The 70244-nt window shown below is 45.6% G+C and overlaps 2 protein-coding genes across 3 annotated transcripts in view; both read left to right on the top strand.

Annotated features, from left to right (window-relative positions):
* LOC119706479 (solute carrier family 22 member 4-like) overlaps nt 1-23372 on the top strand; it is a 27003-nt gene extending 3631 nt beyond the window's left edge. Inside the window, exons 2-10 of one of the 2 annotated variants that reach the window (XM_038150247.1) lie at nt 4840-4943; nt 7254-7408; nt 11026-11149; nt 13056-13182; nt 15122-15222; nt 16206-16420; nt 17078-17260; nt 19602-19737; nt 20902-23372. In XM_038150247.1, coding sequence (XP_038006175.1) covers nt 4840-4943; nt 7254-7408; nt 11026-11149; nt 13056-13182; nt 15122-15222; nt 16206-16420; nt 17078-17260; nt 19602-19737; nt 20902-20977 — 1221 coding nt within the window. In that variant the 3' untranslated portion in view covers nt 20978-23372. Of the gene's footprint in view, nt 1-4839; nt 4944-7253; nt 7409-10977; nt 11150-13055; nt 13183-15121; nt 15223-16205; nt 16421-17077; nt 17261-19601; nt 19738-20901 lie in introns of both variants that reach the window. The other variant, XM_038150246.1, reaches the window with a different exon arrangement.
* Nucleotides 23373-24826: 1454 nt separating this feature from the next.
* Nucleotides 24827-52303, top strand: LOC119706469 (solute carrier family 22 member 5-like). The gene is made up of 10 exons (XM_038150224.1): nt 24827-25325; nt 33777-33880; nt 36379-36533; nt 37892-38063; nt 39028-39154; nt 43789-43889; nt 46739-46953; nt 48233-48415; nt 48916-49051; nt 49608-52303. Exons 1-10 carry the CDS (start codon nt 24933-24935, stop codon nt 49693-49695), a joined length of 1674 nt encoding a protein of 557 aa, XP_038006152.1. The 5' UTR covers nt 24827-24932; the 3' UTR covers nt 49696-52303.
* Nucleotides 52304-70244: the final 17941 nt, after the last annotated feature.

Here is a 70244-nt window from a genome sequence, read left to right as displayed (position 1 = left end):
CCTGGCCATGGGCAAACTGAAGCAGCAGTCTGGCTGCTGCCCACATGCCCAGCTGGCACAGCTGCTGCCCACATAACCCACAGGCTGGCACGGCTGCATGGCAGGTGCCTGGTGGCCACCACTGGCACAGACAATGCCACTCTCACTGCCAGAGGGAGGCCAGTTCATCCTGGTGTCTCTATGAACTTGTTATCTCTGTTTTAGAGTCAGTGTGTGCTCTGGGAGAGGCAGTAAATGAAGCAAAAGGAGGAGAAATGTGATTCTTCTTAATGAACAGTAAATAATTTATGTTGGGAGATGCCAGACAAGAGCATTCTGTGCAGTATTTGGATGGGACATAGCTATGGGGTTTGCCACAGGGCCTGGGGTGTGCCAGAGAGGCAATAGTACATTCAGAGATGGAAACCAAGTGCCAGGTTCCCATCTGTAAGCCAGATGGAAAAGAAGGATTCTTGTTTTGTTTCAAAATTGTCATGGACATTTGGAAAAAAATGCAGAATTTGGTTTCAAAACAAGGAAAACAGGCACTGATTAAATGCTGGAAAGAGGCAGTTTAGACAAATTTGAGATGCTTATTTTTGTACCCAACATTTTTCTCCGTATTAGGAAAGACAAGCCAGGACATGCCACCAGGAGAGCTCAGTGAAGAAATAGCTTCAGAACTCAACTGAAGAACAGAACTTGATGGTACAGGATTAAGTGCTGGAGACTTCATTTGATTCGTTCAGTTGCATTTAATCCTGTTATTAAATGCTGCTTGAAGGGAAGTGGGAGATGCCAGCTCAGCACCTGTGTTACTTGGTCTGTGAGGACATGCTAAACCCTGGGGCCAGAGCATCCCACACTGAGTCATTTTGGTGGTGTTAGGATGGAGATGAGGGGAAAAGTGAACGTGTCCACAGGTGATCTTTGGGCCAGGATGATGTAAGAAAGGGGCTGTAAGAGTAATGGTGAGCAAGTGGAAGTGTGAGTCATTGTGGGGTCAAGAGTGATCCCTTGGCTGAGATGAAGGGGCTGCAGGGTTTCCTTTTCCTATTGGCAGGCTCCCTGGGTCTGTTACATTGGTATTCGTTTCTGGAACTTAATCTACTTTTCTTTTACTTCCAGATGATGATGTTCAGATCAAACATGAATTACAGGCTCAAGGACAAGCACTGATTTTGCCCTTTGGAGTAGGCATTAGGATTTAGTTAGTTCCCTTGAGCCAGGCTGTCACCCAGCACTGCTCCTTGGGGACACTGAGCTGCTCTCCACCACTGGTGCATGGCATGTACCCCAGACACCACTTTGAGGCCCCTGCAAGGGGCAGAGTGAGTGGCAGAGGCTCTACTGGCGCTACTCGTCTGTCACCTGTGCCACCCTGCTCAGTCCCTGTCCCAGCCCTGGCCCTGATGTTAGTGAAGACAGAAACCACAAGGGTTTGGGACTGGCAGAGGCAGGAGACTGGATAGGAATTGCTGTGGTTTGAAGGCATCTGAAGGTCTTTTCTGTTCTGTTCTGTTTTTTTCCATCAGTGAAGAGCAGCCCTGGAAGCCCACCCTGTGCTCAGGCATGGAGGTGCTCGTGCTTGTCACTTGTGCACTGAGCAAAGCTGGTCTCATTGCTGGACCTGGTACCCAGGGAGCAGGATGGGGCCATCTGTGAATAATTAACACTTCTTGAGTTATTCATCGTCAGCTTTACTCTTGGAAACAAGTTCACATTTTCCCTGGGTTGCAGCCCCACCCATTTACACAAGGCTCCACTGGTGTTTTCTCCTCTGATGTGAATGGGCTGTGCTCAGGGGGTTAATTAGTGATTTCTGATTGGCAGGTGGGGGCCTTTGGGCAGTCAGGGCACCTTCTCCAGCAATTTCAGTTTTTCAGAAAGCTCGTCCATCTGTGGTGTTCCTACCAGCAGCACTTAGCAGAATTGGCTCTTGCAGTAGCTGGGAGCTTGTCAGAAAGGGCTGTAGGGATTTGACTGGAATAAAGTGATTTAATAACAGCATTCTCAAGCAGCTCCTATTCCTAGCACTCAGAGGCCTTGCCTGGAATCTTACATGAACTTTGCTCCCCAGTTTGCTTTGGTAGGGACATTACAGAATTACTTATTTTCTGGTTAATGTATAATTAGCCCAGTAGAGACACTTTGAAAGTTCTAGCTGTAGGCAGTTTTGCTGTGGCCGGGCTGTAGCTCCTGTAGCCATGGTGTGCTTGGTGCTGTCTGTGATGGATGCAGCTCTGAGGAAGGGGTCAAACAAGCTACATTTCACTTTTCCCTACACACTGAAGCACTGCTGAAACTTTACCATGTTGATATGTGGTTGATCACTGTGCATGAGCCTCAGACAGAGTGAGTGCCTGTGGGGATGGGAAGGTGGAATTTGGGAGGTGAGGTGTAGCTGTAGGGTAGGGCTGTATTGCTCAGGCACCATGTGATATTGGAGCTAAAATAGGTGGATTGTTCACTCAGCAGCTTCAGGTATACCTAAAGTCAGATGGATTAGATGTGTTTGTGTGTTTTCTGGTCAAATGCAGTCAGTGAGTTCCTGTAAACAGGAACCCCTCTTTGGACAGCAGCTGCTGTGTGCTGTTTACACATCCCCCAAACCTGAAAGACTTGACCCTGCACAGTGAATTTTTGTTGGCTATGCAGTATGTCATGGGAAAAAGTGGAGCAAACACCTGGACAGGAGGCATTTGGCACCAGGGAGGTAATGCAGTTTCATAGGCAAGTTATTATTTAGCTGGGTTTATTTTACAGCCAAAGTGCCTTTGGCACCATGGAGACATTTTGAAAACATTGATCCTTAACCTCGAGCAACTCAAGTCTGAAGGTCCAGGAGTAGGTGCTGTGCTGGTGGCCCCAGAGCAAGGTGCTCCTTGCCCAGATGACTGACAACAGTTTGCATGAGCTGCAGATTCTGCCATGCTGTCACTCAGCAGCTTTCCCTGAGTGGGGCAAGGAAGGTGCAGCAGGATGAGGTGAAAGACCTCTGCAGTGCACTTTAAATGCCATGGTTTTTGTAGCTGAATTTTGCTTTGTTTTAAATGCTGGTCTTGATTTCTACTGACTTGCTTTACAGAAATCTGTTTTCTTTCACAGGTGAAGCAGATCCCTGCATCTATTTTTCACAACTATCATCCTTGAATGTACCAGAGCCCCACTGACCCACATGCTAACCTCCACCTTCTCAAAACACAGTGCAGATAAGTGCAGGTGTGTGCCCAGACAGGCCTACATTTCACCACCTCTCCCTTCCCAGCAGGGACAAGAAAATACCTTACAGAAAATTCTGCCATAGGGTTCTTTTTGTCCTTAATCAGTTTTAAGTCTTGGAGGCACATTTTAGTCCACAAGTCTCCTTGTTCCTGCATTGAAGCCATGTGTGTTCCTCAGGAATGGGCTGTGTATTTAACCTCAGCTTCTTCTTTTTGTCATGTAGCTGGTGTTACTTTGCAGGCTGGGCAAAGGGCAGAGGTTCTTGACTCCCCTCTGCTGGCAGCGTACTTCTGTTCTGTCTGAAAATAGGCATTAATTGCATCTCTTTCCTAAATTATAGTCCAAAGCAAACTGCATCAAACCACAGCACCTTCCCCCTTGTTCTGGGGTTTGCCTGCCTGTTCTGCAGCAGCTGTGATGCTCACCCACCAGTCCACTGCTGGTTTGGTTTTGGCAGGGCTTGTGGTGCCATCAGACGGCACCTGGCTGTTCTGTAACACAAGGGTTGCTCCTTGTTGCCTGCTGTTGGGTGAGGAGCCTGAGCAGCTCTGGGGGCAGGTTTCTGCTCCATCACCAAGCCTTTGCCTGTGCTTGGCCCATCCGTTCTCTGAGCAAAGGGTGGCTGCTGGTGTGGGCAATGGCCCTGCTCTCTGACAGCGTGGCTAATTGTTCAAATTATGCCATGCTTTAATCTCTGATCTAACTAGCTTACCATTGTGGTAGAATTATCTGATCTGAGAGTGACATGTTTGAAGCCTCTCCCTAAGTACTCCTGGCAGGCATGTCTTAACCAGGAGATTAGTCACCAGAAAGGGAGCAAGTCTTGGCAGAGACATGCTCAGCTGTAACTTCGGTGGACAGAGGCTCTTGATGCCATTTTTATTTTTTTTAAACCTTGTCTGAGGTTATGAGTAGTTTTAGGTGGAAGTTTCCACACTGGCTCCTGTCCTAAGTCTGCAGCCACAGCCAGCTGCAGTCATGAGGCTCTGAGTGATGGGTGGCAAGCCAGTGGTGCAGGTTGTGGGGTGGAACAGAATTTGGTAACACTTCAATGCAAGAAAAGAGATTTCATTTTGTATGTCTTCTTACATATGCTTTGTCAGCCCCAGAAGTTATAGAGATGCAGCAGTTTTTGTGCTGCCAGAGGTAAACTGGGAGCTGTCCTTAGCTGGGATGGTTCTTTACCCTTCTCCATTGCTCTGTTTCACTGATGGAATCATCACCATCACCATCACCATGGGGAGCCAGGTCCAGGGGTTTGGTGGGCACATGATGGGAGGATTGTACTGGAAACAGGTCCAGAACAGCCCCTGAGCTGCACACATGGGCTCCCACCAGGTTTGGCATGGCTGGCCAGAGGCAATGGGGCTGTGTCAGACAGCTGCTGGTGCTTTGGCCTCATGGAGTTGCCTGGGGAGGCAATCACTTTCCCTTCTTTTTCTTGTGCTTTAAGCAGGGTGTTCCAACAGTGACCTTGGCCAAGGAAACAGTGCTGGTGGTGGGCGGAAGTGTGGCTATGGGGAAGCAGAATTCCATTGTATGGAAGTGTGTGTGTCTCCAAGCAGCAGCCCCTGTGCTGGACGAGGCTCAGCGCAGCACTGGGGCTGTGTCTGAGCACAGGACTTTCTCTTGCAGTGGAACCTGGTGTGTGAGGACGACTGGAAAGCCCCACTGACCACCTCCCTCTTCTTTGTGGGGGTCCTCATCGGCTCCTTCATCTCGGGGCAGCTCTCAGACCGGTAAGGCCATGGGCAGAGCAGCTCTCAGACAGGTAATGCCATGGGCAGAGCAGCTCTCAGACAGGCGATGCCATGGGCAGAGCAGCTCTCAGAGAGGCAATGCCATGGGCAGAGCAGCTCTCGGAGAGGCAATGCCATGGGCAGAGCAGCTCTCGGAGAGGCAATGCCATGGGCAGAGCAGCTCTCAGACAGGTGATGCCATGGGCAGAGCAGCTCTCAGACAGGCAATGCCATGGGCAGAGCAGCTCTCAGACAGGCAATGCCATGGGCAGAGCAGCTCTCGGAGAGGCAATGCCATGGGCAGAGCAGCTCTCAGAGGGGCAATGCCATGGGCAGAGCAGCTCTCAGACAGGCAATGCCATGGGCAGAGCAGCTCTCGGAGAGGCAATGCCATGGGCAGAGCAGCTCTCAGAGGGGCAATGCCATGGGCAGAGCAGCTCTCAGAGAGGTGATGCCATGGGCAGAGCAGCTCTCAGAGAGGTGATGCCATGGGCAGAGCAGCTCTCGGAGAGGCAATGCCATGGGCAGAGCAGCTCTCAGAGGGGCAATGCCATGGGCAGAGCAGCTCTCAGAGAGGTGATGCCATGGGCAGAGCAGCTCTCAGAGGGGCAATGCCATGGGCAGAGCAGCTCTCAGAGGGACAATGCCATGGGCAGAGCAGCTCTCAGACAGGTGATGCCATGGGCAGAGCAGCTCTCAGAGGCAATGCCATGGGCAGGCAGGGCACCCCTGGGGCATTTGTTTTAAGAGACAAAAGGAGTGAAATGTCCAGTACTCTGAGTTCTGATCTAAATGAGGTAACTGGCCTGGCTTCTTCAAAAATCCCACCCTGGTCTACCCCAGGTGAAGGATTTCTCTCTCTTGGGCACTTCAGAGCCCAGGGACTGATCTCCACAAGGAGCCCATGTGGCTGCTTTGCAGATTGACACAGTGGGTTTCCCTTCACAACCCACTTCCCATTTGTTTCTTTATCCAGCCTTTTTAGTAGTTTAAAAGATGCTGGATTTTGTTGCACATTAACTGATAATCCCTTGTTAGAGCTGCAAGATAGGAATTTGCCCTTTGAATGGAATCTCTGCATAGGAGAGATGGTTTGGTGGAAACAGAGTAAGGACATGTGAGAGGAAGGAAAAAAGACAACCTGAAAATTACAGCAGTTGTCATAGCATCTCACTAAATATATATAAATGTAAAAAAATCATTACAGACATTTGATAATTGTCTCAGCAGTGTTGAGGGTTTGGCCTTGCAAGTGTTAATGCAGAATATACATTCCCTGTGCAGATCTCTGCTCCGTTCAGCCCTCAGCCCTGTGTGCATACCCGTGTGGTGGCATTTCTGGTCCTGCTCTGACTGCTCTCTGGGAATGAGGGTGTCATAAGGTAGCAGTGTTCCTCTGGGTGCTTAGTGGAGGGGTTTCAAAACTCACTAGGAGTCTTAATCCTAAAGCCTCCAGCATTAAATTCCATGTGATCTGAATTTAATCGCCTGACTCCTGCCCCAGTGCAGAAGTCAGTTGGTGTTACTGTTTGAAAGGGAGATGAGATAATCACTAAATCCCAGTGGTGCCATTTCCCAGTGGGAGCATTTGAGGAAGTGTGTGTGCCCTGGTGGCAGCACAGCCCCCGAGAGCCCGGCTCATGCCTTCCCACATGAGCTTCCTTGGATTATTTGGGGATTTTGTCAGTAAAGGGCTGTGATCTGAGCCTGTCCCTAAGCAATTTCCCCATGCCTGCTACAGAAGCCTTTCCAAGTGAAGGGTTGCTGCAGGCAGCAGGTGATGCAGCCCGTGCAGCATCTGTGCCCACAGGTACAAAAACCTGCACTGAGCTTGTCCTGCCCCTCCAGGACAACATGCCACGTAATCCTAATGCAGAGAAACAGGTCAGACAAAGGGGGCAGTATGTCTGGCAACTCAGAGCAGAACCAGTTGACAAAGATGATTAGCACACTCAAAGCATAATGGTGTTGCAAAGTACAGGTGCCAGTAGCCTAAAATCCATCATTTCCTCACTTTCAGTGTGGCTTGCAGTCCATGTGTCTCCCTGTAGCCTAGTCTCCTTAATCTCTGTCTAGTGGCTTTCTGAAGTTTCTGCTCATAGCTTTTCTTCTGTTTGTCTCACGGGTCTTGGAAATTTTAATATTTTTTAGTGCATATGAAAATAATGAAATTCTTTAAGATGAACAGAACTTCAGGTTGTGCTAAGGTGCATAACTTGAGATTGGATGTTTGTTCTCCCTTGTGCCCTCTTATATAGCCCCCACCATAAATACATGCTGTTTCAGTAATAATCTTTTTCTTTACCAAAGGTTTGGCAGGAAGAATATCCTTTTTTTGACAATGGCTGTGCAGACTGGCTTCAGCTTCCTGCAGATCTTTTCCACCAGCTGGGAGATGTTCACCGTGCTCTTTCTCATTGTGGGGATGGGACAGATCTCTAACTACGTGGTGGCCTTCATTTTGGGTATGAACATATTTGCATAAGATTAAATGTTTAAATTAAATTAAAGTACTGTTACTTTTTTCCCTCTGAACCTGGATCATTTAATTCCACAGTGGTAAATCTGCACTGGTAAAATTCCTACTTTAGGCCAGTATGATTGGTTTTTCTGCTCTGTGATTCTTCAAGGCTATACCTTCTGCAGGTTTAGAGAAAAAGAAGAGAGCAGGAAGAGTCTAAATGAAGATCCATTTCATTCCTCTTTGAAGACATTCAAGGCAGTGTCCAGGGTTTAGCAGCAGCAGCAGGTCTGAGATACAGAAGGCATTTGGGTTCATCCCTGCCTCCCTCTGCACCCTTTGCAGAGAGGTCAGTGCAAACCTGAGTGCAAAGCCTTGGAACAAACCAGCAATTTCCAGGCACAGTGAGTGTCAGGGGGACCAGAGCAGAGGAGCTGGCTGGTGCCAAAGCCCCACTAACCATAAATGCTCTCAGGGTTGAGATCAGTGATTAAGTTTTGGAAGATTTTTTTGCTTTCTTTACTATGGGGAGTGCAGGAATAAAGACCCAGCAGCTGCATGGCTACAGTTGCTGCCTGGGGACCCTGCAGGGAACAGGGGACCCCACAGAGGCTTCCACTGGACACGGGGGTTTCGGGAAAGGCAACTGCATGAGCAAATTATAGGGATGAGTGATGCAGATCTCAGGGGGGACACTGGGATTTGCTGTATTTGAATTCTGTATAAATATATATTTATGGCTGGTTTTAAACCCCTGGTGTCAACATTACAATTTGTAGATCGTAATGTGAGCTAGATTAAAATTGTACATTACTAGTTAATGCTGGTCTTTCCTACCCCATGAGGTTTAACAGGGAAAAATAGTTCAGAAGAGCATAATATGAAGTCAGTGCTATGAAGAGGATACAGCACTGTGTCCCCAGGCAGCCACGAGTCACTGCTGCCTGTGGCACAGGGAGGATTAAGGTCAGGCTGTCAGCAGGGAGATCCCTCGTTGCCATCACCATTGTAACTGTTCCTGCCATTGCTGTCACAATTGCCACTGCTCCCACTGTCCTGGCAGTTTAATTCTTGTGTAGAGCTGATGGAGCAGGAGCAAATGCCTGCCGTGGGAAGGCTGGAGGGTACAGCACTGGGTAAAGCTGAAAATCCTCCTGGAAACAGATGGTTGTTGTGTAGCACAGAGGTGCAGGTTCTGATCAGGCAGGAATTTAGCTGCCAGCTGCCCTGGGATTGTGGGGCACAGCTGGATGTGGACTGGGATGCTGTCTGGGTGCTCAGCAGAAGCAAAGCTGGAAGGGAGGGCCAGGAGCACCCCAGTGGGCAAATGGTCCTTCTGCTGAGAGAGGGGACTGGGTTTCTCCCGGTGCCATTAGGCTTGTTTAATTGGTTAGCTGTTGTTTGCTGGCCCTTGCCCCATTGGGCTGTCTCTTCTGCCTTCCTCTCCTCTGTAGAGTTGCCACAGCAGCGATGGCTCCCAGGGAGCAGAGGCAGATTCCTGGGGCACTTAGCAGTGCTGGCCACTCCCCAGCAGCCTTGAGGCTGGTTCTAAGGGCAGGGTTAATCTACACTAATGTAGATGTTAGCTTCCTCCTTTAAGTGAGCCATCAGCTGCCCGTCACGGGTAAGGAGGGAGGTACTTACAGAGGATGGTCCTTCCCACCCTACACTCCACAGCCAGGTGTCCCCGTAAGCACTGTGACTTCTGCCTGTGGCAAGGCAAACCCAGGAGCTTCCAGGAAGCTGCACATGATAGAGGTACTGAATAGGAGAATATACCCATAAAAAGAAAAGTAACTCCTTTAGAAAGCCCATCCTGATTACAGGATGTGTTGGAGATGCTCCCGTTGTTTCATCCAAGAGCAGGCAGGGCTGACCTGTGCTTGCCAGGGGAGCAGTGACAGCAGCCCCTATAAAGGCCCCATTTACCCTGGCTGTGCTGCAGCCCTGGCACCCCCCATCCCTGAGTGCAGTGGGTTTTTTCCCAAGTTCAGCACAGGTTTCTCTTGTCACTCAAACTCTCAACATCCAAACCTCTGTTGCCTCCCCATGTGTAGCTCAGACCCTGTTTCAGCATCCTTAGCCGCCCAGGCTCATTCTGCCCTTTGCACGATTGCCCACCTTCAGGGAAACAGTTCCCCCTGAGCTGTTGGTGAGCTTCTGTAGTCAATGTTAAAGCTTTTCAACCACATGCTGTGAAATTTCTCTCATAGCTTTAGTCTCAGTTGTTCTCCGTGCTCAAAACGGTTGTGTTCAGTTCTGGGACTGTAAAAGGCTGCAGAGGTTTGTGAAGGCATGTTGGTATTGTCCAAGAACTGTTACTGCACGGCTAGGAGAACGAGGGAAGAGGAAGGACAGGAGAGACATCATCTCCTACTGTCTTTGAATTGACACAAATTATAGCGTAACATTTAACAGGCTGAACCTAATGTTTCAAGTATCAGACCTCTCCCAAGAACGCCCCTCTAAACAAGAGCAAGTCAAGAGGAAGATGGTAACATTTATCCCCACACACTCATTTTAGCCCAGCAAATTCTTATTTTCACATTTTTTTACTGTGACTTTATTCAGTTACTCCAGGTTTCTGAAATGAGAATCCATGTAACTATCAAATAGGAGGGTCTTCCAGTCTTGGGTATTTTTTTCCATCTTCTCTGCAATAATAAATGTTGGAGTTCTTGCCATGATACACAGCCCAAGTACACTCTCCACACTTTGTGACCCTCAGTTTGCTCAGTGTCATTTGTGTTTTAATTGAGTCCAGATCAAACTGTGGCAGTTAAGGCCCTTGCAGTGCTCCTAATGCAAAGGAGAGCTCTGCAGACCAGGGGCTGAGAGCCCAAGAAGTGAGGTGGACCTGCGGGCTTCACTGGATTCTGTTAAGGAGTGGCTGAGTGTTTTATAATAAAAGAATTTAGGTGCTGTGGAAGGCTTAGAACTGTCTGAGTTTTCATTACTCGATATTGGGTTGCTGCATGGTGCAATGGCTGTAGGATGCTTTCCCTGACTGCTGCCTGGCTACTGGAACAGTAACATTACCAGAGGATGGCATCTTCCCTGGTTCTGTCCTTCAGCCCCTGATGTGCCCATCCAACATTCCAACCTTCCTGCTGTTCCCAAAAATAGATGGGAAATTTGTTTCCACCTCACCTTACTGTAAATTCACATCCTTCCATCCCATGCCAGTCTGCTGTGCTCAGACCTTTGCTCTTTCAGCAGTGCCCAGCAGTGAATTGCATCTTAAATCCAGATGGGTTAAGTGGGGGAGCAGGATGTGTCCTAGGTGAGCGTGTGGGGAAGGCTCCTGGAAGTCTGCCAGCCGTTCCCCATGACTGTCCTTATCTGTGTCTGCCAATGCATTAATCAAAGCAAACAGAAGTAGCTTCTTTATCTGAAGGTTTCCAATACTCCCAGCAGCTTTTCTGAGCAGGCGTGTCTGTGCTGTGCTGCTCTTTTCTAAGATTGTTCAGCTTATTTTTTTTTTTTGTTTGGTTTGTAAATGCAATAAAGTATTTAGTCATGCTTGAAAACAAAGAGTTAAAATGCTAATCCAACCTCCCTTGTTTTAAACAGGCACAGAAATTCTTGGCAAATCAGTTCGTATTCTATTCTCTACATTAGGAGTTTGCATATTTTTTGCAATTGGCTACATGTTGCTGCCACTGTTTGCTTACTTCATCAGAGACTGGCGGATGCTGCTGCTGGCGCTCACTGTCCCGGGGCTGTTCTGCATCCCGCTCTGGTGGTGAGTCCATGCCGGGGCCACGCTTCCCACCTCTCCTCCCGCCCGATGCTCTTTGTGCTGGGTAATGGCAGAGGGTCAGGGAGGAGGGGCACTCTTCTATTCGCCATGTGAGAAGGCTCTGCCTTGAGGGGGCACTTTTTGTTTGGGGTTTCTTGCCAATTTTAAGCTGAGTAACTACCTAGAGAGCCTCGTGTGTGCTGTGTACTTGAAGCCCTGCTCTTTTTAGCTGGACGGAAGCACTGAAGAAGGGCAGATAGCCCTATTTGGTTGCTGCCTTCGGCATCTGCTGTTTTCTAAAAGGACAGGTGTTTGAAAATAGGAAAGGAAAAGCAAGGCATCACTCACACTCTTAAGAACAATTCACAACAGGAAGAGTTCTTTCATATTATTCAGGGAACTCCTTTCTTTTTGCTATCTTGCAAAAGTTATATCTGTAAGTGAGCAGTTAGGATCTTTATAACAGTTGAGTGATTTAGACACACTCTTCTATAGTCTAAAACAGCTCCTGCATGTCCCAGTCTTGTTAGAAGTATCTGCTGATGGTTTGTTGGTTAGTTGGGGTTTTTTTTAACCTCAGTCTTCAAACCAAACCTTTAAAATGGTTTTCAGCTCCACCTCTGCTGTCACTGGATTTTAAAGACAGTCTGATTCTGTTTAAGGGTCAGTTTGCTTATTTCACTTGAAGTGTTTCAAATTCCTTCATCACAGCAGCATTTCCCTCTGCAGCAAGCAGCTGTTCTCTGGGGAGGCTGGTTCTGGGTGGGAGCCTCTCAGATGTCTGCTATAAAACAGGCACTGTGAGGCACAGGAAATTTGTCCCCAAGGCATGGCTTCAGAGTCCTGCTTTGAAATCTATGGGCTGGGAATTCCCAGGCCTTTTAAAAGCTTACACCTAAAAGTGCCAAAAAATTCCTCTGATGACACTTTGGGGCCTGCGTGGGGGTCGATGGGGATCAAGGTGCCCTGGCAGAGCTCTGCCAAGGCAGGTTGGTGTTAGCTGGCATTTTGGCATGTGGACCCACTGCTTCCACGGGCCATGTGATTTGCACATCCCTCTGCTCTGTACAGTTCTTGCTCTTTTACTCATTTCCCTTCCAAATTCTCCAGAAGGTTCCCTGCATTATCTCTGCAGTCTCAAGATCCTCAGCTTTCCCTCTAAGAAGAGCAGTGGGGCAGCCATCTTACAGCAACCATTAGTGATTAATGATCAGACATAAATCATCTAATGTTTGTAATTACTGACCTGGCTTTGAGTCAGTCTTTGGGGCTCATCAGAAAAGGAGTGCCTGACCTGCTTTTTTCCAAAGAGAGGAAAAAGTGCTGCTGGCTAAAGGGAGCCAGATAGCATCTGTTAATACCAAAGGATTTAGTTAAGGAAAGTTAAAGTTTTCTGTCCTGCACTTGGTGTTAATTCATTCAACACGTGCCTGTAATTGATTAGAAAATGTCATCAACTCTGCAAGGGGACACTGCCCCTGCCCTCTGCCTGGGAGAATCTGCCTCAGAGCTGTGGTAACATGGTGAGGTTTGTATATAAGATTCCTATGACACAGAACCTTTAAATACACACTGTGCATGTTTAAAGCATTTCCACACTGTGTGCAGTTTCCTAATATTTTTGATTCACACTGGCTAAGTTACTCCCATCCTTTCTGTCTATCTGGTGACATCTGGTGGACATCAATTATTCCTCAAAAAACAACCACTGAGGACAAAGCATCTACTTTAGCATGATAATGGGTCCCATATATTTGAACCTCATTGCCCACATGCTTCTGTGCTGGCTGTCTCCTGCTGCAAGCAATCTGTGAGATTCGAGTTTAACTCCTAGGCACAATAAATATGTTATTTATAACTTGTTACTTTTGGGAAAACATTGAATCATGTATTCTGAAACTTATTATAGGATCATTCCTGAGTCTCCTCGGTGGCTGATCTCCCAGGGAAGATATAAGGAAGCAGAAGCTATTATCCAAAAGGCTGCAAAAATGAATGGCATGCCAGCCCCAGATGTGCTTTTTGACACTGCAGAGGTATGTTCCATACATCCTGGTACTTTGTCTCGCTGGCACTTCCCTGTTTGGCTGTTTGACTTGTTGGGAAATGCCAGCAAAGAACTGGTTTGCACCAGCAGCTCTTGGGCTGGCAGTGACTGCTGGCCTGCGGTAAGTGCTGGGTTAGCAAAGTGATCAAAGAGATCAAAGTGAGAACCCAGAGGGAGGTTTTATTTGTTTGCTTTTCACAGTAAAATTCTCTTCCTCAGCAGTGGTTTATTGTGATTTTCAAAGCAAGGGTGACCCAGATTGCTTCATCCTTTGGGCACTGCAAAGACCCAAGGAGAATGCGTTTGTGCCTGTTTCAGTTTGGTGCATTATTAGCAGTTTGCAGTTCAGCAAGAGCCCTTTGGAGGGGTCTGTGTGGGGGACCCTGAATCAGCACCCACATGAGCTGGCTCTGTGAGGAGCCTGAGGGACTCCTCAGGTTGCCCAAACCAGCCAAAGCACCTGAGTGCCACAAGGGGACTTGAAAACCATGATGTGAGTGAAGACAGCGAAGAACATCAAGCTCTTCTTCAAAACTGTGGTTTTTCTGTATTTCATATTTGTTGGTTAAAAGAAGAAAGTCTAGTGAAACCTGGCAGCCCAGCAAGCCAGGGAGCAGCACAGCCACAGCGGGATGGTTGTTCCTGTGCTCATCTCCCCCTCTACTGGCTCTGCCCTCACTGGAGCTCCTCGCAGAGGCATGTTTTTCTTGTGCAGCCCTGCATCAGCAATGACCGTGCTCGGATATTCCTCTGCTGCCTTATACTGCCACCTTTGTTTTGTGGCAGAGAGAGCAGAAAGCAAAGCACCGTGTGCTCCTCTGCAGTGTCTGCAGGACAAAGATGCTGCAAGTTACCCCTCCCATGGGCAGGATCCATCACTCGACTGTCACAGTTATATTTTGGCTAAAGATCTCTTTCCCAAGTGGAATTTTTAATGCGAATTGAAGTGTGTGTTCCAATCATGGGAATCTCATTCTACATCAGCCATGGAAAAGCACTTCCCTTACTTCACAGCCAGGCCTCAGATGTCTTTCAAACTTTAGAGATTACTTTTTTGGATTGCAGCATTTTATCATTCCTGCATATTTTCTTAAACCAAGGAGACACTCAGCTGTTTCATGGAAATTTTGTGTGCCAAAGTGTCCAAAGTGTCCAAAAAAGCCTGAGGAAGATGTCTGCATGCTAAGTCTCATGTTGGAAGTATTTTTCAAACATTAATAGAAAGACACTCCTTGGAAACCATCATCTCTTCCTAGGAAAGGGCATCTCCTGGATAGTCCTGTAGGGAAAAGCAGGGTGGTTTGTTCTTTGGGCCTGGGGGAAGCCTGGCCACAAGTTCTGGCTTTGCCCTACCAAGGGCAAAGTGTGCAGGCAGAAAGGCACCCTAATGCCACCCAGAAGATTCCTGCTTCAAGCCTGAAACTAGACCCTCCGTGTCCAATCTGAGGTGGTGGATGTTCCTATGATGTGCCCTGGCCTCACCAACCTTTCTCATCTGTTCCTCTCCCTGTCAGGGTGCTGGAAGGCAGCAAAACTGATTTCCTACATTCATTTCACATCACTTATGAAGGTTTAAGAGAGTTGAATGGACAGTGCAGAGGATGGACAGAACAATGCCTCTGGTACTGAGGTTACTTCTGGAAGTTCTGTGTGAGATCCTTAAGGAAACATTAACTCATCTGCCTGGTCAGCCGATACTCCTTTGTAATTAGTCTTCGTGGTGCAGTGGAAACTCCTATGAGTACAGCTGGGTGCAAAGACAAGCTCCACCTAAGGACTGTTCTCCCTGGTGCAGACGTGGCCCTGGGGCTGACCACTTATCCCCTGATAGTCATAACTCCGTAACTGCCTGGACTGTGGGTAGCAGAGGTTGTTATGCTCTTAGGTGTGTGGGAATTTTTTTGGTTTTGTTTTCCTTTTTCCTTCAGATGCAGGATTCGAAGCCTCAGCAGCAGCAGAAGGCTATCCTTCTGGACCTATTTCGAACCCGAAACATTGCAACTATTACTATTATGTCATTACTTTTGTGGTAAGGAAATGTGTATTCCTAAAGTACCCAGGCAATAGAACAGTTCCTGATTTGAGGGCACATGCCACGGGTTTAGATAATAAGTCTGAGCCTCGGAACTGAGCTCCAGTGGTCCTTGGCTGGTACATGGCCCTCAGTGTCCTCACAACCACACTGCATTAATACACAGGAATATGGAGACAGTAGCCTTGACTCAGATGTAAAATAGTTAGAAAACTATATGTAACAACTTCTGTATTTTTAAGTACGTTGGTTTTTGTTTTGTTTTGTTTTTTTTTTAAATGCTCCCCATCTCTGTAATCTCAATTTGAAAATAAATGTTCTTCTTGAAGCAAAGGCAGCAACTCAGTCACATAACAAGAGCCAGACCCATGGCCAGTATTTTTGTTCTGTTCTGTACTGTGCCCATCTGAGTGAGATCCTGGTCCCTGCCTGGGCAGCCACAAGAAATGAGGATCCAATAATGCTGTATAGACAAACCAGAACTCTTTCTGTCCATATTCACTCCAGCAGAAAGGAATTGGCTAGCACATTTGGTAAGGCATTCCTGAGATCTGAAACCTGAACATCCAGCTCTCTGTGAAGATTAAATAGGATATAACAGAACTGCTGAGGGTGGGAGATCCTGACACTAGCTACAAGTAGGAATGTAGTTGGCTTGGGAAGCTTGCAAGACTGTCATTGTGTTGTTGAGTCCATTGCAGTGAAAAGCCTTTGTGAGCAACTTCTACAAAGCTTTTTACTTGGTGTAGTGTATGCAGGAAGGACAGAGAAATCTGAGGTGTCTTCAAGCTGCTGTGGATATGATCACTGAATGGGATGACAGAATTAGAAAGAGGGGGTTGCCACTGGGACTTTTTTAAGCCACAATGCCTGTGGCAGTGCTTTGTGGTATCCTATTTTTGTAACAACATCTGAGGCAACACTGGAGGCGTTCACAGACTGCTGTTTCTGGAATAATTTGGTTTTATTGCTTTTCTCAGGTTTTTCACATCAGTTGGTTACTTTGGCCTGTCCCTCAGCACTCCAGACTGGCATGGAAATGCCTACATCAACTGCTTCCTCTCAGCTGTTATTGAAGTTCCAGCGTATGTGATCGCCTGGCTTCTCCTCCGCTCCCTCCCACGGCGCTACTCCTTATCTGGCACCTTGTTTTTAGGGGGAAGTGTTGTCCTCTTCATTCAGCTGGTTCCTGCAGGTACAAAATTAAACATGTGACTTAAGTACATGAAACATTCAAAATACGTTATGGTACTGTGTAGCAGTACTGGAAAATTACTGGAAACCAGGAACAAATGTAGAATTCGAGGTCAAGTTTATGCTGATCCCTTGCAGCCTTAGGAGTTTTTTTTTGCATTTGTATATGCTGAGTCACACTTGACTCTCATTTATTGTGTCAAATTACTGAGCTTTATATAGTTCAGGGGAAACCAAGTTCTAAAATGAAAGCTGAAAGTGTACTGTGATATATCTGGTTGTGCTTCCAGGCTACAAAAACCTGCATCCGGATTTCCCTGTGTGTAAATCTGCACAGGATTTTGTGAAAAAGGGGTGGGTTCAAGCTTGTAGTTTATTGCTGTGTAATCCAGAGTTTTGTTCCATTTCAAGAATACTGTTTTAATTTAAGACAACCAAAATCTGAAAAATATAAAATAACCTGAGCATTATGCTTAGTGGGGAGTTTGGAGTCATCTAGGGATGGGATTAACACTTTGTATAACTAAAAAACCCTAAAGCGCCCAACTCATGACCTTTTGGAAAAACACTGCAATACAGTCTTTTGGATGTAGAAATAACACAGGTAATAAGCACAGCGTGTTGTTTATTCAGCTTGATTTTAATTTTTCTCCTCCAGAACATAATGTCCTCTCTGTTGGACTGGTGATGCTTGGGAAGTTTGGCATCACAGCTGCATTTTCAATGCTTTATGTCTACAATGTGGAGCTGTACCCAACGCTGGTGCGGAACATGGCAGTGGGAGCGACTTCCACGGCCTCCAGGCTGGGCAGCATCATTGCTCCTTACTTTGTTTATCTGGGTGAGATCTCCTTCTTCGTGCCTTGCCCCACACAACTGCCCAGAGAAGTTGTCTGAGCTTCTGCAGTGCAGGCTCAGCTTTAAGTCCCTTCACGTGTTTTCTCAGTTCCTTCTCTCAGCTTGGGTGTGAGTTCACATGGCAGAAATGAAGTGGAGCTCCCTGGGCTTCTCAGAAGGATCAGGCACTTCATTCCTTTAGGGACCACTCATGTATCAGTGAGCTGGGTTAGAGCTGGTGCAATACAGTGATGATGTTTATAAACTGTGCAAGCAGAGTGGCTGAAATGATAATCACATCTCGGGATGCCAGTTAGTTTCCCAGGAGAGTGTGACAAGAAATGGTCTTGCAAGTAAGGAAATGTAGCAGTAGGAAATTCATTGCATGGTAGTGTCCCTGGGCATCCTGAGATGGCTATGTTGGCAGGTGGGAATCCAAACACTGCCAGGATTTGTGCTCTCTAAAGTAATACATGGAAAACATACAGGTTAAGTGGCATGAAAGTGTGTTTACTTGAAGTGGGGTTTTTTTGTAAATTTTTTTTTTTTAGTTTCTTACCCAGTCATCTCAACATTCATTCATTTTGCTTTTTCTCATTGCTCAATATTTCTGTAAGCAGAATTATTAATTTCCTCATAGGCTTTTTTTGACACTCAATGCCATCACATTCTGAGTGCTGCACGTATATTAACTGATAAATATTTTTTTGTTTGGTTTGGTTTTTTTTAATACATAAAATACATGTTCCTCATGTTGCAGACAAGAAAGACTGATAGAGGTTAGGGGACTAAGGGTGAAAGTGAATACCCTCTGTTCAGTCTGGGTGCTCAATCTCCTCTTTCTTTCATTCACACATGATTTATCTCCTTCTGCCATCTCTGGGCCCATGTCAGCATGAGCTTCACTTTGCTGGCTTTGACAAAACATTGCTGGTGTACTGCTGAGGGGTTTGTGCTGATTTTCCATGCCAGGAAAGTGGAGAGGAGACGACTGTCTGTAACTAATCAGTGTTGACACACCTCTTCATTCCAGTGTAACTGGAACACACTGTACCAAAAATGATGAAAATACCTTGTCTTAGTTTCATACTTGTACAGTGCAAATGTGAAGTAAAAGGCTCTGCAGGACTGTGACTCTCCTTAAAGTCTGCAGTCTCCATTGCAGCACTAAAAGAGAAATGTAGACAAAATAACATTTTTACTGATTGTTTTTTTGTGGATTTGTGGGTTTTTCTCTCCCAGGTATCCATGGGCTCAGTCTTTAAAAAATCTTGTTCCAGGCATCAAAATAGTTTCTTAAACTTTAAGAGGTTTGAGGAGAAACTTGTCAGCTGCTGCTATTTGCTACAGCTAAATTAGGACCTTGCAGTTCATCCAGCTCAAAAACACAGAGGAGATCAGATCACAAACTTCTGCTCTGTGAGGCATACCCAGAGGTCCTCTCTTTAATCTGAGTTTATTCCATATATTATAAAGCATACTGCTCTATCCCAGCTATAAAATGAAGCTGTCAAGTCCAGTTTGGTACTTTCTCTATCTTCAATACTTTAACTCCTAACCCCTTTTCTAAGAGACCTTTTCATTGCTGTGCTGTTGTGACTTGAGGATCTTGCATCCTGCCTGAACAGTTGTGTGCCAGCTTGAGGCTGCTGGCAGAGGCTGCTGCATTCAAGTCCAAAATAATTTTCTGAGTAGACTGAGGTCAGAGCCTCGTGTGTCTCGGGAAGCCTGATGTTCTCTCCCTTTGCATCAAGGAAAGCTTTAAAGCAGTTCCCCATTAATGAGCTCTTAGTCTGGAGCTGACCTGTTCAGCTGACTTAGTCTCTTCCCTTCTTTTGCATCAGCCCAGCAATGATCTCAGGCAGTGATTAGTGCTTCACTGCTTACAAGCAATTTTGTTCCCTCATACTGTACTATTTAACAGGGGATTTGGTTCTTGATGACAGTGTGGTACTGAAGGCTCCAGCAGAGCTATTGCCTTGCAAAGATGCTGATTATCCCAGTTGAAAATATAAAAACCCCTGCAAACAAACAAACAAAAGACCCCAAACAAACAAAAAAAATTACCCAAATTTTTGGCTGCTACACAAATGTGGGGGTTGGCATGAAATTATGGTAGGTGTGGCCATCCAAGAGCACATGTTGAAAATTCAAAATTGAAAAGTCCCTTTGCTGGCAGGTAGTAGATGTAATTCAGCTTTGGAGTCACCTTTGATATTGATGAATCTTTCAGCTAATTATTCCAATTAATTCTACATTACAGCAGTGTCTGGAATATAAACTTTACATGTGGGTCTGTCAGTTGTGGACATTGAGTACTGTTGGAATGTTCTGTGTTCTGCCAGGTGCCTATGACAGATTCCTACCATATATCCTGATGGGGAGCCTGACTGTGCTGATTGGGATCCTGACCCTGTTTCTCCCAGAGAGCTACGGCAATGCGCTGCCCGAGAGCTTTGAGCAGATGCTGAAGGTGAAATGGTAAGGAAGCTTTCATTCTGCCCACGCTTGACAGGACTTTAGAACACAGTCCCTTTTCACAATCAGAAAACATGTCTCTTCAGGTCCACTGCAAAACTTCAAAGCTCTCAAAGTGCCCTTCAGATTGTTTTCTTTGGGGTTGTTAATTTGACAGACAATGACATCATACAATTTCTCCAGAATGTCTAAACCCGAGAGCTGATGTGTGCTGGCAAAGCAAGGCTGACCTTCACAGCACCTTGAGGCTGTTGCTTCAGATAGACGTCCAGACATTTTCCATCCTATTGTATCATTTGCTCTCCTTAACATTTTATTTAAACTATTCCTTTAAACTATTTATTTAGTAGGATTATATGCATTATGAGACCATTTTTCCAGTGTAAGTTCTTTAGGTACTATTCTAAATTAAACACAGGATTTCAACATTCTAGCCTCTTCCTGGGCAGCCAGAGACAGGCCAGGACAGCTTTTCCTCTGGTTTACATGATTTAGCTGTAAGCAACGACAGTTCTCTTGTCCCACCAACGTTGCTATTTAAGGTACCCCGAGCAAACATTTCTGCTCAAATCTATGCACATCCACTACAGTGTGAGAAAAATTCTTAGAGCAGAAGAGGGAAACTGAATTAATCAAAGAGCAGCTGCATAGGCACCATTTACCTCAGTGAGAACTGAGATTGGAACAGAATTTGCCCTTGTAAGCAATAATAGCTTGAAAAAGCTAGATTTCCCTTTATCTAATTCTTGGTCACCATAAGGAGCTGTTATTATGCTTTCAGAAAAAGAAAAATTGCTGGGCCTTTCCTTGAGAAAGGTCAGGTTGCTCTTTATCACAATTACTTCTTACATGTCTCACATGTGGCTTTTCAGCTTTGCAGTTGACAAACTGTAGCTGGAAATCCTAGAGTCCAACCAGATTCCCCTCGGAGGTTTCTTGGATGAACAGCCTGCAGTAACTGAATTATAGCTGCTGAATGATGTTCAAGTTCCAAGCGTTGTTTGCTGCACTGCTGCTGCCATCCAGCAAGGCACACTGTCCAGAACATTAGATTTCATCTAATGTTTATACTAACAGTGTAACATGGTTACTGCAGTGGTGCTTGTAGGAGAGGGAAGTGTCTGATGATACCCTGGAAAACGTTCTCAGTCTTTTACTTGCTTTCAGTTTCAGAAATGAGCAACAAACCACTGGCATTAGGAGTTCCAAGGAGAGTCCTAAAAGTCTGATAACAGCTTTGTGAAGAAAGAGACACCTCTCAGAGGGGCTGAAAGAAGAACAAAATCATCTCAAAATGCATTTGCTGCCAGAGGAAAATGAACAAAACCCAACAGCTACTGCACCATAGTTGTTATCCCCTGTGCTGCTGTCCCCAAATTATGTAGTATACTGCCCAGATGCTGTGTGCTCCTGCAGGACCATTAGTCTGTCATTCAGTGTCCTGTTCCCTGCTGTTTGTCAGCAGACACAGTCCCTGTTGAGACATGGGGGCCTGTCTGTGCTGAACACAAGTCAAGGAGTAAGCTGGAAGTGAGCCTTAGAAATCACACAGCAGTGACTCCAGGCAGTCAGGTAAAAGCTGCTGAAAGGGGAAAAAATAGCAACCCTAATTCTGGTGTTTTTTCTCACTTTGTGTGTTGACTGGAGGAAGGGGAGCTGGGTGTCTGCCTTTCAAAACCTGAAAGAAACATCCTGGCCTCCTTTGAAATCTGTGGCTAAAGCCCATAGACTGGGTGGAGTCAAAATTCATTTGTAGCAGAGCAGACACAGACTTGCCTGTAAGGACACGGGTTTTAAACACACCATCAGAGTGGCTGTAGATGTCACTTGCTTTTCCCAGGACCTGGGATCCCCCTGTTCCTGTAAAAGCTGCTGCTCTTTCATAAAGCCTGAGCCCACCCAAAACTCTCAGCTTTGTGAATCTTCAGTGTCTTTGGGGAAGGGGAAAAATCTTGAGCACTGAGAAAGGACTATAATTTGCTGACTTTCTGGTGGGTCACACCCACTTTCAACAGAAAAGTGAGCTGTAGCAAGTCCGTGATCGTGTGCCAATGTGCCATGCATTACAGCTTTCAGGTTTTTAGTGGTATATGGGCATAAGCAGTTTTTTAGCTCTCTTGGGTGTTTTTTCTTTTTCCCAAAGTATTTAATATCTTCTTTGAATATATACCACTTTGTTCTGCATCTTCAGAGAACACTCGCTGCAGTTTCAAAAGCTTTCACAAAACCTTTGTAGAATTTACAAACTTAAAGGCAATTTGATGCTCACAAAAATCTGATTTTCTGTACTGGATATGTTGAGCTGCAGCTATTAAAAATTCAAAAGGACTAATTTGGGACCACAGGGGTTTTTATAATAATAATTAAAAATACCAAAACAAAACCCAAACACCAACAAAACCAGTGTTTTGTTTTTCAAATCCTACAGATTATGTATGTTTGGTTTTTTTGGGGTTTTTTTTGAGTTCAGCAAAACTAGATTGGATGAAGATAAATGTAGAGCTCAGAGTTGTGCTACTACTGTTTTATGAACACTACATTGTTTGAAGAGTGTAATTCCTCTTATTTTCCTATTTATTGGCTGTATGTGCACTTCTTGGTCACATAAAGTCTGTCAGACCTGGTAGACTGATTTTTATCTTCTATAAATAACAATTAGCCCTGATTCACCTGTAAGGGCTAACAAAAGCACAGTGTCTCATCTCTAATGCATGAGTTCAGGGTAGGTTGTCTTGTGCTGGCTCTTGGCACAAGAATGAGGCTCTCCCTGAAGTTCAAGCACAAATATTAAGCTTTATAACAAATGCAAGGAACTTGTGCAATTAACTCAAGCTGCTTTTGGGAGTTGAAATACTATTTTTAATTTCCTGCAGTAATGCTTTTGCCATAAGTGTAACATGGCATAAGAGAACCTGTGACTCCTGATTTTCTCATCCCTTCTCAATCAATTTCTCTAATAACAGCAGTATTTAATCCTGCTTTTACTTTTACAGAATTAATCTAAAGATGTACTGTTTAGATGTAACTGAATTTCTCAAGAAAGTCTTTTTATCAGCATAGGACAGGTTTGAGGACTTGAGTTAAATATAGGTGGTCATATTTTTATGAAGATTGTTATTTTGAGACTTATTTGATGTGATTGTAGGCTTGGGTATTTCTAAAAGGTAAATATTTTTGTACTTTTGAACCTTTCAGTATCTTAAAACCTGTTTTTTCCTTTTTTAAATAAGAAAAAGTGCAGTGTTTTTTAAAAGACCATGTGTTAACCAGTCTCATTTTTCTTACTTAAACCATTGATCTCAAGCTAGCATCACATTTTAGTATTTTTTGCAGCAGATTTAATAATCTTTCAGGGGAGTGGAATGCCCTTCTTAAAATTATGTGATGTTGTTATAAGCCTTATGGAGTCTGAGCATAGTGGAAATGAGGGAAGCCCCAGCTGGATTGTTCTCACTGACACAGGGGTCATCACCCTGTGCCTCATCTGTAACCTCTGTCACCTTTACTGGGGTCTCTCTGCAACCTTGGATCCTCAGCTGACTTGCTGGATCTGCTAATAATTATGTAAAGCTGTAGTAATTGTCAGTCATTGCCCTCTGTCTTCATTGCAATAAAAATGTGCACTGACATTGTTTCAACCTGCTTCACGTGTGGATTCTATTTGAAGCGCAAGTCTCCAAACTTAAACACTTGGTGCCAAGAATTTTAAATAAGTAAATAATAAAATGTATATAGTGTGGATCAGGCATGGGAAAAAATTCCTGAAATAAGCTCTTTCACATATCAGATTCTTCCACACAGGAAAATTATGATGGTGTGGTATAGTTTTACTGCCTTTCAGGTGCAAATCCCTGGAAGTTGACGCTGGCCAGGCTCAAGGATGATTTTGTGATTTAACTCCTATTATGTCATTCATTTTCTATCTTTGAGATTTTTCACAGCTGTGTGATTCCAATCCAGGATAAAAGATAATTTTAAATACAAGTGTTAAAAAAATGCCATAAAACTTACACTTTTTTTTTTATCAGTTAGATATGGGAAAAAATATCAGCCATAAAAAGCCACTTGAAAATGTGAATTAGCCTTCTGAAGAGCAGGACCAAATTTGTGCAGTGGTCAGTTCAAAAGCTGAACTGTGTATCTATGGGACTCTGTGAACTTCCTGCCAGTGCCACTCGGTACTGAGCTGGGATTTGGGGCCTAGGATTAGAATATTATGTATTATTTATTAAATGTATTATTTGTCAAGCATGTAGTATGCATTGCCTGAGAAAATAGTGTCAGGGTCAGGAAAGCTTTTTACAGCTTTAGCTGAGCCTGCTGAAGGGACAGGCAGCTGTGGGAAGGTGCTACAGCGTGACATGAGGAACCCTTCAACTCCTGAACTTGCAGTAACAGCCCTGCTTTGATGAGCAGAACACTGCATGAAGACTCCTGGCTCATACATGGCACTGACCCCAACAAGGTTTTACCGAAGACCCCCAGGCAGGTTCGCCTGTGTGCCCCGGGGGCTGCAGGCAGCCCAGTTACCACGGGGGTGAGGGACTGCCCGGGGGGTGCTGCAGTCCAGGTCCCTGGAGGTGTTTAAGGGAAGACGGGACGTGGCACTCGGTGACACGATGGAAGGCTCGGTTATAGGCGATGATCTTGCGGGGTCCTTTCCAACCTCATTGAATAGAATTCATCTCCACCCTGGTTTTTTAATTCTTTGGGCAGTAAATACGAGATCCGACGCCTGTATTAATGGCCGTTCCTGACCACAAGCCACGAAGGGCGGGGATCCTGTCCCCCAGCTACGGCCGGGCGGGAGCTGGAAGGCGGCCCCGGGCCCGGAGCGGAGCCCCGCGCCGAGGGCCGGGAGCAGCGGGCAGGCTCCGTGTGTGGCACAGCCATGGCACACCCGCGTGTGGCACAGCCATGGCAAACCCGCGTGTGGCACACCCGCCGCACAGCCGCGCTCGGCCCGCCCCAGGCGGCTCCGCCTGCCCCGGCCCGGCCCGGCCCGGCCGAGCCCCCGCCGCGCCTCCGGGCGGAGCGCCCCGGGCCCTCCTCCGCCGGGCCGGCCCCACCTGCGCGGCCTCCGGCAAGCCCCACCCCCAGGCCGGCCCGCGGCGCGGGGTGCGCGGCCGAGCGGGGCGGCCGCTTCCTGCCCGCGCCACACGGAGCCGCGGCACCGGCGGCCGCAGCTCGGCCGCGCCATGCGCGACTACGACGCGGCCACCGCCTTCCTGGGCGAATGGGGCCGCTTCCAGCGCCTCGTCTTCTTTCTGCTCAGCGCCAGCATCGTTCCCAATGGCTTCAACGGCCTCTCCATCGTGTTCCTGGCCGGCACGCCCGAGCACCGGTGCGTCGTGCCCCGCGGGGCCAACCTGAGCGGCGAGTGGCGCAACGCCAGCATCCCGCTGGAGCCGCGGGGCGGGCAGGAGGTGCCGAGCCGCTGCCGCCGCTACCGCCTGGCCGCGCTCGCCAACTTCTCGGCGCTGGGGCTGCGACCCGGCTCCGACGTGGAGCTGGAGGCGCTGGAGCAGGAGCCGTGCCTGGACGGCTGGGAGTACAGCCGCGATGTCTATCGCTCCACCATCGTCACCGAGGTGCGCGGGAGCGGGAGGGGAATCCCGGGCAGCCCCGGGTGCCGCGGAGAACCGCGGGGTTATCGCAGTGCCCGTGCAGCTCTGCCGAGTTCTGGGCTCTCTGCCGGCACGTTGATCTGCTGCTAAACCCGCCGTGCCGAGTTTATTTTGAGGTCTTCTGTTCACTTTCATTTGCATAAGAACGAGGAAGGAAACTTTTAGAGTGAGGGTGGTGAGACACTGGAACAGGTTGTCCAGGGAGGTTGTGGATCCCCAATGTTCATAGGCCAGGTTGGATAAGGCCTTGAGCAACCTGGTCTAGTGGGGGGTGTCCCTGTCCATGGCAGGGACTAGGTGATCTTTATAAGGTCCATTCCGTTCTCTTAACATTGTTTGTTTCTATAATGAGCTTCCAAGTGCAGCCTGTTTCCTTACCCAGTGAAACTGGTCACACTGTGCAAATGCTTCTTGGTTCATCAGGTATCTGTGCAAGGGGCTGGAGCAGGGTCAGCACTGGGTTCAGCTTGCTTGATGTGACAGAGATGTCTCTTTTAACATCAGCAGTGTTTGTTTTCTTTCTTTAAAAAATAAAGGTGGTAGAACTCATAGAATTACAGCGTGGTTTGTGTTGGAAGGGGCCTTAAGGAACACCCAGTTCCAACCCCCTGGCATGGGCAGGAACACCTTCCACTAGACCAGGTAGTTCCAAGCTCTGTTCAACCTTGCTCTCGTAGGGATGCGGCATTCGTAGCTTCTCTGGGCAGCCTGTGCCCATGTGTCACCGCTCTCACTGTTTGGATCATCCTGAGTTGAGCAAGATGCATGGGTCGGGGAGGCCTGGTTTGGTGCTTTATTCAAAGGACCCTGAACTTTGCTGTGTGCCCACAGTGCCTCTGCTTTTCCCTGTGCTCACGTGCTGGGACAGGTCATGTTTGTGTCTGTGCAGGTGCACACCGCTTGAGTCAAGGCTGGGGTGTGGGCAACCTACCAAAGGTGAAGCTGTGCTGATTGTCACTCAGCTTTCAGAAGAAAGCTGTCCAGACCCACAGGGGCAGGTTGACTTAAGAAGCAGGGAAATGGATTTTGTGAAGAACTTTGGAGGAATACTTGAACTTCAATACAAGTATAGGCCTTTTTCAGAAGGCTCGCAAAGTTTGTACAGTCCCATTGCCTGGACATGAGTTTCATGGAGCTGGAGCTCCATAAAAAAATCTGCCATGATTTCTTGTTTTGCAAGCTGGGTTGTGATCAGTGTTTGGGTAGTGATGGGTGTGAGTACTAAATGACCATAAGCTGATCTGGGCACAGAGGACTAAGGTGACTTGGGGAACATGGGAGAGGAGCCACGGCAGCACAAGGTAGGATTAGAAATGGGGACACAGGAGTTGTAGGAAACTCAGTCAAAGGTATGAATGATTCTGACAAGTGCAAGGCATTGCCTCATCTGTTCCTAAGGAATTGCTGTCTTACTGGAGAGGAAAGCTGCTCAGAATGTCCCAGCTCCAGTGCTTGCTGAAATGCACTGTTGTGAAAGGCTGAGTACTCTCAGGGCAGTGTAAGGCAGTTGGCATCTTTGTGGGCAGGCCTTTCACAGGGGGACGCATGGTGTTGTTCTGAGTGCTGTGCTAAGATGGTTATCCTGGCTTATATGTGCTGCTCTGTCTTCAGAGCTTCACTCAGCTTTGGCTTGATGTTAATTAAAATGTCTTGAGCTATTGAGTATCGTCCAGGAGTCTATAAGAAAAGGGAGCTGCTCACATAGTGCTGAGACTCCCCAGCCCTGGCTCCTGTCTGTGTGACTTGGCAGATGTCCTGTGTCCGTGGGAGGCAATGTTTGTCTGCCCAGGCATCATGCACTGAGGCAGTATTTTTTTTCTCATCTAATATTAATGCTTCTGAGGGAGTTTTGCAAGAGCTGTGGCCTTTCACACACTTACAGGTTTTCAGTGTTTAACTTGTTTAATTTCTTGGCTTGGTGGTACTGCTTTCATGATTAACTAATCTTGTGTTTAGTTGCATATCTCTAACTTGTTGAATAATCATGAGGACCTTTGTCCCAGATTTCCATGGCTGACACTGGGAGGGGGAAGGGGGATTTTTTTTTTTTAAGAAAGGTTTTTGCTGAATCTCTCAAGACTTTAGAGAAACCTTGTTTATGGTTCTGCTTTTCAGAGGAGACTTAAAACATTCAGTTCTCTCTCACTTGAAGAGAGACTTTCTTTTCTCACAGACTAACAACAGAAGGTTGTTATTAGCCAGTCTGCAGTATTTAACCAGCGCTGGTGTAACAAAATCCCTTTCTGTGTTTTACTTTTTGAAATGCTGTAGCTCAGGGCATAAGAAGGGTTTTATTTTGGCTCAAAAAACCAGCTGTGTCATTCTAATTCCTCCGTAAGTCCTGTAAAAATGAATGTAGGAGTAGTAAAAGTTCATACATGGTAGTAAAAGGACTAAAGCAGGAGTAATTAAGGGAAAAGATTAACTTCTGCCAGTCATGGCTGTTATGGGGCTATACCAGGAGTAGAATTGAGCAGCGGAGTTAAGGGCATGAGTGCACTAGAAATATGATATAATGAGGTGTTAGATGATACATCAGTCAGAACATTTTAGTTCACACAAGAGTAATTCTTAAACAGTGAACCATAAACAGATGCTGAATTTTGGATACACCTATTCATCCTCAGCTTCTAAAAAGGTGTTCTGTTGTTCATCAGTTTGAAATCAGTGCAGGTGGTGCAGATTTGCATGCTTTGTGTCTGTTTTGCTATTGGCAAATTTTAGGGCCTGTTGGCTTTTGCAGGGGAAGGATGCACATGGTGGGACTTGCCAGGTGTCTAGAGGCTGGTTAGGTGCAGGGCTGGTGCTCCTTTCTGTGTGGGTGTTGAGAGAGAGAAAGTTCTGGGCAGAGGTAGGGGCCCAGAGGTTTCCATTCTGTACACCCCAGGGATTCAAGTGCCCTGCTGTGCTGTCAGACCACAGTCCCTGGAGATGAGTGGGTTATGCCAGGGCTTCGGGAAGCAAGGGGACACTGCAGCAGTGACATGTGCAGGACACAAAGGCTCTGGGGCACATCTGGTCACCCAGAGGTTTTGATGTTCACCCTGTTGGAAGGCAGAGGGATGTATTGCTTCACTTTGCCAAAATAAAAACACAGGCTAATGCTAGACGTTGTAATCTATAGTCATAGAGTGGTTTGGGTTGGGAGGGACCTTAAAGATCATCTACTTCCAACCCTGCTGGCATGGGCAGGGACACCTTCCTCTAGAGCAGGCTGGTGCAGGAGTGGGGCCAACAGCTGAATTGTAAATCAATCCGGTGTCATCCAGGTTCAGCTCTCACCCAACCCTTCATTAATGTTACTCACCTCCATTATTTATCATCTTTTGAAACAGGTGCTTCTTTTTTATTGTTGTAGGTTAGTATCTGCTTATCACTGTGGCTGAAGTTCATACTCATAACTTTGCAGCCCCGGAGCTGAAAAAGCTGTTTGCAGCTTTGCAAAAGCTTAGTAGTACTAGTCTTGTCAGTACAGTACTAGAAGAAGGAAAAGAAAGTCTGGTTTTCATTTAATAAGTATACACAAATGTCTGACAGATAAGCAAAGGTGTTTGTAAAATGCTGGGTTTTTCAAGGTGTGATTTAAAAAGCACATCATGCAGTAGTGTTTGGAGTTGTACAAAGTACAGCTATTTGTGACATCAAAACATAAAGTAAGATTAATATTGTTAAAGAATAATAGGCCTGCAGTTGATATTGTTAAATGGAAACAGTGCTCTTTTAGAGGCACTGTGGACAGTTAGTGACAAGGTAAAATTCCCTTTATGTTGCCTTTACTTTTAAATTCAAATTCACCTCAGGTGAGTGCCCTGTTTCCTTTTTCTCCAGCCATCTCAAAAATATGATGTATGGGGAACAGTTCCATTTCTGCACTGGAATCGTAAAATATTTGGCAATTTCCTTCCTGTTCTAGGCAAGCTTTATCTCTGCAAAAATGTAAAACAACTAGAGGAGGGAAAATTAAGCAGAATGTGTATTTTGTAGACACAGACTTCTGTTTGCTTTAGATAATAAGTTTCAATGTAACATCTAGACCTTTTAAGTATTTGGAATTTACAAATGTGATTTTAGAGGAAAGGGTGTTTAATAACACTCTCAGCTTTCAAGTAAGCAGAGAATACGTGTATGGATATAAACAAAATCAGATTCAAGATCAAAGGTTGTCAGTGCTTGGTTATAAGACTGAGATTTTTTTAAGAACCTGCCTGAGAGAAGCAAGTGGAAGTAGGGAATACAGGGTACAGGGCTAGCTTCAAAAAGTTTGTTGTTTTTTTTAAAAAGAAACATGTTAACATGTTGTTTTTTAAAAAGAAAATATTTATACGTGGAACTATACTAGAACTATACATGGAGCTAACTTAATTTTTCAATTATACATGTTATTCTGAGCAAGACAGGAAAAGAATTTAAAAAAATAGAGGAATGGGAAGACACAGTATCTTGTAGCTGTAAAAATTGTTTTGTCTATAAGGCTTTTCCTTGTAGGACAGGAGTATAACCAGGTGAGGCTCTTGAAAGTTTGTATTTGTCACAGTCCAGCTTTGTTTAGGGTTCTTGTAGTGCACTAGGGAAGGGTCTTGAGTTTGTGGAAGGGAGGAGATCTGATGGAGTAGTTTATAGAGTTTTTATTCTTCTCAGGGCTTGCCTTTCTAGCAAGGGACTTGGAGACATGTTTCCAGGCAGCTGGCATGAAGAGATCAAGCAGAACTTGGAAAGTGCTCTCCTAGAGAGTGTGTAAGTGATGACTGTAGTGCCTGGGACTGTTTGATACTCGGGCCCCAAACCTGGGCTTGAGAAGGAACTGCTTCAGTCCCTCTCCTTTTTGGTCCCCCTGCCTTCTGACCCAAGCTGTCCACATTCCTGGCCATCTCCATAGCCTGTCCTCTTTTTCCCATCCCCTGTTCCCAGCTGTCCTCACCAGCACTGGCATCAGGCAGGATCTGCTTACAGAGGTGCATAAGCACAGCTCAGCTCCAGCACACAAGTGAGCATTGTGCCGGGTGTGAGGCTGCTGACAGGCATCACCCCAGCCTGATGAATTGCCTGGGAAGTAGAAAAATCACAAAATATCTGTAAGATGAGTAAGAAGACGAGTTTAAACTGCAACAGAGGATGTCTTAAAGTTATAACAAAATAGATCAAGAATGCTCTGTTCTGTTGGGTACCAGTGTTGGGGGTACAGTGCTTCCCAATCAGCAGCTGCTCTTCGAAAACAGAGTGGAAATGTTTTCCTCCTCTTTGAAGCCCAGATACCTTGCCAAGGTTAACCTTATCTTGTTCACTGGGGCAAAGGCTGTTACAGCTAGCAGGCTAGTTCAAAAGATACTAAGAAGTGAAAATAGCACATGATTTTAGAGCACTAGGTCACGGTGTGCTGTGTCCAAACAGCACTACCAGCAGCAGGGGTTGATTAGTAACTACTCCTGGGACACTTGCTCTTTGCCATGCTGATCCAGCAGTGTTGCCTTGGTGACTTCCTCTTGGACAATGTGCAGTTGAGGGAAGGGTATGGTTGCAAAATGATTCTGGAAGGATGATGCCATTATCACTGACAAGCAGTATAATAGACCTTATAGGTGTGTCATTAATGAGTTGAAGACTTCGACATTTATTTACTGGGGCAAAGGGTAACAGACCTTAAAATCCCTTTGTGCTAATTATTGCGCTTCTGTGGAGTCTGTAAATAACTGGTATTGTACAACCAAGGTAGTTCTGCTTTGGAAATTTGATGTTGAAGTTCACTTTGATGCCTGGTTCAAGTGGCCTTCAGCATGACAGCTCCTTACTGGGCTTTAACAGGGAGGCCAGAAAAACAAGCTGGTAATCATTGCCACATTTGAATGCCCAGTATGTTTCCACCTGCCAGTGCAAGAAGGTTTTGGCAGAGCTGTGCTAAACATTTTAATACCGTGAACTTTTCCAAGAAAGGTCTCCACCTCAGTGATCTGAAGGAAATGTTTGTTACAGGACACAAACATGCCAGTGTCTGGAAATCCAAGTGTTGTTCAAGCCGTGTGCCAAAGTGCAGGGTGTAGGACAGATGAAAGGAGATGGTGGACTCACAGGCACAGGGTGATCAGCTGGAAAGTAATGATCTATTTAGCAATGACAGATTAATCACCAAGACAGATTTTAGTTTTGTTATTGAGGATGTCTGACTGCAGTAGTTGATGCAAAGATAACTTCTTGTGAGTAGGCAAGTCTTTAGAACAGCAGGATTTGTATTTGTGGTGTTTGTTTCTCTGGTAGATGTTATCATATAAAGGCATATGATAGCCACTGAAACCTTTGGCCTGTATAAATTATAAATTTGATAACAATCATTTGCTGGTATTTCCAAGTTGCCAGGTATATTTTACTGAAGCTTCCCAGCTGGCTTAGCCTCTGGGGTCATGACAGGCTCAAGCTTTCTTTAATCTATAATGAAGTATAGCTTTTGTTGAATAATACAGATTTAACGTTAAATGTTAATTACAATTCATAATTTAAATGATGTTGATAACTATAGTAAGTTAATTCCTTACCATGAGCGGGATACATTTGTTAACACATTGAAAAGCCACAGTTCTGGAAGGAACTTCTGTAGTGCTGCCTAATCAATGGTGGTGGTGGGATGTGCTGGAGCGCTGCCTGGAGTGCTGGTACCTGAGCTCCACGTGCTGTGAGCCTGGAAAGGCCTGGGGAGAAAATGCTGAGAGTTATGAAATCTGATAGAAGGAGAGGTTTTTCAGACAAAACCACAAACAGATTTATCAATGGAGGGGTTATGAAATGACCTGAATACAGTTACGATTTGGAAAAAGGTGTATATTGACCTTAATAATTATGATGACTGTCTTGTAAATATAAGGTAATGTAAGGGCTGGCAGCTAGAGTTAGACAGCTGATGAGAGTGTAGCCTGTGTGAATGGCCATAATTCATCTCTGGAACAGTTCCCAGTTCTAATTCAAAACTAGATGCTATTCCATGAAATAAGCGATGGCTCAGTTGCATTTTGACACAGGAATCTGGCATTGGAAGGCCATTGCTGGTGTTGTTCATTCTGTGCATAGTTTTAAGTGATCCTCCGGCCTTAAAACATGGACTAGGGTGCAGTTCTGGTGTGACTGTTAACAGGCTGAGGGCTGTGAGATTGCTGGAGTCAAAGGCTTAGTGCTGAGGAGATGGGGCTGGCAGACAGAGAACCAGGAGCATTCCCACGCGTGGGAGCTGGAACGCACAGCAACTGCTGTGTGTTTATCTTGGAGCAGATCAAAGCATGGAAGGGTGTTCCCTTCAATGAATTGAAAAAAAAAAATACTCAATTATTTGTAACTGGAGGACAAGGAGGATTAATTATTCAGGTCAGGGTGAATATTTTCATTTCAGCCTTTTTAATACAGATTAAAACTTAAAATTTTCCATTGCTAAAACATCAGAAGGGGGCTTGAGGGAGCTGTTTGAATAACTATGCTCAGAAGAGTTTGATCTCACATCAGAAGCATCTGTTGCCTCCCAGTTCCTCTCCTGCAGGGCTGCAACACCTGCCCTCGGGCAGCAGGTACTGGGAGAGCTCTGCGAAACTGGTTTTATGTCCTCCAGTCAGAACATAGCTGTGAAGGAGGAGATGAGGGATCCCCACTGGGTTTTGTCCTTTCTTCCAATATTTGCACATTTTTTCCCCCAGAAAACCAAAACAGAACCAAGAGTCTTTAATAATAGTTGTTTATGTAGATGGAAAAATAGCATGAGTGCTGTTTCAAAAACATTTGACTTAACTGGGTAGGATCTTGAAAAATATTGAAGACTTTATTTAAAAATATTTTCTTTTATTCCTCATTTTTGTTTTAATCTTGGAAATCTTTGTTTGTTGGGTGTATATTTCAATTTGTATTTCAAAGATTCTAATTGAGGTTACTTAGATTCCCAGTGAAGAATGAGCAGTCTCCTGTCTCTCAAAACCAATGTAATAAAAAGGCTTTTTCTTTCTATGTTGTTGTTTCTATAGTTCCATTTTTCTTAAATTAGTAATGTGAATTTTTAATGGGAAACATTACTACATGCAGGGAAATCAAGTTTAGAAACTACTTACAATGGCTTCATACTGACAGAGGGCAGGGTTATGTTGGATACTAGGGGGAAACTCTTCCCTGTGAAGGTGATGAGGTCCTGGCACAGGTTGCCCAGAGCAGCTGTGGCTGCCCCATCCCTGGAAGTGTTCAAGACCAGGCTGGATGGGGCTTGGAGCAACCTGGGACAGAGGAAGGCGTCCCTGCCCATGGCAGGGGGTTGGAATGAGATGGTCCTTAAGGCTCCTTACAGCCCAAACTATTCTGTAATTCAGTTCTCACTCCTTCCAAACCGCGGTCAGCAGAGTTTAGGAGGGAGGGGAAATCCTGTTTATTAAAAGACTTTCCAATTCTCTCTCCCTGCAGTGGAATCTCGTATGTGACAACGACTGGAAGGGACCCCTGAGCACCTCCCTGTTTTTTGTGGGTGTCCTGCTGGGATCTTTCATCTCAGGACAGCTCTCAGACAAGTAAAGTATATACACCAGAGCTGCTGTCTCTTTGATGCTCATTTGTAGGCATTTCTTGTATATCAGCTTTCCTACTAGTGTCTTTCTGCAACTACTAACACGAATGTTCTGTGACTGTCTAACCTGAATGTACACAGAGTGGGTAGAGAAATGTGCTGAGCTAGAACAGAATGTTACAAAGATTGTTAGTAGGTGTTATCTACATCTGCTTGTTCTTGCAACAAAGTCACTCTACAGCAAACTGGTTTTTTATGCCAGAAAACTGGGGTTGGAGATGGGTTTTGTCTGGAAAAATCTGATCAATTACATTCTCTTCTGTTTAATTTGGACTTTGTTCAGAGGGATCTCTGACGCTTGGGGGTTTTTTTGGGTTTTTTTTTTTAGTTTAAACTGGGATTTTTCTTTTTATAAACTATAGCTGTTCTTTCTCATCATCAAATACAGCATTTAAGTCCAATGATCTGTATTTGTGGAAGCACAAATGCTGTTCAGCCGTACTCCAGAGAAGCAAGACTTTCTTGCTTATCAGTACAAACATAAAAAAAAAGGGAAGACACCGTTAATTTCTGTGATGCCAACAGTTGTTTGTATTTTGTAAAGCTCAGTTTTTCTGATTCTCTCCCTGGGATTTGCTGTGCATTGTGTGCTGTCTTTCTGATTCCCTGAGAACAATATGTGGTTCTCTAATTTGCTGGCATTTGCAAAGTTCCTGTTTCCCTGAAACATAATCTCCGTGCCACAAATCTTGTGGCATCATTTAGGGCCTTTACAGAGCTTCCTGCCTATCAAGTTGGACCAATCTCAAGCTTAGAGAGAGTGATGTTTAAAAATTAACCAGGCCTCCTGTACTTCTCTCCAAAGCTATATGCTATGGTTTTTGTCCAAAAAAATCCCTGGGCAGGCCGGTGTTTGCTCTCTCTGTGATCCTGCCTTCTGCCTGGTTCCTCCCCTCACAGTCCTGCTCTTTCCCCCTGCACAGCCAGCAGGCTGCTGCTGGCTCCACACCCCCAGCCACTGCACCCTTGCTTGCAGGCCCGAGGTCCAGCAGTGTCCCTGTGTCAGCTCCTCAGCCTTCTCTCTTAGGAACTCATCACTGAGGAGCTCCAGAAACCTCCTGAGTTGTGTCCTTCTAGCGTGTCCTGGAGTGTTCACAGCCCTTATGATGGCCAGTGCCTTTGGACACGAGGAGTTTCCTGTGGTGCTCTGCAGCAGGTCCTGTTTGCTTTTTTCTCAGCGGTGGTTGCAGCAGAGACCCAGCTCCCACGTTGGCCTCCCTGCTAATCCCAGCCCATGATCTCAGCTGGCTTGTCACTCATCCCCAGGCCCAGCTCCATGGCCTCCCACATGAGGGGTGATTCCCTCTTCCCTGAGTCTCTCACCACCTTTTCCTGGTGCTGCTGCTTCAGAAGGCTCAGGTGCTTCCTTCCAAAGAGTTCCTTGTCTGCTACAAGGATCCTGAGTGTCTCCCGTGGTCACTACCCAGCAGGTGAAGCAGGAGGTGTTCTGGTGCCAGAATCCATGAGCTTCCTACCTTCACACTCTGGCAGTCTCCCGCAGCTCCTTCCCCTGGTAGCACGTGAGGATCCATCCATACAGCCCACCCAGTTGTAGCCACTGAGGGACTGCAAGCTCAGGGTCAAGAGCTCCTTCTCTCCATGAGGAGAATGCTCCAGCAAAGCTGCCTGCAGTGTTCTGCACTGCAATGAGCCTGAGACATGAAGGCTGACAAAATATTTGGGGGTTTCAAATAGCAGTCAGTTCTTTGTGGTTGCCCACAACACCAGCTGTAGACCTGCAGGTCAACACAGACTTTGGAGCTGTGAAACCTGCACTCAGCACATCCTGTCCCAGCAGTGTGGGGCTGCCTGGGCCAGGACAGCAGCAACTGCTCTTACAGCAGCTTGACAGGTTGAGTTTAGTTTAATTTCTTTTCTCTCTGGTTTTTGGGGCTTTTTTAGTACTTCATCAAGAGGTCTTCTAGAATCCCTTTATTTGATTCTTGTTTAAATCAAAGGGAATGAAGATTGCAGCACAGAATCACTGACTGCCAATAGCATCTTCCAAATCTGAGTTTTACCTCTGTTCCAGAAGCCTTTCTTCTTCTCCTTTTTTTTGACTTGTTGATCTGTCAGGGGCCATGTGCCCCTTGGAGAAGAAGCATTGGATACTCTTGCACTTTAAGTAACTTGTTCCTGATGATTTGTTTCACTGCTCATCCTATCAGTAAGAAAGGAATAATGTTCCAGCACATACTTGAAGGTGACTTAACTAGCAGCCCTTAGAATATTAATTTCTCTTGGCCAGTGGTGTTTTTTATGTGTTTAGAATAGTTGTACCTGTGTTGCATTTCCTGAACCTCTGCTTTTTGCAGAAGTTTTGTATCTCCTTAACTATGCATATAAGTAATTTTATTTTTCTGTTTCTGTAGATTTCGTTCATGATGTTGTTTAATCATATTTTTTCCCCTTCTCTTTCTTTTTTTAATCTGTCCATGGAAGGTTTGGCAGGAAGAATGTGCTGTTTGCAACTCTGGCAATGCAGACTGGCTTCAGTTTCATACAGGTCTTCTCTACCAGCTGGGAGATGTTTTCAGTGTTGTTTGTGCTGGTTGGCATGGGACAGATATCTAACTACGTGGCAGCATTTGTTCTTGGTATGAAAGTCCTGCTGGTCACTGCATGTATCCTTTCATCTTATGCTTTTCCTGCTCCTTTTCAGTACTGACTTAGGGTTGATTTGTTTTGCCAAGCAACACTGTTAAAGAGTGTGGCCTCACCATGCATGAATAACTTCTCTTCTCCTTGGAAGCTTCCAGCTGATAGAGGTGCAATTTGAATTATTTCTATGGTTTACCATCCTAACAGGGGCAAAACCCCAGAAACTGACTATTTGAAATAAAGTCCATCTTCTAGTGGGAGAAATAATACATGTGAGACATGATTTTTTGGGGATTGGAACTACATGATCTATAAGGTCCCTTCCAACCCAAACTATTCAGTGATTCTATGATTTTTCTGGGATTTCTGATGTCTATTTTGGGGCCTAAATACCTGTTTAATTTAAAAGTTGCAAAAGAACCAAGATAGGTAGAGTAATTTTTATAAAGTCTTCTTTAAACAGCCTATAGTAAAAATTTAAATGTTGTCATGATTTTTGCTTTGTATACTTTCAAGCTAGCTAAGACCATATTTAATTATGGGGATGTGAATTACCTCATGAATCTGGGATTAAAAAAATTAATTTACAGTGATCTCACTGTCCAAAGTACCAAATGGTGGCAAGAAATTATTTCTGAGCCAAGGAAGGCCAGTTCAGGGGTGAAAGCAGTGCTTAGATAACCTCATTGCATATAGCCTGCTGCAACTGCTGGCATCTTCTTTGATTTCCATGGAAAAAATAAATATTGTATTTTTTTCCTTTGTCTATTTATTTGCAGGTCCCAAAACATTGCAGAGGAGGGCACTGACCCCTGTTCATGCATTTAATTCCCCTGGCAGTAGCGTGGTCTTTGTGACCAACATGATTTCCATATGTCTACCCCAAAAGACTGTGAGGAGTTTGGCTAAATAGTCTTTTAGAAGGTTATACAGGTTGGGAACTTCGTTGAGGCACCTTTGAAGTATTCTTTAAAGAAGCTGGTCACTCTTCATAAGCTGGAGAGGATTCTGGACATCAAGCTACATTTAACTGTTGAGAATGTCAGGTGATTTCAGCCCCTCAGGTAAAATGTGAGATTCTAAGATAAAATTACAGAAATATGAGCTACATATTGAGCTACAGAAATGCTGTGTGGCCCAGTTCTCATTCTTTTACACATATAATTACCTCCATTGGTGCAGGATCGCAGCATGAAGCAGCTCTGTGGTGCCTCTCCAACTAGACAGCAAAGTGCTACATCCTACAACTCTGCAGTGCAGTGCCTTTCAAAGCCAATTGCTACGGGCATTTTTATTAAGTTACCTGGTTGCTATTAAGCAAAAATGCTAATAATCCCTTTGCTGTTCTGAACAGGCACAGAAATCCTTGGCAAGTCAGTCCGATTGCTGTTCTGCACCCTGGGTGTGTGCATCTTTTACGCCTTTGGTTACATGCTGCTGCCTCTGTTCGCCTTCTTCCTCCGCGACTGGCGGATGCTGCTGCTGGCGCTCACCCTGCCCGGGCTGCTCTGCATCCCGCTCTGGTGGTGAGTAGAACTCACTTACAACACTTTAGTCTTTAGAAGGCCCTGTCTGCAGATTTTTAAGATGATGAAGCTAATGAAATGCAGGAATGGGTAGGTAAAGAAGGGATGCCGTGTCCTTTACTCTCCCAGTTGTTTAGCTGTCAGTCCGTGGCGTTGTGTGTGATCTGACTGATGCCTGAAAAACCTTCTCTTCATGTTCTGTAGGCTTCTGTAAAATTAAGTCTTGCACATGCAAAGAAAGCAAAAAAAGGTCAATAAAACTCATACTTCTGCACCAACTGAAATCCACAGGCTTTTAAGTATAGGTGCGAACTAAGGGCAGAAGGAAAAACCAGATGTTCGTTCTTACCAATTTTTCATTGGTAGGGTGACACAGATATGACAAACTACAAAACAGTACTTGCACAGCTGCGGCACTTCCGTGTTTTCTTCTGTAGTTCTGTAGTTGTACTTTTGAGTGGCATGTAAAGCTGAAATAGTCCACGTGGTGGTGGTGTTGCTTCACTGACAGCAGCAGTTGTGTTTGTCCTTCCATCTCGGTTCTTGTGCAATCGAATGACTGGGGAGTTCTGCTCTCTGTTTTGCCTTTCTGTCACAGAATTTACACTTACTAATTTTATACGTGTTAGCCTCTAAAGATATGTTTCTTAACCTACAGCGTGCTGCCTGTATGCTCATATTTCTGAATTTCTTAAATTAATCCCATACTTGGAATGTTTGGATTGCTCTTTTTCCTGAGTCACTGCTAATTCCTTCAGCACTTCTGAAATCCATAAGGGAATATTAGTCTGGTCTTGTTCCTTACACTAGTCTGCTCTTGCAAATCTGGTTTCTGTTGTCACTGCACTCATTTCTGCAAGATGGGGCATGTTTAGAGATCTTTCTGCCTGGAACAATGATGTTGGTCCCTTCAGCAGTTCTTTCTATGGAAATGCAGGCTTGTTATTCTGAACCTTCTCTGCAGGGTCATTCCAGAGTCTCCACGGTGGTTGATCTCCCAGGGGAGGTTTCAGGAGGCAGAAGACATCATCCGAAAAGCTGCAAAAACTAATGGCATTACAGCCCCAGATGTAATATTTGACCCTAGTGAGGTAAGACTTGTTTAGCAGTCCAGCTGTTTGCTAGACTTTATGTAAAGCAATTAATTCCATTCAGATGAATGGAGTTATGCCTGCACTGTATTATGTGCTTCTCAAGTGGGTGAAAGATCATTGTTTTCTGCTGAAAAGCACAATACCCTTTCCCTTCATTGCAAAGCCTTTGTAGTCCCATTCCCACAGGAATGCTAACATGCATTCTAATGCAAGCATCTTTTTCAAGCAGTTTACAGCTGCCCTTTTTCCTTTTCAACTCTATTTTTCAGGAGAGGATAATGAATTTGAGGTGTCTATTGCTTAGTGATCTAAATATTTGCACCAAACAGATTCTGTGCTTATCCAGTCTATAATATAACTCTGTATGACACAGGGCTGTTCCTGGCCAGTGACATTGGAAATACTGTTCTAGTTCATACTCAATTTCTGTCACAGAATTTACAGTTACTAATTTTATACGTGTTAGCCTCTAAAGATATGTTTCTTAACCTACAGCATGCTGCTTGTGCGTTCACATTTCTGAATTTCTTAAATTAATCCCATACTTGGAATATTTGGATTGTTCTTTTTTCTGAGTCACTGCTAATTCCTTCAGCACTTCTGAAATCCATAAGGGCATATTAGGATTCTAATCCACGTTAGGGAAAGCAAAATTTGAGCCCCTTTCAAGTGAAGTAGTGACAGCTATCTTTCCCATCTCTTTCTTCCTACACGCTCCTGTTTTCTCTGGAAATCTTCCCTTTGTCCGAGCTGAAGGGTGCCTTTAAGGTGTAGAAGCAGTTCCATAGACCTTCAAACATGACCTCAGAAAGTCAAGACAGACAAACTGTTTGTATATTCCACAAGAATGGGCATCTGGACAGATCTCCAGAGTCTGTCTGGGCAGTTGCTGGCTGACAATTGACAGTGTCCTGTGACTGTCGTGGTTTAACACTGGTCCAATGCCAGGCATCCAGGAGCCTTACTCACCCTCTCCTGCTACAGCTGAGCAGTGGAGAGGGAAAAAAATTACCAAAGGTTTCGTGAGTGAGATAAGGACTGGGAAAAATATTTCAAGGGCAAAACAGGCTCAACTTTAAGTTGCAAAGTGGATTTATTATTAGCAAAGTCAGAGGAGGATAATGAGAAGTAAAATAAACCCTTAAAACACTTTTTCCCCCCCAGCTCCTGCCTCCTTCCCACTAACAGTGCAGGGAGATGGTGTGGGGGTTTTGGTCAAGTCATCACTGAGATTTTCTTCTGCTGCTCAGGGAGAGCAGGGAGAGGAGTCCTTCCCCTGTGAGGCTGTGGAGTCCCTGCCACGGGTGACAGTTCTCGGTGAACTTCTCCAGAGTGGCTCCACTGTCACAAGCTGCAGCCAAACCACACCTGCTATGAATGTGAACTACGCCCATGGGCACACAGCCCTCCCTAAACTGCTGTGCTGTGGGTTTCTCTTCCACGAGGTGCTGTCCTCCAAGGACACGCCAGCCTGGAAGCAGGGCCCTCTCTCTCCACTGGGTCTTCCATTGGATCACCTCCTCCCCTCCTCCACTGACCTTGGTGTCTCCATGCTCTCACCTCCTCCTCTTCTCTGGCTAGAAGAAAAATTGTGTGTGTCTCACTTTATTTTGATTTTCTTCTCAAATCTGTTACCTCAGAGGTGTTACCAACCTCTCTCATTGCCCAGCCCTGGCCAGCAGCATGTCCATTTTCAGAACCATCAGGGATTGGCTCTGCTGGACATGGTGGAAGCTTCCAGCAGCTTCCCACAGGAGCCATCTTTGTAGGCTCCCTGCTATGAAAAATGAGGCCATGCCAAACCAATTCAGTCCTTTAAGTGAAAATTCATATAATGCATATAATGAGTATAATATACTTGTTTGCTTTACAATGCCTCTGTTCTGGGCTAAGGAGAATGGGAAGCCATTAAGCTGTAGGTGTTTTCTGCTGAGATTGAAACAGCTTCTCTGGTGTTGAAGTCAGCTGACTGAGGTACAGACAAAGCTGTTTGTGCAGACTTATTAGGAGATAGAAGGGCAAACATCCTGGTCTTACTGGAACAGAGTAGGAATGCCAAGAAAACACACTCCTTCTGATACCTTTTCCTCTGGATCTTCGTTAGATGACATATTTTCCTTTTTCTTCTTCTTTCTCATGCTGTGGCCATGAAAACTCATCTATTGCCAGCACTGCAGCAGGAGAATAGAAGACAAGCTCTGGCTCCATCATCTGCCTAAGATCACTGTTCCTGGAATCTTCTCTCTTGTTCTTACAGAGAAACACTGATGTGTTTGCGGTCTCTGAATGGGGTTGGACAGTGAAGGAGCAGAAGGCAGGGGCAAAAATAGGGATTGTATTCCAGGAAATGCTGGACAAGGGGAAATGCTGATGTTGTAGCAGGGTGGGCTGGAGAATGTGGTGTGCATTTACAGACATTAGCACATCAGATTTCAAAACATACTAACTTTCTGACCATCAAAGGAAAATGAGCTTGATGAACATGCAGAACTCCTGTCCATCTCTTTCCTTTCTAAGGTAAAAGTAGTATTGTGGCCAAAAGATCTGTGCAAAACTCCTCTGCATCAGTGGTGTGTATATGCTGTTCTTGTGTCTGCTGTCTGAAGAGCTGGAAAGCAGCAGGCTTACAGCCTCTTGAGGGTTTAGGAAGCATGTTTATGCTGCAGAGAGGTTCTCAGAAATCTGGCTGGCCCTCTGCCTTCCTCATTTGGAATGTGTGTTTGGGATGGAGGAGCCACCCGAGCTTATGGCTGAAGAGTCCCTCAAGCCTGTGCAGCTGGAGAGCAGCAACTGCAGAATTTTGACTCCAGAGATTTCAAGCCAGTTGAGGTCCTGCAGGTGATGAATGACAAACCAGCTGTGGAGCACAAATAGGGCCTGGTTGGTTAAGAAGGGAGAGAGATGTTTGGATGATGGGTTTAATTTCAAACCATCATTTTGGCTTCCCTGCCCTTCTCTCATAATTTCTTGTTTGAGCCTGTCCTGGTAAAGATCATGTTATCTGCTTATCCAGCTCTTAAAAGGCAACGAATCTTTTTCTCATCAACTGACTTATTGACTGAATTTTTCTCTTCCTGGTTTTGTTTTATGCTTTGCTTGTTTCTTCTTCTTTTTTTTTTTTTTCTCCTTGTTTCTTGGCAACAAGTAGAGGCATGTGGAAAGATCATGTGATTTATGAGAAAGGGCTATGAGCTGTGAAGTGACTACAGTTTGTAAGTTTGGCTTCAGGCACAGGGAAAGCTATCAAAGGTAAAGGACTGTTTGGCTTTTGTAGAAAATGGGACTGATGAAAGCAAATACACAGAAATTTGGTGTGTACCAGACTGCTATTTCATTATCCAGATCTTCAGAACCAACTGTCACTTGGAAAGAATTTTCATGTTACTGCAGAGGTTAGAGAACCTCCAAGTTGCTTTATCAGAGCTGATAGTTCTAATCAATGGAATTTGTCCTCTTAAATCACCTTTTCTAGATTATGAAAAATCTTTCCCTTGGTCCCCCTCTTTAGGAGTCTAAATAAAGTCCTAATAAAAAAAAATATTTCTTTTTTTACAATCTTACCAAGCACAGAACTTGTTCTCATACTTTGTGGATGAATACCCTTGCATTGTTTACATGCAAGTGATTTTATGTTGAAAGGCTGGAAAGTTTAATGGGGAAAGGAGAAGATTGTTGTCTTTTTGTTTACATTCTTAGAAGATAATCTCAAAAACAGACTACATAATGATGGGCACTCTTCAGCTCATTAGCCAGTTTGTCCCAGTTTAAAAACATTACTCTTAGGTCCAGCTTGAGTAGTCATTGTCTAACTCTGCCCTGCTGCAGTTTATTGCAGCAATTGTTGTTAATTGTTGCTGTGTCTGCAATGGACAGTTTATCGCTTTGTTTTCCTGATACTTGAAGACTGTGTCTTTCACATGTCCTTGGTCTTCTGGCCCTTAGGCTAAAGAAACCCTCTACTTTTTTTCAAATGTCTCACCATCCTTGTTACTCTCTTCTAGTCTGAGTGCAGTTGATTCTCCAGGTGCAGTGCTCAAAACTGGATGTAAGAACCCTTCCAGTAGTGACATACAAATAGTGAATTAATGCTGTTGCTTTATAATTCAGTTAACAAAAAGCAGTTGTTTTGTGAAGCCTCAGACAAAGAAAATCATTACTATAGAATCACAGAATGTGCTGAGCTGGAAGTTACCCACACAGATCATCGAGTCCAACTCCTGGCCCTGCACAGGACATCCCGAGAGTCACACCAAGTGCCTGAGAGCATTGTCCAAGTGCTCCCTGGGCTCTGTGAAGGCTTGGTGCTGTGACCATTGCCTGGGGAATGTTCTAGTGCCCAGCCACCCTCTTTCTGATACCCAACATAAACATTCCCTGACTCAGCTTCATGCAGTTTCCTTGAGTCCTGTCACTGGTCACGAGAGTTAAGAGTTTCAGTCTAAATTTTAAGTGACTTTAAATTAGAGAGGAGCTTCTACTTTCACAAGTTTGGCTCTTAAATGTGTTTTGTTAGAAACCTCTTTCAGTAGAGCAAAAGACTGAGGTATAAGTTGGTGGTAGCACTTTGTTTCATAATCATTATTTTTGCAGGAAGTTAAAGTTCCCATGTTTTGTTGTTTGCTCTTTTACAGCTACAAGATGTGAATTCCCAGAAACAACAGACATACACCATTTTGGATCTAATGAGAACTCGAAATATCCTGACTATCACAATTATGTCAGTGCTTCTTTGGTAAGCAAGTGTGATTCAGGAGTACGTAACTTTAAATACTAACGTGTTCTGAACTGATACAGACAAAACCAGCTCAAAAATCAGTGACTAGCTGGCTGAAACAACAAAATTCTGGTTACATAGGTTCTTGATTTTGGTGACAGTGCAGAAACACATCTGGGTTGGTGTTCCTTCTGAAACAGACTTATCCTGAATTGAGTAAGAATCTAGACTGTTGGCAGTGGGTGTGTGGGAATGCTGCCTGATCCTGGGCCTTGGGGAATGCTCTTCTGACTGTAACAAAGTCTTTTTAGAGGAATGAGTCATACCCTACCCCCAGTCAGAGAACTTCTGCCCAGGGATCTGAACGTGATGCCTGACTTAGGGGAGAATCATTCCATTTCTTTTGTATTGGCTCTTAAAGGGATAATGCTGCTTTTAAGTTCTCATCTGAGATTTCCCCATATTTTCCTGGTATCTGCTTTGTCTACTTGTCATCTTCAGGTTGGTTTTCACTAGCTGAAGCCATGCTTTATGCTCAGTTTGATCAAATGGTTATTTTCCTAACCAGAAATCTCAGGAAAGCTGCAAACAGAGAGGGTAACTGAAAAACTGCCAGAGGCTGTACAAGTGAGGTTTAATTAGTGCATGTACCTAATGACCAAACCAAGAAGGTCTCTCAAGTGCTTGGGAGCCAACTAAGTTTATATGCTGTCTTTTTGAACAATGTTCCTGCTCCTTAGTGAGGCACGGCCTCAGAGTTCAGTCCACTGCCCTGCCAGCACATACATGATGATGTGGCATCTTAGGTCAAAGGATGAATTGGCTTATATTTAAGCCAGATTCTCTGGCCCATCACCAAGCACAAGGCCAGGCCACAAACACACTGAGAAGGGAACTTGTGAAAAAAAAAACAAAAAAAACCAAAAAAAAAAAACAGCTCAAAAAGAAGAGTAATGTTAGTTCCTTGCAGAAATGTCAGTAAGGTGCCTGTATAATGTCTTACTGCTCAAGTCCAGCCACTGACTCTCATGTTTGATTGGAAGTGAGACTGCCCTACTCCTCATCTGCTTGATGTGGGGCATTAGCTCCTGGGCACAGCCAGTTTTGGGTGTGTGATTGTAGAAATCAAAGGCAAAACCTGTTTGAACAGCATTTCTGGTAGGATGAAGCAACTGAGAGAAGCACTGACATGATAGTATATAATCCATTCTAATGGATTCAGTAACCCATACTGAAGGGCTTTTTACCACATCAAAAATCAAGTTTTATGATAGGCAGAAAGAGCCAAAGAGGTACAGTTGACTTGCACACTCTTACCTCCTCTTGCAGAAAAGTATTTGGTTATGTTGGGCAATTTTTTCACTATTCTAATTTGTATGTCAGTGACCTAATCTCCTTTAAATTAATTTCCCAATATATAAAGATATAATATCTTGTGCTTCCTCACAGCACATAATTTTCCAGCCCATGGTACACTGATGGTATATTCTGTATCATTAATTAAAAGTTCTCACAAAAAAGGGCTATAAAAGACGATAGCTGCAGACAGCAATATATCAGCTTTACATGGTGCTGAATGTTTTGTTAATTTTGACTAAGTAACAGGCCGTTAAAACTATTCCCTTTGCAGGGTTTGCACCAGGGATGAAGAAGTTTGGCTTCTTGGCACCCTAGGATGTGTAAATACCACTGAAGTTTTTCTACAAAATATATAACTATATTAAGGTTTGCCAGTATAATGAGCCGAGGCAATGTGCTACCAAAAGGGAGTTCCAGCATTACAGTTTGTTTATTAAAATAACTCCAAGGAGCACAGGGTGTGAAAAACACTGCAGAACTACTTCTGAGAAGAATGGCTTAGGGCAGGGCACCACAGCAGCCAGGGCTAACTCTCAGCTGTGTCACTTCATGCCTTCCCAGGTACACTAAGCAGCTTTATTTTAAGCAACTGGACCATGAAGGCTCTTCCGATATTCAGTGAGGAGGAGGAAGAGCTAATCTTTTGTCAGTGGTGCACTTGGTGCTGTGCAGTGGTTTTGCTCCAGGTTCTGGTATAAGGCAGATGCTGGTGGAGATGAAGTGCCAAGTGTTCTGTGCCTCATGTTTGCACCTGGACATGTCCTGATCCGCTGCTCATTATTTCCTTATTTACTACGTTATACTTGTTGGTAAAGCTTAACCTTCTCTACCCAGCATCTCCCAAGACAGGACAGAGTTTGTCTCCAAGGCCAGTTGTGTATTTCTCTGGATTACATGGAAGCCAGCTGTCATTTGGCACAAAATTAAGATGGCAGTGTTCCAGCCACCAAGCTCTGTCCTGATGCACTGACCAGCCCAGCCATGCCAATGTGATTTGGAAGCTGCCCAGCCAGCTTGGCAGAGAAAATCACGGGCTGCTTGGGCCTGCCAGGATGCCATACTCCTCCTCTCTGACTTTATATAGAAAGCATGGAGCATAATGACCCAGAAACAATGCTCTCCACCCAGAGCTCCCTGGTAAACATAAGGGAAAGCTGCTGTAGGCCTCAGCAGCAGTAAAATTCAGTAGCTCAGACTTTCAGGTTAAGGCTATAAACAATGGGAACTACTGCAGTACTGCAGTGTGAATGATCACCGCTTTCTTCCCAGGGTAATATATTTTCTTCTTTGAATTCAAGAGCAGTCTGAAAGATCAAAAGCATCTGCATGGTTTCATTGTTGACTTGCTGTTTCTGAAGTCAGCACTTTGGCTGCTTCAGAAGTGAACAAGTCTGTCAGATGCTGAATTTACCTTACACACCCATTTCTATGCTCGATGGAAATGTGGAAGAGGTTCATGGCAACCTGAGGAAGAGAGATTTCTTTAACCCTGCTATTGTTTCTTTCAGGTTGATAATCTCAGTTGGCTATTTTGGACTTTCTCTTGACACACCTAACTTGCACGGAGACGTGTATGTGAACTGCTTCCTCTCAGCAGTGATTGAAGTCCCAGCCTACATCATCTCCTGGCTGCTGCTCCGCAATCTGCCCCGACGGTACTCAATGGCTGCTGCGTTATTCTTGGGAGGCTGTGTTCTTCTCTTCATTCAGCTGGTGCCTTCACGTATGGAATCATTAGTTGATCTCACATATCTATGATAGGTGACGTGCAGTACCTTGCACGGGGCAGATGTGGAGGAAAAGTGTCCTGAGGGGACTAAATACAGACACTCGTGTCCTATCTTTGCCCCTCTTCCTTGGCTCTCAGTGCTGCTGCACAAGTAACTGCCACAACAGGACATTCAGATACAGTTTGAAAGGTGGGTCATTGGCTTTGGGATCTCTTGGGATTAGAATTGTAGTCCAGTTTTGCCTCTAAACTACATCTCTGGCAGGGTGTCCTGGTAAGGTCCAGGTGTAAAACCAGGACTAGAACCAACCGGAATTTGGTAAGTGGAAGTTACCACGGGGCTGCAGAGCTCACTTCCCAAACAGCTATTGTTGACTTTAGAACTTGTTTAATGAAGTCATGAAACTTGTTTAATGACTTGTTTAATGAAGTATTTTTGATAAGCAGAGATGTTTGTACTGAATTAGTGTTGATAGTTAAAATAATGTGGAGCTACTGGGAAGGAGGGCCAAACAACATTTATTGGATCTCAAACCATATGTATCTTTAGTCCAGTTAGATTAATAGGGCTATGGAGTCATTACTGATAACAATATTGAATATAAGGGGAGGTGGTGTTGCCTAGGACTCATTTAAAAATCAAAGGAATACAAAAGAGAATGTGCAAGAACTGCCTTGCTTATTTTATACAGGTAATATGTGTGCTGCATTCTCAGGTTTGGTGTTTTTTACCCCTGTTCTTTGAGCTAATTGGACAATGATATGATCTGGCTTGCTTTTCAAATCTTAACTGTCCCAGTTAAAGTCAACCCAACTTCCTATATTAAATTATTATAGCTAAGAGTCTTAATGAAATGAAGAGTGTACCTAAGAATGTTAATGAAAAATCAGGTTTTTAGGAAACTTAAAATAAAATAATTTGTTTCAAATGTTTTACTTTGATCACTTTATTAAAAAGGGATATATGGCATTTTTTTTGCAATAGCAGAAGTCTGGCCCCTGAAACCTGAGAGGATCTCAGCAGTTCTGACTCTGTTCTCCTTATTTTTCACTTGACAGGAAGCCCTATTTTCAAGAGAAAAGGGAAATGTTGACTTCTAGTAATTTAAAAAAGAAGACATTTAAAAAGAACATTGCTTATTTTTGTGGGTACTTACAGGGAAAAAAGACACCAGATATTGGAGTTAATTAGGCAGGAGTTACACAAACACAGAGGAGTTAAGGGATGCAGTGAATTGCAGGAGCCTAAGTCCTGAATGTCTTTGGGTTTCAGATCTCCGTGCGCTGTCTATTCTGCTGGTGATGTTGGGCAAGTTTGGAATCACCTCTGCCTTCTCAATGGTTTACGTTTACACTGCTGAGCTCTACCCAACAGTAGTAAGAAACATGGGAGTTGGAGCAAGTTCCATGGCCTCCAGACTGGGCAGCATCCTCTCACCTTATTTTGTTTACCTTGGTGAGTTACCTGGGGTGCTGGAGAGATGCTCCAGAGACTCAATTCTCTTGCCTCAATAAGGACACTTCTTTCAGCTGTTTGTTCCTACTCCCTTGAGTTCCTACAACCACAGTTAACACATACACTTTGAATGTCAGGCTGTGATGAGGGCTGGTTGGTTTTGTTTTTACTGAAAGCACAAATCTTACACAGGTAAAGCCCTGAACCTTGGTACAAACATTACCACAGAACCACAGAATGGTTTGGGTTGGAAGGAACCTTAAATATCATCTCATTCCATCTCCCTGTCACGGGCAGGGATGCTTCCACCAGACCAGGCTGCCCCATTCCCTGTCCAACCTGGTCTTGAGCACTTCAGGGATGGGGCATCCACAGCATCTCTGGGCAATTATCAGAAACTTAGAGCTGATGCAGCTTTTTTCCTTTCCTTCCTTTCCTTCCTTTCCTTCCTTTCCTTCCTTTCCTTCCTTTCCTTCCTTCCTTTTTTTGTGTTTTACTAGGTGCCTATGATCGATTCTTGCCTTACATCCTGATGGGGAGCCTGACTGTGCTGTCAGGAATTCTCACACTCTTCCTGCCTGAAAGCTATGGTATGCCTCTTCCTGACACCATTGATCAAATGCTGCGGGTGAAAGGGTAAGTGCCACCTGATTGAACACTCCTCTGCTCTGAGGAATGGTCTTGCCTAGGTATGGTCAGAGGGAGAGGCTGGTTTTGGCAGAAAAGGTAGTACTCTGTTGAAAATACAAAAGCTTAGCTGAAGTCTTGGTCCCTCTTCCCAAGTGTAAATGTTCATGTGCACATCTCTCAGCTCCAAATTTATCATTTGACTCTGATGACTTAATAAAAGCACATCTGAGGAATGCATTTTAAAAGTGTGTTGCTTTATCAAGGTATAGGGACATGTTGTAGGTCCTGAAAGTCTCCTCAGTGCTGGGGAAGAGCTGAACTCTTCCAGTTTACTTCAGCTGATCTGAAAGGCACTGAGAACATGTGGCCTTTTGCCATGGCTCTGATGGAAGATGACACATGAGCACAGATGTGGTGTAAGAAAGGGACCTTTTCAACTGAAGTCAACAGGATATTAAAATTAGGAAGCTGTAATGTTAGACAGGACTCAGGTTTGGTTTTTTTTTTCCACTAAATTCTCTGTTTTTAAAGTTATTTTATTTTTTCTTTCTTCAACCCCCAGATTGGAATACAGGCCTCCATCTAGTAGCACAAGGGATTCCAAGGAAGAAGAAGAAAATCCAGAGATTTTTAAAAGCACAGCTTTTTGATGGAACTCCTATGTATTTCCTGGTGGACTGAAAGTTGAATGGACTTCTCTTCTAAAATTTATCCTAGAAAGGGCTAGTGACAACACTTTGTTTTCTGTAATTTGAACCTTATTTATTAATTTAAACACAGTGTTCCCTACATTCTCTTTTTATATGAACATAAATACTTTGTAGCCTTCAATGAGATTTTTCAGCCACGGTTGAGTTCATGCAGTAGTGCCAAGGAGCAGAATCTGATCAATCTTTTGTAACTTTACACGTATAGTTCAGCTGAAAGATACTTGAAAATGAGTTCAAGGGCTGGCAGGGTGCTTGGATTCTTCAGTGAACATCCTCCAGAGCTAATGCTTATATCAAGGGGTAAAAATTGCCTGAAAAAGTTGCTCATTGCTTTTGGTTCTTTGACTTCTGTTTGTGGACAGGAAACTTATTTATTATAATGAAGGTTTATGACAACGTGCCTCATGATCTTACTCAAATGACTTTGCACATGCTGAATTTGTTCCCAAATTGAGAAAGATGCAAAGAAAGATTTTGAGAATGAATTCTAACCTGTTATGTTTTAACTCAGCACAGACTGTCTTGCACAAAGTATTTAGCACTGAAATTTTGTTCACAAAATTCACTTGATTCCAATGCTGGATTTCAAATGTACCTTCTTGGTGAAGTTGTTTACATCTGACCTTGGATATGGCCTTTTTTCAGGCTGGATTTATTCTAAATAATGCAAATGGTTTCACCTGTGTGTAGAGGGAGTGGTGTTCGTTTGGCATTCTCCCTTTTTAGTGTGTGGTGAAAGTTTCATGTATAAATTGTTTTAATGTTTTCTGTGCAATTTGGATGATGGAAACAATTCTCCTGTCTTTGTTCTGTGTTTTTCCCACTCATATACACATGCACACAATTAATATATTTAGTTGTAAATTTTTATGTTCATCACTGCAGTGACCTTATGGTGGAATGTACTGAGAACAAAATTCAGAATATATCTCTGACCCAATTCTCCATCTTCAAGTGTCAACTATATGATTGCTGTGAGGTCTGTTCACTCTAAGTTTCACTTAACTTATATAATCAGGGAATTGCTTTTAAATTGTTTTTAAAAACCCAACAAACCCACAAATCTTGCTGTCAGTCTGCCAAGAAACTGCTCCTTGTGTTGTGGAAGTTTGGCATTACCTGTGTTTCTTTAAATACACAATATGTATGTACACAAAGTCTCATTTGTGCTATGCTGGTTACAGTGTGACAAATGTGAGTGGTGAAAAGTTTCTCTCTCATGGCACTTGTGTTTTGTTCTGTCTTGTTAAATTAAGACAATAATAATAAACAGCCTAAACCTTTGTAGCCTCAACTCTCAGGGTCTTTACTGCAGCAGCTGGTTGGGGAAGTTTTGAATTTTCCTATGGTGTTTAAATATACAGGTGATGTTGGCTGATTCCAGTCTTTCATTAATCAATATCCCAAATTCTGACCTTGGTAACAGACTCCAGCAGTGGGACTGATGTGTACCTTGGACTGCTTGTCACAGGAAGAAAGTAGAAAATTCTGTATAGACTGTAGTGGTTTGCTTTGGTAAATTCTTCCTAACAGTACCTTGAGTTCTAGGGTTTGCTTCACTTTTCCTGCATTTTCTCACCTCTTTATTTGGGATTTACATTTATGAATTCAGCCAATGTCCCTGGGTCAGAGAATGATACCAACACAGTGTTGTCAGCTTTTCCAAGGAGAAAAATCCAAAGCTTGGGGCAGGTTCCGTGTCACTCTTTAGCAGGTTGACAAGCCCTGAGCAGGCAGGTTTAAAATGCAGTATGTGATTCGAGGCTACTGCCAAAGTTGAGAATCTGGATTTTACAAGCCTCACTGCACATCACAGGACAGCCTTGACATGAACTAATACATGTCAGGGTAGTGCATGTAACAGCCAGTCCCCCTTGCCTGAAAACATGACCTGATCTGTTAGGTTTGCAGCCTTTTTGAAATATTCATTGCAAGCATAAGAGTATGTTGTAAAATGTAGTACAGATATTTTTCTTTGTAAACCTTATGTTTAGGAACTGGAACACTGAGAAGCAGCTTTTTGTGTGTGTGTGTTGTAGAAGAATGATCTGGTAACTGCAGGAATCTGAGGCAAAACACATTTAGCTGCAACTTCCTTGTAATGAATTTGCCAATGTAAACAACCATGTCTCATAAGGCTCTTCCTGTAAACAGCTTCAAAAAATACCCTGAAATGTAAGATATGTGCTTGCCTGATACATGATTTAGTCTGAAAATTCCAGTCCTGAAGTGCAGTGTCCATTTAACATCTGATTTAGCTGTAATTTCTTACCCACTGTTTTATCAAAGTATGTGCCTTGAAAGAGAGACTTTTTTTTCTTGAATATTTAAATATTTTGATGTTTACTGAAGTTCTTTGTGAGGTTTTCTGTTATTATTGTTGGTTTGGGGTTTTTTTTTAAATCCAAATTGGGGAATTTCCTGGTTGTGACTAATACTACAAAACTCAAAGGCAATCACTTCATGTCAAAAAAAGGTTTTTTCCCTTGCTTATGTTTTTAAAAACACAAAGTCTGAGTCATAAATGTGGAACATAATTGATACAGCAGACTGGGTTATCTTGTACTTCCTGTTTTATCCTACTCTTTTCAAGTTCAGCTCTAAGCCAAGGATCTTGTCCTAGTGGGCAACAAGCATCTCCAAAAGAAACTGAGGGAATATTTTAATAAACAAGATACAGATAAAAGGACCTGATACAGTAATGGGCAAATCTCAGAGTGGTATCTATGCTGGCAACGGGTAAGATTTGCAGCACAGAGTACCTGCAGAATAGGGAGAAAAGACAGACTTGACCTTTGGAAGAGGAATTGTGATAAACCTGTGAGCTTGTGCAGCAGAGGAGGAAGATGAAACAGACTTTGACACTCAGACTGACCTTAACCTGGGAAATCCTGCATGGTTTGGGTGCCTGTAACCTGTATCACAACAGCAATGCATGTTATTGTTACCTGGTTAGGGAGGATTCCCTGTTGCCAGAGAACAATCACACTGCCATATCTTCACCAAGGGAAACAGCATGTGGCCTTGGGGACGAGGATTCCTTCCTTTCCAGCTCTCAGGCTGACTCCTGTCATCATCTCAGGCATGTCAGCTAATCCCGTGAGTTCTGTTTCTTTGCATGCCATTAACTCAAAAGGTACCACAACTACTTGTGATGTTGGTGCTCCACAGTCAATAATTGTTAGAATCTCTGACTCTCCTGACAGTGAATGTAATGCTCCCATAAGCATCGTTTAGTACTTCATCTTCCACAATGGGGCAGCTTTGGCTGACTTCTGACACTATTTTGTGAAGAGGTGTGAACTCCTCCCCTCTTTGCAAGCGAGCATTTGGGGTGGGTGGTACCCAGGGAGGGGTGCATCGCCCAGGGAACTGGACTGCAATACCTATTTCAGTATTTGTAGAACAGAACCTTAGTCCTGGCAGTTATAAATTATTTTCTTAAAATACAGAATCAGCTTAGGACCTTAAAGCCTTACTTAGAAATGCTTTTGGGAGTACCTTAAACCAATAATGGCTACAGCCTTGTACATTGAAAGATACATAAATTTCTTCTAACAATGTAAATATTCCTAGCTGTACCTACATTGATTCTTAGCCTAGTTTTTTATAGAGAAATGCTTCTTATTTGTAAAATTAAGAATAAAATATCTGGAATTATCTTTAAAATGTTTTTTTTCCATCTTCATGTTTAGAAGTATATCCTGGTATCTATTGAAAGGCTCTTGGTATGAAGTTTAATTGTTGAACAGCCAGTCTGAGATCTCTTGGACTGTCTTTACCCTGGATCCCTGTGTAAGAGCTCTCTGTGTACCTGCAAATAGCAACAGGCCTGCAGTGCCCAGGAGCCCATCAACCCAGAGCCCAGCAAGAGGTGCCAGCAGCACTTGTGCAACCCAGATGTGCTGCCTGGGATCTGAGCAGAATGAAAGCAGAAGGAAATGCCCTTTAGAATAACCAGCAGGTCAAGAGACAAGATTCTACCCCTCTGCTCTTGTGAGACCCCACCTGCCATGCTGTGTCCAGCTCTGGGCCCCCAGCAGCAGAGGGACGTGGAGCTGCTGGAGCCAGTCCAGAGGCCATGGAGATGCTCTGAGGGCTGGAGCCCCTCTGCTCCGGCTGAACTTTTGCAGCCGGGATGGGAGAGCTGGGGGTGCTCACCTGGAAAAGAGAAGGCTCCAGGGAGACCTCCAAGCCCCTGCCAGTGCCTAAAGGGGCTCCAGTAGAGTGGGAGAGGGGATTTGGACAAGGGCATGGAGTGACAGGGTAAGGGGAAATGGCTTCAAACTGACAGAGGGCAGGATTCGATAAGAGATTGAAAAGAAATTATCGACTCTGGAGGGGCCTACTGGAACAGGTTGCCCAGACAAGCTGTGGCTGGCCCATCTCTGGAAATACTCAAGGCCAGGTTGGATGGGTTTAGAGCAACCTGATCTAGTGGAAGGTGTCCCTGCCCATGGCAGGGGTTGCAATGAGATCAGCTTTAATGTCTCTTCCAACCCAAACCAGTCTGTGGTTTCATGTAAAACCCCTGCTGCCTCTAGCAGCCTGTGCACAGTGGTTTTTCTTACACTGGGGGGTCATTCTTCTGAACAGAGCCTGGGAGCAGCATTCCAGAAATCCTTGTGCAGAAACATATGCTTCCTAGATGAGAAAAAAATCCCCCAAAGCAGAGACTGCACTGTGTAGAGACAGTCGTTTTGGAGATGGATGTCCATAGCTGCAGGGAGAGTTTTTCTGTCTCACTTGCACTGTAGATCTTTGACCTCCTGGGCCAGCAAGTCTCACCTGTGTCACTTGACTCTTTGCCTGACTTCTAACAAACTACAAGTGTACTGGCTCCTAGGTCAGCTTTACTTCGAGGCAAGGTAAATAATGAGTAATAAGCAGCAACTGTCCAAGAACACCAGGTAATTGATTAAATTCCTGAAGAAAATACCTTAAAAGCCTGCAGGCATTGAATGAGCATTCCTGGTAGCAGCTGTTGCCTCCTGGAGCGAGCAGCTGTGCAGGACGGGTATTGCAGCCCAGCTGAGGAGGATGTTCCTGCAAAGCACTTCTGAGAGTCCCAGCTTTTCTCCCCTTGGCTGTGTCAGTGTTGGCTTTCTGCTACAAGTGAGACTTCTTGAAGTATCTTAATTGTGGCCATCTGGGGAGTTCTTTGCCCCTGGGGTGAACCAACTTAATTTCCTTTTGATTTACTCATTAATTGTTCTTAGCCATAAGAACTCTTCAGTGCTGTGATAGCTTTATCCAAGCCACCAGAGTTCATGTAGCTCCTGCTCTCAGTTGCAGAGAGAGTACTGGTCAGAGGGAGCTCTCCTGTTATGGGACTGCTGCTTTCCCATGGAGAAAGTCACTCCCACCATCCCAAGTGCCTTCACGTCAAGTCCCAAGAGGTAAATGACCTTGTGGGAGCTGGGTCTGTCATACCTACAGGCACCCCTAGAATCGTTCAGGTGGGAAAAGGCCTCTAAAATCACCCAGTCCAACCATTCCCCAGCACTGCCAAGCCCACCACTAGACCCCGTCCCCAAGTGCCACACCTACACGTCTGTTGAACCCCTCTGGTCCCTCCAGCCCAAGTGTTTCTTCACCTTTCCTACTGCAGGTCGGGGGACAATCGCGGTCGGGCGCCTGGGGCAGAGCCAAGCCCGCGGTGTGAGAGGCGGCCGGCGGAGCCGCTGTGCTCGCAGCCCCGGCGCGCCCCTGGCTCCGGGCCGGTCCCCCCGGGCTCCCCCCGCCCCTGTTCCCGCAGACCCTTCCCCGAGGGCGGCCGGCAGCCGGGGCCGCCCCTCCTTCGCCGGGAAAGGGAAAGCGAAAGCGGTGAGCGGTGTGGCACGGAGCGGGGCCGCGGCCGGAGCGGGGCCGGGGGCGGCGGGCGCCCCGCGGGAGGTGAGCGGGGCTGGCAGCGGGCACGGGGCGAGCGGCTGCCGGCGAGTCCCTGCCCGGCCCTCGGCGCTCCCTTCTCCTCCTCCTCCTCCTCATCCTCCTCCTCCCCCTGCCGCGGGCGGGTGCGGGCTCGGAGCGGTGCCGCCCGTGCGGGAGCGCCCGCTCCGCTCCGGCCCTGCCGGCTCCTGCACCCGGGCTGGGCCTTGTGAGCTCCCGGTGCAGCCTCTGAAAGTCGGGCCTTCGCATGTGTCTGTCTCTCGAAAGTGGTAGATGCTGGCAGAGATGTCTAGAGAAGCTGTGGATGCCTGCTCAAGGCCACGTTGAATGGGGCTTGGAGCAGCTTGGTCTGGTCCCTGCCCTTGGCTGGACTGAACGAGCTTTAGGCTCCTGATAACCCACACCGTGCTGAGGTGCTGTGATTCTGTTCGGGGGGTTTCTTTGGTGCCAGTGTTTCCCACAGTGCTGGGGAGCTGGTCAATGCTCTGATGGTTCAGTTTATCCCACAGCAGTTCCCTATCTTCTAATTTTCAGTTGCTTACAATTCTGCCAGCTTTAGTTGTTTGAGCTGAAAGTGTTGTGAGCTGGGTGACTGCCTCAGCTTGGCTTTCCTTTCTGTGTTCATTTATTTTCTTCCATCCAAGAGGGAGGCAAGCACTGACCCTTGGCTCTCAGATGGCCTAGTTCTGGTGACCTTTCCTTGGAGCAGCACTGCCTGCCCAACCTCCTTAACTCCAGCAAGGAATTTATATCTGGGAAGGGGGAACAGATTTTGTAAAGATCTCTTGCCAAGTATAAGCTGATTTGCACAAATTATAATAAACTATAAATTTAATTTATTTCTGTTCTATCTCAAGTTGGGTATTGATTGTAGCTCTGGTACAGATTGCTGCTGGTGGAGCCAGAGTGTGAAGAAAAGGTCAGGAACCTGAAGGGGGTGAGGCATTAATGTGGGTTTAGCAGACACTGCTGGGGTAAGGGGCTCATGTTGAGGTTGGACTGACTACACTGTAAGTTGCTGAGGATGGAGACCAGTGAGGACAGGGTGCTTTTACCCTTGCCTTGGCAGATGAAATTCAGTTTATTCCTCCAGCAACAGCTGTGATCATTACATAAATGCAAAAGCCAATAACTATATTGCCATTTATAACAAGAGGAAACCTGGAGGGGGAGTTATTTCTAGAAGAGAGATGCAGAAGAGGGGTTTGCAGAGATCAGAAGTGGGCTGGGTCTGGTAGAGAAACTGCAGGTGGATTTGACTGAAGAAACAGGCAAAGGAGATGTGAGGTGTCCTCCCCTGAGGGGCAGTTAAGCTGCTGCTGGGAGTGCTCCATTACTTCAGAGGAGTTTGAGTCAGTCCCCTTTGCCTTATAGAGCCTTTGCTTTTATTTTAGCTAAATAAGTCTACAACTTATGCTGCCCGGTAAACCTCTCCCGGCTGAAACCGCATCCCTGGAGAAAAGGGAACGCCTTGTGTGACTTTATTGACTTTCATGGTTGTGGTGAAGAGCCTCAGGGCAGCCTCTCCTCTCTCTTTACCTCTGCCAGCTGATGGGAGGGACACTCTTGGAGAGAAGGTGGTTTCATGGGTGAGATGTTTTTGTTCTAAGTGAACCCTACTTAAGGAGATTTATACACTAGTTATACAACGTAAATGGTGCTCATCTCCTGTACAATTAACACAGTGATTAAACTGAATAAAGCCCACTTAACTGGCTTTCCCTTACAAACAACTTATTTTCCATCAGCAAATTAGCATGAGTGAAGGGCTGCAAAACCAGTTTTCTCTGACTGTTACAGGGAAGGGATCGACTTGACTAACAGCACTGTGCTGAGTCGGTCAGGTGGCTGCTGACCCCCTGGACAGGGCTCAGGCTCCACAGATGAAGCAGCTTTTGCCTTTGAACCATCTGATGGTGGAAGGCGCAGAACAAGAAGATTTGGAGGTGACAAACTTCAAACCTCTGCCTTCTTTTCTCTGGGTTTCCCAGAAGAGTTGTTGAAAGGCATTTGTTATATGCTGGCCACCCAGAGCATTTACCTGGTGACCTCCACGTCCTGCAAACTTAAAAAATGTCCTTCCTGGGGACAATTGAAATACTGCTTCTTCCTGGGAAATGTGGGCTGTGAGCCTTGGAAATCAAAGATGCACGGGTCCTGGGCTCATCCTGCCCCAATCCTGCAGAGCCGTGATGCTGAGGGACGGGCTGCATGGTCCTGCCAGCCTGCATGTGGGCCTGGGCAGCCTGCTCTTTACCTGCTTGTCATTACTGAGGCAGTGACACCTGCTGATGGGAAGAACTGAACTGGCCTTTCTGGAAGCATGACATCGATTTTAACATGGTGTCAATGTGCCTTTAATTTGTTAGATTAGCACTATCGTGCCTGTCTGGCAAGCTGCAAGAATGTCTGTCCTCAGGAGCCCAAATCCTGCTGCCATCCTTTCTTTGTTCAGGGGTGATGTAATACTGTCATGATGTGAGGTTAGCGATGATGGAAGTGACTGGAGCTGATAAATCTGAACTGGTTCTGTGCCCCTGTAAGAGAAGGGTAACTGCAAGCTCCAGGGTAAAAACAGCAGGCAGTCATTGTAATTCCGAAGGAGTTGTTTCGTGGGGCAATGTTCTTTCCTGGGAGAGTGTTGCCACCTCTGCCAGCAGTGCCAGTGGAGGATGGACCAGTTCCCCCAGGCCTGTTTGCATCTCAGGCAATGCCGTGGCTGCTGCTCCCTCCGAGGGAGTTTAACTGAGCAGTGGAGAAACCAGCTGTTTATTTGTCCTGAGATAATGCAATGGACAAGGGATAAGATACAGAAACTGATTGTCTTATCTGCTCAACCCTTGGAGTTCAGCCTCCGAGAGAAGCCAGAATGGGTGCAGAGGAGGAGCCTGATCAGGGACAATCCTGAAGAGGATTTCCCCTCTTCATTACCATACACCAATTTTCTCATCCTGCTATTTTTCCCTCCCTTAGAGGAAAGAAAAGGCACAGCCAGAAGCCTTCTTGAGGAGGTCAGTAAGCATGGCAGCAGCAATTCCATTCTGAACGTTGCTTTTCTGAAACAATAAACAGCATTGCATAAAATAGCTGATGCTTCCCATGCAGCTGTTGCATCATCTTTGGGCAATAAAATTGTAGTTTGGGACAGCCTGGTGATAACAAGCATCAGTATGGGAGGTCCCTTGGCACAGGAAGAAGGAGCTCTGGAGGAGCTGGCTCCAACAGAGCTTTAATTTATACCAAATATGCAGTGCAAATAAAAGCAGCTTGTGCTGAGCAGAAATCAAGGCAGTGACTGTCCCCATCCCCCCGAGCTGGGTACTGGTGAGGCCACACTCCAAACCCTGGCTTCAGAAAGATATTGAGGGGCTGAAGTGTGTCAAGAAGGGCAGCAGAGCTGGGGAAGGGTCTGGAGCACAAGTCTGATGAGGAGCAGCTGAGGGAGCTGGGGGCACACAGCCTGGACAAAAGGAGGCTCGGGGGGGACCTTCTCCCTCTCCACCACTCCCTGGCAGGAGTCGGGAGCCACGTGGGGATCAGTCTCTGCTCGCAGATAACGTGATAGAACAAGAGCCTCAGACTTGAGGGGGTTTGGGTTGGATATTAGGAAGAATGTCTTCCCAGGAAGGGCTGTCGAGCCCCTGCCCTCATCCCTGGCACACATCCCTCCTGCACACGGAGCAGCCCTGCTCGCAGTGTGAGCTCACAGCTGCTGCTCTCAGGCACTGACACCCCAAGTGAGTGTCACGGCTGGGAAATGACTCTGATTTCTGCATATGGGTTTGAGTGGTGATAATTCTCTCTTTGAATTATCCTCTTTCCTGGTTTGGTGTAGCCTAAAGGAGATGGAGAGTCCTGGTTTCACCCTGGTGGGGAGGAGCTTTGCTGCTGCAGCACAGCTCTCCCCGTGACTTCCTCTGCAGGAAGCACTCAAGATGACCGTCAAGGTTTCCGACTTTTCTCTTTTCTTTTGAGAGAAAAACATTCCCTAAGTGCTTTTCCTCCTGTTCAGCAAATTACTTAAATTGTTGATTCTTAGCCCATTTTAAATGAGATTTTGAGTTCTGCCCAGCATATAGCATTCAGTGCCTGCTCCAGCAAAACCAGGCTCGTGACCTTGATTGCAAGAACCACATCATTAGCTCAGAGTTGGTTTGTTGGTTGAGGAGAATGGAGGGAGCTGTTTCCCAGCATAAACAGAATTGAGACAGTTTTAGGAAGAAAAAAGTATATCTATTTGTTGAAGTACATCTTCCTCTGTAATTTATTTTGTCTGTTTTCCTTTGTTTACAACTAAGAACTTACATTCTTAGGAGAAAGGGACAAAAAAGACTATGTGAGTGTTCAGTGATAGGATATTTCTCTTTTATAGTCATCAAACCTGCTTGATAATGTCTGTTCTTTTGCCTTGGAAACATCATGGGAAAGAGAAAAAAAATCCCTGGTGGCCAACACTATTTTTAAGGCAAATAATACAGGTGGAGTATAGATATGCTTTTGGATTGGGAGTTGAGTGTGTAACTGTTGCTCACTCTACGCTGTGGGCTGTAGAGGTCCTGGTCCTGTGTCTCCCTGTCAAGGAGAGGTACTCTGTCCCCCTTCTCCCAGTGCCTTGCTTTCCATTAGAGGGCATTTGGGCATTTGGGCTGGACTGGAGCCTCCAGCTCTCCATCCAGCCCTGTGTCTCTTCGCTGGAGACACAGAGCCAGGCTTGCTAGGCCACCTTGTAGAGTCACTCCAACTCAAGGCTGGATGACTTGGCAGATCTTGCAGCTGTGTTTCTGACCCTGGGCATGTCTGGGATGAGTCCTGCCTTCCCAGTGTGCTGTGTTGGCCCCACCACTGGAGCCAGACTGGTGCTGCTGGTGCAGGCTGGGTGCTGGTGTCGGCTGTGCTGGGCTGGGGACTCTGGGGCTATTTTGAGCCCAGTGAAGGTGAGCCTAAGAGCATGACTGTATTTGGCCTCAGGCAGGAAGGATTGTAGCTTTCAAGTGAGTTTTTTTTTTGTTAGGGCTTGTGATGTTGACATATTTGATTTGAACCTATTTGCAAAAGTGTCAGGTTTCCTCCTGGCACTGGTGTTTCTAAGGACAGATTGCATTGCAGCGCAGAGACAGCCCTGAGGACCCGAGTCTGTGTTAGCAGAGGCTTTCCTTTGTTAGTGTTGTGTTTTTGGAGGACACACCCTGCTAAGGAAAGAAAAAACAAAGGTTAAAAAAATAGGAGCAGTAATCTGTGTTGCCCTTAGTGCTGGTTTGAAGCTAATCAGCAAATGTAAATTTGGAGAGGGTCTTCTGACAAGGGCCTGGAGTGACAGGACAAGGGGGAAGAGGGCTTCCCACTGGCAGAGGGCAGGGTTATATTGGATTTTGGGAAGAAATTCTTCCTTGAAAGGGTAGTGAGGCACTGGCACAGGTTGTTCAGAAAAGCTTGTAAGTTCTCAAGGCCTGGCTGGATGGGGCTTGGAGCAGCCTGGTCTAGTGGAAGGTCTCCCTGCCCATGGAGGCAGGGTTGGAACAAGATGAGCTTTAGGATCCCTTCCAACCCAAACCATTGTGTGTTTGTGCCACTTTGATGATGATAAAAGCCCAGAGAGCTGGCAGGAGGCAGGCGAGGTGATAAAGCTGGGTTACTGGGTTACTGCTCCCGGGTCATTCCTGCTCCCGTGACCTGGTTGTTACTGCTGCTGCATCATGAAGTGTGTCATCAAATCCTGTAAGGTTTCAGTGTAACTTGGAAAAAATAAGGGAAGGAGAAATAACTCAGTGGATGCAGGTGCTGGAGATGTTGGTGTGTGCCAGTACCACAGCAGGCCAGCAGAGCCCCACGCTGTCACTGTCACACCAGCTGTGCTGTCAAGCCTGACCACAGACACTGCATTAAGCAAGAAAAAGACACCCTGAGAATAAACCTTGTAGTCTGAAGGAACAAACCCAGCTACCAGGATCAGGGTTACTGTGTTGAGGAGTGTCCATGATCACTTTAACCTTGCGAGGGTGGGGAGCCATGTGAAGGGACACTGTGCCATAAATAGAGAATTATGATGTGCTGTGTGAACCGTGAGTCATCAGAATGTAAAATATTGCTTCCTGTAGATCAGGGTGCGGGAGCAGAGGCGTGCAGAGCTGAGGGGTGAACAGGATGGGGGGGATGGGGGCACCGTTTTGGTGTGGTCTGGGTAAAGAAACAGCACAGCCCAGGAGGTACAAATGTGTACCCATGTGCCAGAAAATAGCAAAGCTAAAGTATTTTAAGTATTTTGCTGCTCACAGAAGGCTGCAGCAGTGTTTAACCCACTGAAAGTTAAAAATATCACCAAGGGAGTTCTGAAATGAAAATAATGGCTACAAGTAAACAGTTTTATCAAAAACTCAGTTTTTTGCTAAAAATCTCCCAGACTGGCAGGAAAGTTTTGGCTTTTCCTTGTGCTTACTCAAGGAAGTGGGCAGACTGCTTCATAGCTGACTAGCTGTAGCCTAAAAGCAATAATAGTTTTGTCATCTGGACTGCTTACAAAAAAACCTACTCTGATATCCATGTATTATAAAATAAATTCATAAAAATTTAAACCATATTGCTAAATGAATTGTGTTCTTAAAGCATGATAAGTTGCTAATGCTGATGTATTTGATGTAATGATGATTATTTAACAAACCTGGCTGGCACTTTGGGTTTGCTGTTGTGTTACAGCCAATATTTCCTGGAGTTATTTATGTAATTTAGCTTTAATTTAGTCTTACTAGTTTAACCCTGTGATAACCATTCCAGTTTCCCTGTGGAGCATCTTCTTGTGTCCCAGACTCCAGTGACAGGAAGATCCAAGTAACTCTGACCTTGCCTTCAGTCCACAAAGCAGGTACCCAGCAGAACACTGTCCAGGAACTGCCTTCCTCTGGGCAAGCACCCAAATCCGTGCCCTTTTAGCTCTGGAGGGGCTAAGTTCACTCTACAGAGAGTTTTTGATGGGCTTTTAGTAAATACATTGGGTCCACCCTGCTCCACCCACCTGGGAACTGGCACTGCTGCAAGTGGCCCAGGCAGATAGGAATGATGCCAAGGCTAAATGCCTTCTGGTTGACCCAGGAAGAGTAAAAACATTGAGGTCAGAAAACCTTCCTAAGGCAGCCATTTCTCCTAGCAGCATTTAAATTGCACGTAGCATACCAGGGCTACACACCTTCCTTCTCACATACAGACTGTCCCTCTCACATACAGGCTATGACATACAGAGTGTCACATTTTTCACTCAGCTCCATGGCAAACACCCAGCTGTGGCCCGTGTCAAATAACCTCTAGAAGACAAAGCCATTGCGTCCCCTTGCTGCATGTAAGTCCCATCTAACTCACCGGTGCACTCTGTATCTGTTCTCTGCTGTGTCTACCATCGTGCTGTCTGGATCTCAGTGCCTAAATGTAAGGAAAATTCTTTTCACACAGAGCTGGAAGAGGAATAGGTGGCTGCACCTTGAACTTGGCAGATGGGCGAGTGGCAGCTGTGCTCCTCTGGCAGCCTGCATGCTGCACTCACCAGCCTGGTGCTCTACAGCTTCATTCTTTGCTTCTTTAACCTGTTGCACATTCATTCTCCAAGAGGAGAATCATTGTCTACTTCTCACACAGAACACTCTGCTGCCAACACAGAGCTCCTGAGCATTGCTTCTGCCAAAGCACACCTGGGCCATGCACTTTCCTTCTCAGTGCTCCATGCCTCCACATTCTGCCTCTCTTGCTGTCTGGCTATAAGCAGAAAGCTTCTCAGCTGCGTCTCGCAGAGAGCTGTGCCGGGACAGCAAGCTTGCTTGGAGCTTGCACCTGAAACTTGAGGAAACTTGTATTTGCAGCACATTCCAGGTGCAGTCTGCTTTCCTTCCCGACGTGCAAAGTGCCATCAGATCCCCCTGTTCTCTGCACGGTCCTTCTCAGCTCAAAGTACCACTGCACACATTACAGCCTCCCCAGGACGGAAAATGCAGAGAGATGTCTCACAGGAAAATGTGAGAGGACATTTATGTGAGAAGGAAGGTGCCTTGTCCCAGTATGCTCTGCACAATTTAAATGCTGTTAGGAGAAATGGCTATGTTAGGAATGTCTTCTGTCATGAGATTTACGTTTCTGTGAGCTGCTTGGACTCAGTGACACTGAAGCTGTGTGAAAGTGATCACACTGTGAATATCAGGGTTCTCAGGGAAGAGGGAAGGTTAGCAAATGCCTTGTCCCCTGGCAGATCTTTCAGTCTGTACTGCAGCTGGAAATGCTTTGATTGACTGTGCTGATGCTACATGTGTAGTTGAGAAGGGAAGTGTGAGTCACTAGTGTGTTTTGTCTAGTTACAGACTTCAGGACTATGAAGGCCAGCACTGGCTTTTTGTTGAAGGACTTTTTTTGCGAGCAGCTGCTGGATGTTTTGAAGGGGGCTGGGATCTGTGAGAGTGAGAGAGTAGCATGGTATGTTGAGCTTGAGAGAAAGTGCCTATTTCCAGAGAGGTGGATGCAGTTCAGAGGATGCACATGTTGAGCAGCTGAGTGTACAGAAAAGGCTCTAAAAGGAAGAGGCCGTGCTGCAATTGCCTTTTCTTTTGCGGCCGATAAACTGCTCAGCCAAGAATGAAACGATTCCTCTTCCTTCCCTGCTACACGCAGGATCCCATTCTGTCAGTGCCCAAGAGCCAGGACCCGCAGCGGAGCTCTTCCAAGAACTGCTCCCACACAGTGGGGTCGGGCCAGGAAAGCGCTGGGCTTTGTCCTGGGCACTGTCAGCGCTCGTCTAAACAACCACACGATGGTGGTGTCGGCTCGAAAAAGAAGGAAACACACCCAGCCCAGCTCAAAAACACTCCCCCAGGACACACCAAGTCAAAACGTCCCTGCTCTCAAATCAACAGAGTCAGGACAAAAACGTTTGGTTGATCTTTCCCTTCCAAGTGCATACTCTTCTTTGCACCACGTTCAAAGGGCAACACGAACTCCTTTACCCAACAAAGATTTTCACTCTCGAAGAGTGAAACGTCTAACAAACTTGAAAACATCTGGCAAAAACAGCTCACAGAAGCGGCAGCTGAAAAAGCTCTTGCTGCCTACAAGTTGAACTGCACCCATCAAGCTAGTGGCACACACCCTGCTATCAGCACTTTCCTTCTCAGCTCTAGGTTCCATCCTAAGCCTTCAGTCTCACAGAGTCAGGATCCCAATGGAACGGGACCGGGGACAGCTCACACACTAAAGCTAACAGGACAGAAAGCTCAGCAGCTTGGTGTCTGCATTCCCACTGACAGTTCAACAGCTCTAACCTGGACAATTGCCTGTTGGGAAAAGCCTTTAAATTCACTAGGCTCACCCAAAGTGTGCCTCCAAACTTGCTTTCTTTGCCAAAGAGAGGAACTAGAAGCCCATCTCAAGAGAAATGGCGTCCCCTCCTCCAAAATACAAAACTTCCAGTGGCTGATCTCATACAAAAGTGCCAGAACACTGGTACTGGGCATTACCTGCCTGGGCACTAGATCAGCTGCACACCAAGCCTCAGCATTGCTGTTTACCTTGTCCAAAAGAAGTGTGCTTCCAGAATTTCAAGAAGGTCACCTCTGAGAGGTGGGAACTACATGCCAAATTAAATCTTTCAGGAGACCACATTCCAAGGATGGGTTCCGACTCCATAATTGTACACATTGAGGCAGTGCTTTCACACCAAATATGCCAGGACAGAAAGTTGCTGCTGCTGTTGACTTGCTCAATGCAGCTTCTCATCTGCACCTCCAACACTTGGGTTGCATGCTTTCCTTCCCATGAAAAAGCATTGCCATTCTTGTTCAGGAACTTGGCAAGCAGAAGTTGCATTCCATGTCTCCAGTATTGAACATGTCCAGCAATTGCTCCTGCACAGAAGGGGCCAGGGCAGAAATGTCTTGCTGGACTATACCTCCCCATGGTACCTTGACAGCTGCCCTACCAACACTGGCACTATGTCCTTTGCCTCCCGAGGAAAGGCACTCGGAGGTTCTTGGCTTTGCCTTGCCTTCATTACCTTGCCTAGTTTTTCCTAGCCTACCCTTGCTTTGCGTGCCTTGCCTACGTCAGTCTTGCCTCGCCCTACCGAGAGCTTCCTGGCTTTGCTTTGCCTTGCCTAGCACTCCTTGCCTTGCCTCCCGTGCAGGCGAGGCACTACAAACCCAGTGTAGGCAATTGTGGGCAAGTCAAGGTACAGGTAGGCGAGGTCAGAGCAGGGAGGGGAAAGCAAATGGAGTGGTGGGAAAGAGCAGGCCCAGAAGTTCTAGGCAAGGCTGGGCATAGGAAGGTAAGCCCAGTGAAGGGGAAGGCAGGCAGAAACAGGAAGGGCTAGGCGAGGCAAGGCCCTGGAGGAAAACAGTAGGCAGGTCAAGGGTGAGGCATGGGCATGCAAGGGGATGTGAGGCTAGGGAGGGTTTGCAGGGCAAGGCAAGGAAACTGTTGGGGTTGCCAAGGCAAGGCAAATGAGATGTGCCTTCAAGAATTGCTGGTATAAGAAAACAGCCAGGCACAGAGTGCTCTGTCTGGCCTTGATCCCACATGGGCTGTCTCTAAGCTGCACCTAAAGCACTTGGGCCACCTGCTTTCCTGTGTATGCAAAAGAACTGTCATCTGATCCCGGAGCCCAAGGGCAAGATTTGGATTGCCTGTCCAAAATTTAACACGTGCAAGCACTGATCCCACACCAAAAATGCCCAGAAAGGTGCATCTGGCTGCGTGGGACCCCCCCATGGCTTCTTCTCACATGCTTCTGGAACACTGGGGTTATATGATCAGCCTTGGGAGTCCTCAGGGGAGCAGGCAGGGCAGGACAGGGCTGGGACATGCCTGGAGAAACGGGATCCTGAGTTCCAGGTGAGGGAGGGATGAGCAGAGTAACAGAAGGCAAGGCAGAGGTTCAAAGGCAAGGCAAGACAATCAGTGGCTTTGCAAGGAAAGAAGAGGGAGAGAGGTAGGCAAGGCAATGGAGCCTTAGAAGGAGAAGGAAATGAAAGGGTTGACCTGGACAAATGGGAAGGGAAGTCCGGTGGGGGATGGGTGAGAAAGTCAGTACAAAACAGTGGAGGGAAGGAAGGCTAAGGGAAGGCTGCAGACTGGACAGCAAGGCAGAGTAAAGGAAGGGACAGGAAAGGCAAGGAAATGCAAACAAGGTGTAGGCCTGGAGGTAAGGCTCTGGAGGAAAGCAGTAGGCAGGTCAAGGGTGGGGAATGGGCAAGAGAATGCAAAGCAATGGAGGATCAGCAGGACAAGGCAAGGAAACTGTTGGGGTGCCAAGGCAAGGCAAGTGACAGGCACATTCAAGGACTGCTGGGACACAAAGCGGCTAGAACAGACCACTCTGTACAGCCTTGATCTCGCATGGGCCATCTCTAATCTGCACTTAAAACACTTGGGCTACCTGCTCTCCTATGTATGCAAAAGAACTGTCATTCTGGTCCTGGAGCTCAAGGGCAAAATGTGAATTTTGTGTCCAAAATTCAAGACATGCAAGGATAGGTGCCAGAACAAAGCCGCCAGGACAGATGGGTGTGCTTGCATGTGACCTCCTCTGGGCTTCCTCTCACAGGCTCTTGAAACACTGCAGGTATGTGAAGGCCTTGAGAGTCCTAGGAGGAGCAGGCAGGGAAAGGCAAGTTGAAGAAATTACACAAAAAGAGGGGTGTTGAATTCCAGGTGGGGGACGGGTGAGCAAGGTAATGCAAGGAATGGATTGGAGGGAAGGGCAAAGCAAGGATATGGACGGGTCAGGAAAGTAAAGGAAAGGAATGGTCAGGAATGATGAGGAAGTGCAAGGTTGGGTAGGAAAGGCAAGGCGATGTAAAGGGAGATAGGCAACGCGGTGGATGTCTTAGAGGAAAAATCCATGCACGGCAAGGCCAAGAGGAAAGTGTTAGAGAAGTCAGGGTGGGGGATGGGTGAGTGCAGCTGAGAAAGAAAGAAAGAAAGAAAGAGCAACCTTTCTATCCTGGCACATCTCTGTGTGTGAGACGTAGCCAGAAACTTCTCCATTTAGATTCAGACTGCAAGCAGGACACAGAATGTGGCGGTGTGAATAGCTGAGCAGCAGAGCACATAACACCAGCATGTTTCAGCAGAAGCAGGTTGTGCCAGAAGGAGATGGACAAGTGAGACTCCAGCAGTATGACAATGCACTCAGCTGAGAGGCAAAGAGCAATGCCTCAGTGTGTGCTCTGAAAATGAAAGGCTGCAAGGGAAAGGCAAGGGGACAGTGAAAGCTTGCTGTCCTGGCACACTGAGCTGCTTGAAGCAGAGCCGCTGTTCGGTGTCACTGAGGCCTCTGACACTGAGAGGATGTGCTGAGAAGGAAAGTGAGAATCACGTGTACATCTGGCAGAGTTTGTAGGCTGCAAAGGGAAGGTGTAGGCCAGGCCTGGCTTTTGGCTGTGGGACTTGTTGCAAGGAAGCAGCTGCTGATGTATTAGAAATTGGATTTTTTATGAATTAGGAAAACAAATCTCATATTCCTGTAGGCACAAGTGCATGAGTGTATACATTGTATCTTAATTATCTGATCTTCTGGGTCTGTTAGACTTTTTTAAGGAGGTTTAAATCAGGGATCAGTTCTCACACCAGGCTTTGGGTCTTCACTTAAATATCTGTGGGACTCCATATAGGTTTATCATCCTAAAAATAGAGTATTATAACCTAGTCAGATATTATCTAGAGATTGTTTGGCTGCTGCACTACAAATTAAATTGTGTTTAAAAGGAATTTAAATAAAGCGTGTTTTGGAAAAGGAGAACACCTATTTTAGTATTTAAGTGCCCTCAAAGATGTTGGCAGGAGTAATTTCTCCTTTACACATGTAAAACTTTGGTTCACATATGCCATTATAAGATACACTCCTTTCAAGGATGTGGTTCACATATTCTCTTTTCAAGCTGTATGTTATACTGGGATACAGCAAAAGTCAAAGTTAAGATAGTAAACTGGAAGAAACCCTATTTTGTAGTGCATAAAATGCACCTCTGGAATTTTCAGTTCTTTTCTGCAGTGTTACAAATCCCTTTATAAAAGGTATCATGGCTAACGAGCTAAAAAAAACAACCCTAAGAAGAGAAAAAAAAAACACAACCAAAAGCCCTGTGGCTGTGGTATGTTCATTTCATGTTTGTGGTTAATATTTCCCAGCCTGCTTCAAGGTGAGGGTAAGTTCAGTCATCACACTGCCTCTTGTCAGTCTGCTGATGTTTCTAAATTACTCTGGTAAAAAGACTGTGAAAAATGAACCTGTGGTAAATTGCATCACCCTTGTTATGTGTGTTCAGATGGGGACACAACACAGAGCCCTCATGTTCAGGTCATGCTCAGCACCCCCACAGTGGGAGCAATCCCATGTGTTCTGCTGTGATTTACCCAAATGTCCCTGCATTTCCAGCTGTGCTGCTTTCCTCCTCTGCACTACAAATCTTGCATCAGCTCATGGTTGTGGAGACACCAGATTTCTCTTTGGTGGAAGGTAAAAAGCTGCTCTGGGGGGAAGCCCCCAGCCACTGAGCACAGGACCCCCAGCAGCTCCCAGTTTCAGTGAGGCTTTGAATGGGAGACTTTGAAGTGTTCTAGGCCAGGTTGGATGTGGCTCTGGATCAGCCTGGTCCCCTGGAAGGTGAGTGGAAGGTGTCCCTGCCCACGGTGGGCTTTGGAATGAGATGGTCTTTAAGGTCCCTTCCAGCCCAAGCCATTCTGTGGTCCTATGAAGCAGCTGCTAGGTGATAATGTGAGTTACAAATTGGTACTGAGGAAACACTTGCAATCAAACAGCATCTCCAAACATGTCTTTAAACTAAGTACATCACCACAAGTTACTCTAGGAAGAAGTGGGGAGTACCTGCTTGGCAGAGTTGTTAGAAATTAAACCAAGGCCCGTCTCCATGGGTGTGGCTGGGTCTGCTGGCTGTTGTGGTGCTTGAGTATATTTAAGTGGTTTATTTATATGTAAATATGAGAAAGCAGAAACATAAACCCTCCCGTGTATTTGGCTATTCTAAAATAAACCCACACAACCACATATTTTGAGGGAGGTAATGCAGATGCTACAACCCTGCTGCCAGCCTGCTGGTTTTGCATGAGAGAAAAAATTCTCTCTTAAATAAGCGCCTCATAAATCAGTCTCCACATGATGATGTTTCCATCAGCCCCATACCCTGGGCAATCTGGGGTCTGGCTCCAACCTCTCACTTTCCCACCCATTATAAAGCAGGAGTGATTGTGCATGAAAGGAGCCTGGATGTGAAACCAGCTATATCCCAGTCACTTCTCTTTTCCCATCAGATATTGCTTCAGTTCCTGTTTCCTAACACTGCCTCTTTCACCGTCTCCAAGCCCTCTCCCTAGTTTCTTGTCAGGGATTCCTGAGCCTTGTACAAAGACATACCTGAGCTACTTTAAATCTTTGAGGTTCCTATTTCATGTTGTCTTCAAAAGGGTGTTTATTACCCTTTCTACATAATTTCCCCCCTTTTTTATGACTACAAGCAATACAAGCTAGAGTAAGACATTTGCACCATGCTATCTGTAGGGCTCTGGCCACAGTTCTTAAAGGGCTTTTCCACCCTAAATGATGATCCTATGGAAGTGGT

Source organism: Motacilla alba, chromosome 13 (assembly GCF_015832195.1).
Source record: "Motacilla alba alba isolate MOTALB_02 chromosome 13, Motacilla_alba_V1.0_pri, whole genome shotgun sequence".
In the NCBI taxonomy this organism is placed as follows: Eukaryota; Metazoa; Chordata; class Aves; order Passeriformes; family Motacillidae; genus Motacilla; species Motacilla alba.
The sequence above is the reverse complement of the archived record's forward strand: the minus strand, read 5'-3'. Positions and strand labels throughout refer to the sequence as shown.

Bases quoted from the DNA above. Each gene is read 5' to 3' on its own strand.
- LOC119706469 (XM_038150224.1), top strand. From the start codon at position 24,933: ATGCGCGACTACGACGCGGCCACCGCCTTCCTGGGCGAATGGGGCCGC. The intron at 39,155-43,788 runs GTAAGACTTGTT...GCTCTTTTACAG, and splicing joins TAATATTTGACCCTAGTGAG to CTACAAGATGTGAATTCCCA. The intron at 48,416-48,915 runs GTGAGTTACCTG...GTGTTTTACTAG, and splicing joins ACCTTATTTTGTTTACCTTG to GTGCCTATGATCGATTCTTG.